The sequence below is a fragment of the Ranitomeya variabilis genome, chromosome 4 (genome assembly GCF_051348905.1).
Source record: "Ranitomeya variabilis isolate aRanVar5 chromosome 4, aRanVar5.hap1, whole genome shotgun sequence".
Taxonomy (NCBI): domain Eukaryota; kingdom Metazoa; phylum Chordata; class Amphibia; order Anura; family Dendrobatidae; genus Ranitomeya; species Ranitomeya variabilis.
Window position 1 is genome coordinate 659,877,978 of NC_135235.1, and position 64,391 is coordinate 659,942,368.

Genomic DNA, 64,391 nt, shown 5'->3' on the forward strand with positions numbered 1-64,391 from the left:
TGTGAGTGGCTGCAGAAGACCATTGAGTGAGGCCGAAGGAGGAAGAGAGAGATAGAAGTTTAGTGGCAGCTGAGAGGGAAGTGTCAATGGGGATGTTGAAATCGCCCATGATGATAGTGGGGATGTCTGCAGAAAGGAAATGAAGTAGCCAGGTGGTGAAGTGGTCAAAGAAGATGGTGGCTGGCCCTGGGGGGCGGTAAATGACAGCCAGTTGGAGGTTGGAGGGGGAGTAGATGCGCACAGAGTGCACCTCAAAGGAAGGGAGGGTAACAGAGTGTGGCAGTGGGATTGGGGTGAAGGAGCAGTTATCTGACAGGAGGAAACCAACTCCTCCACCATGCTTGCTGCTGGGGCGGGGTGTGTGAGAAAGGTGGAAGCCACCGTAAGAGAGTGCAGCAGGAGAGGCTGTGTCAGAAGGGGTGAGCCAGGTTTCGGTGATGGCGAGGAAGGAAAGTTTGGTAGTAACAAAAAGATCATGGATGTAGGAAAGCTTGTTACAGACAGAGCGAGCGTTCCACAGAGCTCCTGTTAGTGGGACTGGGGAAGCGGGGGCTGGGCGAATGGGTATAAGGTTAGAGAGGTTACAGAAGTTTGTGATGGAGCGTGGATGGGAGGTAGAAATGACTGTGGGAATGTGGTGAGGAGGACCAGATATGGTATGGGATATGTTACTGTGATATCTATCACTCCAACAAAGCATTCAAAAACTTTTCAGGGTTAAATTTCTCAGCCATTCCGTGGCCTGGGGTACATTTATGTTTTATATAAAACTCCAAAAAAGTGTTAACATTTTTTGTTCTATTCAATTAGTCATCCATACAGTTTAACATGATTAGTGGGCAACAAAGATGGGAAAACCACAGAAAACTTGTGAGAGGGGCCAGGGCCATAGTTGTGGCTGACAAAGGTGGCTCATTCATGCCCTGCTCCCCCACCACATGCACGCAATGTCTCCTTTGTACCATACCTTTTTTTCTGCTTTCCAACCCGTCCGGGTCCTCTCTGATCTGCTGAGGAGTTCTTCCTGACGGCGTCCAACAAAGAGAGACAGAGTCCAATTCCTATTGCATGGATTATCGGTAAAAATAAAATGGTCAAACTGTGTTCAGTGTTTTATTTCATTAAAATACTTTATTCTGGCTTTGTCTTTATTTAACCCTTTGTCACGAGAATATAAATAGTATAACTGCGACTGAGACGTCTTCCACTACAGCTAACCCAGCAGATGTGGACCAACCATCACTGTTCATATTTCCACAAATTTGTGCTAACATCAGCAGCAGCAGCCACAGAATCGGCACTAAAGATATCACAGAGTGCAGTTACGTGACATTAATGATCACACTAAAAAATGCAATTTCACCTAGTCTGTACAGTCTGATTGGGGTGAAAAAGTCCTTGGATCCATGACTTGTTCATCTTGATGAAAGTTAGGTGGTCTACACTTTCAGGGAACAGCCGGCTACGCTTATCCGTTAGGACACCACCAGCAGCGCTGAAGACACGTTCTGAGAGAACGCTGGCTGCCGGGCACGATAAAACCTCCAAGGCGTGTGAGGCAAGCTCAGGCCACTCATCCATTTTGGAAGACCAAAATGTGAAAGAGTCCAAACCCTCCCTGATGGTATTTATATTCAGTTCTAGATACTCCTGCACCATCCTCTTCATTCGTTCACCACATGTAAGGCTTGGACTCTGTTGTGCTGGTGCACGAGTTGATCTAAAAAAAAGTGACAAAGGACTCGCAGAAATTTACTTCTTCCACTGCTGCTGCTAATGTTTTGGCATTGGCGAATTGACGTGATGGAGGTTGGAAGCCTAGAGCTGCAATGAGAACTGTGTGCTTTCCTGCTGTCTTGGGGAAAAGCTCTCTTAACCCCTTCACCCCAGACCTTTTTTTAGTTTTGCGTTTTCGTTTTTCGTTCTCCTCCTGCACAGAGCCATAACATTTTTATTTTTCGTCAATATGGCCATATGAGGGCTTATTTTTGCGGGACGAATTGTACTTTTGAACGACACCTTTGGTTTTACCATGTGGTGTACTAGAAAATGGTAAAAAAAATTCCAAGTGCAGTGAAATTGCAAAAAAAAGTGCAATCCCACACCTATTTTTTGTTTGGCTTTTTGCTAGGTTACCTAAATGTTAAAACTGACCTGCCATTATGATTCTGCAGGTCATTACAAGTTCATAGGCACCAAACATGTCTAGGTTATTTTTTATATAAGTGGTGAAAAAAAATTCCGAACTTTGCTAAAAAAAAAAATTGCACAGTTTTCCGAGACCAGTAGCGTCTCTATATTTCGGGATCTCAGGTCAGGTGAGGGCTTATTTTTTGCGCGCTGAGATGGCATTGGTAATGATACCATTTTGGTGCAGATGCGTTCTTTTGGTCGTCCTTTATTGCATTGTCATGGCGACCAAAAAATGTAATCCTGGCGTTTTTAATTTTTCTCTCGCTACGCCATTTAGCAATCGGGTTAATCCTTTTTTTTTTTTTAGAGATCGGGCGATTAAGAATGGGGCAATACCAAATATGTGTATGTTTCATTTTTTTCATTGTTTTATTTTCAATGGGACGAAAGGGGTGTGATTTAAACTTTTTTTTTTTCATATATTTTAAAACTTTTTTTTTACTTTTGCCATGCTTCAATAGCCTCCATGGGCGGCTAGAAGCTGGCATAGCCTGATCGGCTCTGCTACATAGGAGCGATGCTCAGATCGCTCCTATGTAACAGAATTACTAAATTGCTATGAGCGCCGACCACAGGATGGCGCTCACAGGAATCTGGCATCAACAATAGTGATGAGCGAATATACTCGTTACTCGAGATTTCTCGAGCACGCTCGGGGGTCCTCCGAGTATTTTTTAGTGCTCGGAGATTTAGTTTTTCTTGCCGCAGCTGAATGATTTACATCTGTTAGCCATCAGAAGTACATGCGGGGATTCCCTAGCAACCAGGCAACCCCCACATGTACTTATGCTGGCTATCAGATGTAAATGATGGGGCGGCTGATGGTTGTTGAGGTCCGCTGCTCCGCATTTTTGCACAGTGGGATTCCCACAGTAAAGCATGTTTATTGCGCATGTAAAGTTTCATACATATAGTAGTCAAATTATTGCACTTTTTACCTCGACTCAGTTTTTTTTTGCAAAGTTGGCAGATTACGTGAGTTGGCTCATCCTTTTCAGTGTCAAAAAAGGCCCTGGCTAGGCCCGGAAACATCGCCTACACATCTCTACCCCAGACACATCGCACGCACAGCTCTGCCCCATGCACGCCTTTTCCCCTGTGCACATCCACCTCTGCCATGTATACATCACAAAAGCACAGTTCCACCCCAAACACATTGTGCACACACATGGTCCTGCCCTCCTACACACTGTGGGCACAAAGCTAACTGCCCAACACACAGATCCGCCCCATATGTGTTCTATACACAGGACTCCACCCCTGTCACACATGGATCCACCCTGCATACATCGTATACATACGGCTCCGCTTCGTACAACTCGTACACATACGGCTCTGCCTTGTACACGTCATAGGTGTACGGTTACGCTCACGTCATACACACGGCTCAGCTCCATACACCTCGTACACACGCGACTCTGCTCTGCACAACTTGTACATATAGCTCCACTCTGTACACCCAGTACACACACAGCTCCGCTCACTTTGTACACATGGCTCCGCTCCGTACACATGGCTCTGATCTGTACACCCCGTACACACATGGCTCAGCTCCGTGCACTTCGTACACACGGCTCTGCTCCGTACACACGGCTCTGCTCCCTACACCTCATACACACGGCTCTGCTCCTTACACCTCGTACACACGGCTCTGCTCCATACACCTCGTACACACGGCTCTGCTCCATTCACCTCGTACACACACGGCTCTGCTCCATACACCTCGTACACACACGGCTCTGCTCCATACACCTCGTACACACGGCTCCGCTCCGTACACCTCGTACACACACGGCTCTGCTCCATACACCTCGTACACACGGCTCTGCTCCATACACCTCGTACACACGGCTCTGCTCCGTACACCTCGTACACACGGCTCCGCTCCGTACACCTCGTACACACGCGGCCCCGTTCCGTACACCTCGTAGACACACGGCTCCGCTCCGTACACCTCGTACACACACGGCTCTGCTACATCCACCCTGTAAACCCCTCCTGACCCCACACAGAAACTTCCCCTCATCCAGCACCATGACAACCAGCACAGCACAGTCCTGCATACACTGAGGCCCCTGATCATGTGACCCCTGACTCCTCCCCTCCTGTGACCTCATCACAGGTCCTGTGCGCATAGAGCAGCCATATATGTGGTGTGCGGCTCTGCAGGTGGAGGTAGGTGCTGGAGATTCCCCATTACTGGGCGGGGGCAGGGGGCAGTAACCCCTTCAGTGCTGAGACCATTTTGGTGCTTTTTTTGTTCCTTCTTTATATGATTTCTGACGTTTTTTTTCCTTTTCCTCTGATGGATACATATGACCCAACTGTAAAAGACAGGAAACCTGTGTTGCCCCCACACAGTATAATGCTCCCACAGTACCGCCATCACTCACACACAGTATTATGTTCCCACGGTACTGACTTTTTCCCCCCACACACAGTATGATAGTACAAGTTGCCCCCCACAATATGGCAGCACCCACCTCCTAATAAATAACTCCTCCCTTCCCCCCATTCCTGATGCAGATATATATGGACCCGGCACATACCAGCAACCTCCGGGATCAGATTCCCAAAGCTGGAAATTAGAATCTCGGGCGGTCACATGTGCTATAGATGTATGAGGGGCTCTCTGCCTCTGTGCCCCAGATATAATGGAGGAGGCGCTCTGCCTCTGTCTTTCTGCCTCAGATACAATAATGGATGCTGTCTCTCAGTTACCTCAGATATATAGACAATGTCTTCTCTCTGTCTTCATCAAGAATGGAGAATGTTCTTTCTCTCTTGCTAAAACTGTGATCTTTATTTTTCACTTGAAAGCTTTTTTAAATATCAAAACACTGACTGTGACTTCCAAACAGAAAACTGGTGTAAACTAGGAGTAGCCATCTCTATACATAACAACTAAAGTAGCACACTGTAACACTATAGCATGAAAACATGAAATATATGAAATATGAATTGCATTACTGCTCTAGATAATAGAAAAAAATGAACATACCTAGCGCATAATTTGGCCAATTCATACATGCCCAGCAGCCATGACAAGGCAAGCTTCTTTGCTCGGAACCTATCCTAATGTGTATCCCGAAGCCTACATTTATATGGGTAGGTAGGATCCTGCTGTAATTAAAATAGCCACAGACTGATGGGTGGAGTGCTCAGTCAGAGAGCATATCCTATATACAAATAGCAAAAGACTGACCTTGAAAGCTTTTTTAGACCCCTTTTGGTGTTTTTCTGCTGATTCTTTATATGAATCCTTACGTTTTTTTCCTTTTCCTCTGATAGATACATACCACACAACTATGAGAGACAGGAAACATGAAAACACGTATTGCTCTCATAGCACATTGACCCTTTCTTGCCTCCACACAGTTTAATGTTCCCCCAGTACCAACATCACTACACAATTTATGATACTACAAGTTGCCCCCACAATATTGTTCCACCTTTTCCATCGGCTAATAAATTAATCCTCACTTATTCCCATTCTTGCAGATACACATGAACCCGGCACATACCCGCGACCTCCTGGAACAGTCTCACAAGGCTGAAAACTGATCTAGGATGGTTGGCAGATGCTATAGATGTATGAGGGGCTCTCTCTGTCTTTCTTTCTGCGACAAATAAAAGAGTTCATGCATTTTTTCAGTTACCTCAGATATATAGAAGATGTCTTCTCCTTGTCCTCATCAATAATGGAGAATGTACTTTCTCTCTAAAACTGTGATTTTTATTTATTTCTTTAAGACATTTTTCAGCTTTTCTCCACAACTCTCATTAGTGCGATCATACAGCATACAAGCCTCTGATTGCTCCGGTGATGCCCTGTACTACTGTAGTGCGGGGTATTATCCCTGCCTGTCAGTGTGATACTAATGACCCCATACACATGAGATAGCTGATGGTCAAACAATCATGCTGACAGTTTTCTCTCCCGACTCCCCCAACACACACACACACACACACACACACACACACACACACACACACACACACACACACACACACACACACACACACACACACACACACACAACCATTTTACTCCACCAGGCTTTTCTGTAGTCTCTAAAAATACCACTGCTGCTTGGGTCCCCCGTCAGTCTCTAATTTCTGCTCAGTCGCAAAGAACTTGTGACTCCTACAACCAATCAGTTGTCAAAAGTCGTAGCCAACATAGCCAGTGATTGGGAACATGGAGGAGATGTCTTACTCAGCAATTCAACTTATTTTCCAGCTCATGCAAGATAAGAGAGAATACAACATCTACACGTTCCATCTCCTGATATGTTTCCTTTTATTATCTCCAATAATTGTATTATTATATGGTAGCCTTTATGATGTTACATCTGCTCATCTTCATTTAATCCAGATTACTACAATATCGGATCCTCCCAGTGGAGAACTTCTATATAGGAGAATTTTCCTGATTCATCTGTCAAGGATGGATGGGGACAGGGACAAGAACACAATGGCAGAGAGGCTATTACAACTTAACCTAGAAATCCTCTTCTGGCTTACTGGAGAGGTGAGAGATTCTGATGACGTCACATTACATCATTCTTATCTATGGGAATAACAGATGGACAGAACTGGAGAGGTGAGGACTCTGGAAATGACTGCAGTGAGATTTATTTATGTGTGTCTCCATAACCAGGATTACACAGTAGTGAAGAAGACCTCTAGTGAGCGCTATCGGGACCCTGTGTCTGTGGGATGGGGAAGAACCTTGAGCCCAATCATAGGGCCTTCATCTTACCCCCTGGAACATGAGGACATCAATGACGAGAAGATCCTAGAACTCACCTACAAGACGATTGAGCTGCTGACTGGAGAGGTGACACTGCTGGGAATGCTGGGACATTACACAGTAATGTTATGAAGGGAAAGGGGTGATGACAGTATTATTGTATGTGTCAGGTTCCTATAAGGTGTCAGGATGTCTCCATCTATTTCTCCATGGAGGAGTGGGAGTATTTAGAAGAACACAAAGACCTGTACAGGGACGTCATGATGGAGGTTCCCCAGACCCTCACATCACCAGGTAATAGACAGGAGTATATACAGACGGCTTATAATTATCTGTATGTGAAGAATGAATTTAGTCCCTGTATATGTTTCTTCCAGTTCTATCCAGAACAACACCAGAGAGATTTCCGGATCCTCTTCTTCCTCAGGACTGTAAACATGAAGATCCTAATGTTCCTCAGGATCATCAGGTAGATGGAGAGAGAAGGTGTCACACAAGTATAAAACATGTAATACTCGTAAATAAAACAATACTGAGCGCAAGACCTTCACAGCCATCTACACATCATAGGGGAGCTATGATGTGTAGATGGCTGTGAAGGTCTTGCGCTCAGTATTGTTTTATTTACGAGTATTATATGTTTTATACTTGTGTAATGAGAACTGTGGAGATGTCAGGATTAGAGATAATCATAGATGTGACTTCTCCATCTGTCTGTGACTTGTACAATATTTGTTTCAGGGTAAAGATCTGACCCATATTAATACTACAGAGACATATTTGTGGGGTGACGAGTGGTGTAAAGAGGAGATTCCTACATACGACTACCCAGGTGAGTAACTATTAAATGCAAAGAAGTCACAGATTCTTCTCAGTCACTGTTTGACACTGCTTTATCAGTGATCATGTCCAGCCATCGCACAATTAACTCCTTTAACCCCAAAGGCTGTTTGTACCTTCATGACCGGGCCAAATTTTACAATTCTGGCTACTGTCACTTTATGAGGTAATAACTTTCGAACACTTCAATGGATCACACTGATTCTGAGACTTTTTTTTAATGACATATTGTACTGTATGATAGTGGTAAAATTTCTTCAATATGACTTGCATTTATTGGTGAAAAAAATGGAAATTTCTCAACATTTTGAAATTTTCAATCTTCTATTTCTCTCTCGCTTCATTGGGGGACACAGAAAAGCATGGGTGTATGCCACTGCCAGTAGGAGGTTGACACTATGCATAAAAAGGGGTTAGCTCCTCCCCAGCAGTATAAACCCACTAACTGGCAGAATGCTAATCAGTTTTAGCTTAGTGTCAGTAAGAGGTGGACACAGGGCTGCACTCAGCCTCGTTTCTAACTTAGGTTTTTGTTGTGTTATATTAATGATCTCTATTTTACAGATTCAGTGTATGATCTGGAGGATGGAGTGTAATTGGTCACTCCGCTCTCCCCCCTAGAGTCCGGGAGCACAGTGTGGAATTGCGTCACTACTGTACCCCCTCGTGTCCACCAGGCAGAACCCCATGCCTCCTAACACATCATGAGTGTTTTGGGGCATTCGCAAGAGAGAAGATATGGACTGGGCAGTCATCTCCTTCAGTTTCAGGAAGAGTAGTCGACGACACCTGGGTCCGAGATATCATCTCCTATGGATAAAGATAGAGTTTTCTACTCTCCCTCAATTTTGTTTTTTCTAATCCTGTCCACAGAAGAATGTCTCTCTCATTCCGGGGTTCTTCAAGGCCGTCGACTCCCTCCTCAAGGCCAGCATTATCGCCTCTGTTCCCACACGAGAGCTCTTCTCAGGTTTTTATTCAAACCTGTTTATGGTCCCAAATAAGAACGGTTCAGTTCATCCCATCCTGGACCTCAAAATACTAAACAAATATGTGCGACTGCATCGCTTTAACATGGAGTCACTTCAATCCGTGATAGCCTCCATGGAGCCAGAGGAATTTCTCTGCTTGGCGGACATTTAAGATGCTTACCTCCACATTCCCATTTTTCCCCACACCAGAGATTCCTTTGTTTTGTTATTCAGGGACTTCAGTTCCAATTCACAGCGCTGCCGTTTGGCTTAGCCACCGCCCCCAGAGTTTATACGAAAATAATGGCGACAGCTATTGCCATTCTATGCAGCAGGGGCATCCTCGTCATTCCCTATCTAGACTACATCCTCATCAAGTCCGCAACCCCCTCAGCGTGCCAAGAGAGTCTTCGTATCACCCTGTACACAATTTTTCATCTGGGCTTGATTGTCAACACCTAAGTTGTCTCTGAACGTCTTGTTTTTCTGGGAATACTTTTCGACACCACCCAAGCAAAGATTTTCCTACCCAAGGAAAAGTCTGTAGCACTTATGCGCGGGGTTCAGTCTCTCAGTGGTTCTCCCTGTTTCCTCCGCTTCTGCATGAGCGTACTAGGTAAGATGGTTGCTTTAATGGAAGCAGTGCCATTTGCTCAGTTTTGCTCAGATCGGTTTGTCTTAATTCCCTCACTGATAAAGCAGTCCCTGAAATGGTGGGAGTGTTCCCAGTCGGTCCATCTCGGGAGGTTTTTCCTACCCATTCGTTGGAAGATAGTAATAACGGGCGCCAGTCTTCTCGGCTGGGGAGCAGTGTTCCAAGACTTGACGGTCCAGGGTCGATGGTCAGCTCAGGAATAATCACTTCCGATCAACATCTGGAACACTGAGCAATATTTTTCGCTTTGCTTCATTGGCAGGAACTTCTTCACTGATGTCCGATTCTCCAGTCCAACAATGCCACGGCGGTGGCATTTGTCAACCATCAAAGGGGGAACTCAAAATCGGGCAGTGATGTCAGAGGTCACTTGGATCCTGGTCTGGACCTAGCAGAATGTCCCACCAATTTCTGCGGTGCATATCCCAAGAGTCGAAAATTGGGCGGCAGACTTTCTCAGCCGAGAGGGTCTCGCCGCAGGCAAATGGTCACTGAATCCGTCAGTCTTTCACAGGATCACACTCAGATGGGAGACTCCGGATGTCAACCTCATGGCGTCCAGACTCAACCACAAAGTTCCTCAGTTTGTGTCTAGATCTCGCGTTCCGCTAGCTATCAGATCCGATGCACTAGTGATGCCCTGGACACAGTTCTCCCTTCCATGCTTATTTCCACCTCTACCGCTAATCCCCAGGGTAATCAAAAAGATAAAAGCGGAGGGAATACCTGTCATACTCATCGCACTGGATTGGCCATGAAGACCTTGGTACGTGGAGTTGGTCAACCTTCTAGTGGACACGCAGTGGAGACTTTCGGACCTTTTGTCGCAGGGGCCAGTTATCAGTCGCTCAATTTATCAGTATGGCTGTTGAAGCCTCAGTTTTGAGGTCAGCTGGGTTCTCTGATTAGATCGTCCAGACCATGATTAAAGCAAGGAAGCCTTCATCCTCTCGCATCTAACCCCCAAATATGGAAAGCACTTTTTCGCTGGTGTGAGTATCTAGATGTGTGGTGAGCACTTTGAACCCCCAGGTGCTTCACAGAAGCCGTGAAAATAAAAAGAAATCTAATTTTCCCCAAAAAAAAAATGTTTTTTAGGCCCAAATTTTGCATACAATTTGTAGTGCAATTTCTCCTGTCTACTCTGATACCCAATAAGTGGAGGAAAACTACTGTTGGGGCACACAGGAGGGGTTGGAATGGAAGGAGTGCCATTTGACTTGTTGAAAGCAACATTTGCTGTAATAATTAGCTGACGTCATGTCGAGTTTGGAGAGCCCCTGATGTACCTAAACAGTGGAAATCCCTCACAAGTGACACTTTTGGAAACTAGACCCCTCAGGGAACTTATCTAGATTGTGGTATACACCGCGAACCCCCAGGTGCTTCACAGAATTTTACAACGCTGATCTGTGAAAATGAAAAAAAATTCTCACCAAACTTTTGTTTTAGCCCCAATTTTTTTCATTTTCACAAGGATAGCAGGAAAAAATGAACCTCAAAATTCGTGCAATTTCTCCTGAGTACAATGATACCCCATATGTGGCCATAAACTATTTTTGAGGCACAGTGCAAAGTTCAGAAGGGAAAAAGCTCCATATTGAAGTTCAGAGTTTGCTGGAATGGTCTGAGGGTGCCATATCACATTGGCGGAGCCACTAAGGTAGCAGAAAAGCAGAAACCCCCATATATGACATAATTTTACAAACTACGCTCCCCAATTAATTCTTCAAGGGTTGCAATGATCATATTGACACCACATGTGGCTCACAGATTTTTATACTATTGGGCAGAGAAGAAAGAATAACTACATTTTTACCACAATGTTGTTTTAGCCCCAAGTTTTAAATTTTTCTAAGGGCTAATAGGAAAAAATGGACCTTAGTTTGTTGTAATAATTTCTCCTGAGTGCGCGAATACCTTACATGTAAACTGGAAATAATTATCAGGCACAGTGCAAAGTTCAGAAGGCAAGGAGCGCCATATTATAATGCATATTTTACTGTTATGTTTTGCGGGAACTATGACCTACTGGGCGAACCCCTAAGGTGCCAGAACAGCTGAACTCCTCATCAGAGACCCCATTTTATAAAATCTCTTGATGAATTATTCTAGGCGTGCAGTGATCACATTGACACCACAGCTGTGTCACAGAATTTTATAGCATTGGGCTGTAGAGAAAAAATAATTACTTTTTACCACAAAAAATAGTTTTAGCCCCAGATTTTACATTTTCATAAGGAGAAATGAGTAAAAATTTCTGCTAAATGTAGAAATACCCCATATGTGGCTCTACAGTACGGCTTAGCCATACGGAGAGACTCTGGAGGGGCGGAGCGTTATTTGCATCCTGGTGCGTAGATTTTTCTTGAATAGGAAAATCCCCCTTCAAGTGACCCCATTTTGTAAATTATACCCCTTTGGGAATTTATCCACAGGTGTAGTGTCGATTTTGAGTCCATGGGTGTTTTCCAGAAACAAGCACCAGTGGATGTTACTGAGTTAATTGCAAACTGAAAAAAAAACACCAGTACACAGGCAGAGATGCTTACTTGTCCAGGGCCTCCAAACAAATGCACTAACCAAGGTGCAGTGGACCCAAATAAAGGTGGCAAATACACAGGTACAATAATACCGATAAGGCAGCCAGCTTACAATCAGGAATTGGCCGCTTGGTACACCTGTGAACATGCCACATACAGATTATTTGTTTTGCACAGGTGTACCAAGCGGCCAATTCCTGATTGTAGGCTGGCTGCCTTAACGGTATTAATTGCAAACTGCCATTGTAGTGCCCAGTACTTTGTAGTCACCAGTACGTTGTAGTGACCAGTACATTTTACCCAGCTAATGCTTCTGGATACATGCACCTGTAAATTAGGCGAGCTGTCATTGCTACTAAAATGCCAAACATGTTGACTCTAAATGTGGTTTAGGCTCACTTTGGGGCTCAAAAGGGAGGGGGGGCATTTGGATTTGGGAGCATGGATTTTGTTGGATTTCTTTTGGGGTGTGAGGAGCCATAGCACTTTTCCAGAGTCTTTGTGCTGCCAGTAACGTGGAAGCCCCCTATATTTCCATTGACAAGTAACGGACCTGAGTGGGGAATTGCTGTTTTGTGGATTGGGTTTTATTGGCAACATTTTACTTAACATTTGGGATCACATTTATATGGCACTCTATGCTGAGCACTTACATCGGGGTTTCCATCTAAATTACCGAGTGACGTGATTCAAATGAAACCCCTGCGGGATCCATTCACTATAATGAGGCAGCAGAGTTACTCTGGACTCTATCTGGCCTCTGTTAAGTGGTGTAGCCTAGAACAGAGGTTGAGTGCTGGCTTGAGTGAGAGGAGAAAAATTAATCCCTGCAGGCACACTCCATGTCACATGCTGAGAAGTGTGTACGTGAGATCCTCCTTATTAGTAAATTAAATGTAATAATTTTGAATCCTGGCCAAATGTAAATTTCTTTACACAGCAGTTTCTTTTTATCCACACTCTTCAATTTCTGTGAGAAAGGATCTGTTTAACTGCAAAGAAATTCATGATAAACTACATGAAAAAATGTTACACTTATGCCATGATATGTCTCTGTGTGTGGTTGATGGCTCTAATGATTCTATGTCATGAATTTCACGATGTTTTCCTAAGGAAGGAAAATTACTACACAATCTCTTTTGAAATGAGGAGCACTAATACTTTTTCTACCTTTCGAGTCAGGACTTATAAGAGCTCCAATTGGCCTTCATAAATGCATGTACCATATTTTTCGGATTATAAGACGCACTTTTAAGATCCCCCAAATTCGGGGGAAAATGGGTTGCATCTTATAAACGGAACACTGTTCTTACCGAGGGGTCAATACTGCAGGAACTGAGCTGGCAGTGTTGCGGTCGTTGTGCGTCGGTCCTGCGGGGGTGGTACGGCGGCGAGCGGTGGCCCTGTGGCGGCTTAATATGGCAGCCGCCATTCTTCTTCCGGGGTCCGGTCTCTCTATAGGCGCAGGCGCAGATGGAGGAAAGCCGAGATCTCCATCCGCGCCTGCCTCTACGCGATGTCTGTAGGAAAATGGTCGCGTATTCGGCGTAGATGCAGATGGAGCTCTCGGCTTTCTGAGCTCTCAATCTACGCATGCGCTACATCCGGCGGCAGGGTCCAGGCAGTGGTCCGCTGCAGATGGAGCCCTGAAGCTGAGGTGGGAAAGAAAAGCAATTGTCCTCCTCTGCAGGGATGGATAATGATTGATTGAGGGAACTGTTGCTGAGCTGCCTCCACCAATCACATATCTGACCCTGCACACTATTTAATGTTGCAACTATGGTACTCACAAGTCCCAGATCGTGAGCAAACGACCCCCATCATCCTCCAGAAAATACTGTATCAATGGGTATATTCTGAAGGATGATGGGGGTTCTAGAAATATTTAGTGTAAATATACACTGTAATGTAGTGGCCAAAGTGTTTATTGCAAATGTGACTACCACCTCCCTCATCTTTCAGAATACATCCATGTATACGGTAAGTGGGTATATTACTGAGGATGAGGGGGTGGTAGTCACAATATATGGTACTGCTGGCAATGTACTGTTGTAATGGGGTCGACGAGGCAGCGGGTACCTGCGTGCTGGGTCCGGAACTGATGATGCTGCGTCCTCTGATGTCCAGGGGAAAGTTTAGGGAACCGGAACGATCTTTGTACGAGCTGACAAGGGGCGTGGCTAAGCTTGACCAGGGTGAGCGCAGCACGCGGGAACAGACAGAGTGGGCTGGAAGGTGCAGTGCGTGGCTGAGGAGAGTGAGAGCTTCTGCATCAGGGCAGTGAGCAGCTGAGGCGCGCGCCCGGCCTCGAGAGAGACGGACCGTAGAGACTCTGACGAGAAGCCCATCATGTGCAGGTCGGCACCAGGGCATCGAGGTGCCAATCGCTCTGTAAGAGTCAGTATTGCGCTTGTGCCACCTGACAGAGACTGTGACTGGGTACTGCTGTTTCCTGAATTCCCGGTGCATATTCGTCGAGCCTCGCCTAATTCTGACAGGACTGTGGCATATACCTTGCCGGCCACCAGAGTCTCTTTACCGTGGACTCCACAGGATATTTCACAGACTTAAAGTTGCTAGCAGGATCATCGCCTTCTTCAGGACCACACCGGATCCATGTTGCGTCAATGGCTGTTGGCACCATTATCTACTCCGGAATCGTTCCTGTCAGGAAGACACCTGATGGATTATTGACTTTATTGAGAACGACTTTCTTTGTTTTTCCTGCTTTGATTTTTCCCCATCAAAACCCCTGTATTCCCTATTCTGCCTGCATTTTACCTGACGTTTTCCCTATCTCCCTGCGTGGAATAAGACCTTGTTTATTAAAATCTGTTATCCCTTGATCTGCCTCCTGTCCGTCACTGCATTCCGCAACCTGCTTACACTTGGCGTAGTCAGCAGGATGCAGTCTACGGGCGCAGGGGTGGCAGACCAAGTGGTCAGGGGTGCCCCAAGGGCCAGTATGCCGCTGGGGGCAGTTTGGAGCAACCTCCCAAAGTTTACTGGAAGTAACACCATGTTGTGGAGCTGGACTGAGCAGGTCAGGGGGATGATGAGGATGTGCCCCATGACCCCTGCGTTAGAGGCAGAGATTGCTTTGATGGCCCTAGAAGGAGAAGTAAGGGATTCCGTCTTGCTGCGACCTCCCCATGAGCGAGACACTTTCGACAAAGGTGTTACAGATATTAGAGGAGACACATGGTGACCCCACGGACGTAGGGGAGTTACACATGTGCTTATTTAGGCATATTCAAAGAGAGGGGGAGACTGTTACGCAGTATATGAACGTACTACAGGAAATCCACACTGCCAATTATTTTTTTTTAATCAAGTACTTTTTATTAAGGTATATATAAAAAATGTAATAGAGTCTGACACAAACTTCAGACAGATACCAAAGTTACCAAGTAGATTGATACATGTTCATTTAACATGAACTAGTCCATAATAATACATCGCGTACACGGCTATCTTCTCTTCATGACTTCCATATCTATATCCCTTTATACCCCAATCCCTCTGTATCGCCGCCGCCAGAGGCTCAATAGCAATCGCAAACAGCAGAGGAGACAAAGGGCACCCCCATACTGCCATTATTAAGAAAGACTGCACAGGCATAGGACCCCCTGACCTAGTGCTGCAAGACAAGTTGGTGACAGGCTTGCGAGACTTGTTAAGGCAGGCTTTGCGGGAGCGCTTGCGGACAAACCTACCCATGATGTTTTCTGAAGTGGGGAGAAAAGCGCATATATGCGACAAGGAGCAGGGGGTTGCAGCTGTGACAGGGATGGTCTGGTGTTGCAGAGTACCCACCCCGAATGAGGAAGAGCCGAAGTGGTCCCGCGAATTACGGCAAGGAATGCAAAGACTATGGGAAGATGTCGAAGGCCTGATGAAAGCCCTTGCTGCTCTCTTGGAGCCCAGCGTCATACTCCAAGCTAATTCATGGTGAAGGATAGAAGAAGTTAGAGGAGAGGTGCGGAGCATCAGAAGTACCCCAGCAGTCGCCCCCAAAATTCACTTCCAGGTCGTGGAGTGAAGAGCGTTCGCAGATGGGATACGCTTCCTGCAGAGTTTGATGATCCAGAAGGAAGCGCCTACCAGACAGGCGCAGAAATGAGTGCTGGACATGCGGAAGAGTGGGACACCTGTCCAGAAATTACCCTATCTGGGACCGACAACGGCACAGAACCGCTCACCCCTTCGATGGTACTGATAATTGGAGAGAACGCAGCTCTTGAGCTAAATTGTATGGCGAGAGGAGAGGAGCTGCACCTAGAGCGAGACAGAGCAACGACGACGGATGCTGGGAAGAGATGGAGAAGGTGTCGACTGTCCACAGTGAGATGTCTGCGCTGTCCAGGCGCGTGGAGGCGAGTCTGATGGAACCCTAACCTGGATCCGAAGGTCCCATCTGTGAGATTCGACCCGAAGGAGAAGACGGAACATCTGCCCGAGTGCTCCACTGGAGTAAATCGCTACCTTGCCCACCACAAGCTCCTGACAGAGGAGAGAAGGTGACACGTGTTCCTGAGATGCTTGCTCCAACAGTTCCCATTTATGAGAAGGAAGAGTCACTAATCTTGTCCCATGAAGTGGAAAGTTCACCGCCCTCCAGCTCAAGGGACCCTGATCCATTGGGAGAATTTCAAGATGCCCCTGAAGTAGTAGACTGTGAAGAGGAAGAAGGTCCTGAGACATTGCCTCCGACAGCTATGGATGATGAAGAGCAAGAATTTCTCAACTTCACTGACGAGCAACTCCTAGACCGTTTCTTTTGGCAGAATGTGCAAGAAGAGAGGCAGGAGAGGACATGAAAGTTATGTACATCCATCGGCCTTCAGAAGAGCGTAGTGGAGAATGAAGGGTTCATCGCCATTCCAAATAGAGGTGGAATGTAAGGGGGTCGACGAGGCAGCGGGTACCTGCGTGCTGGGTCCGGAACTTATGAGGCTGCATCCTCTGCTGTCCTGGGGAAAGTTTAGGGAACCGGAACGATCTTTGTACGGACTGACAGGGTGGCGTGGCTAAGCATGACCAGGCTGAGCGCAGCGTGCGGGAACAGAGTGGGTGGGAAGGTGCAGCGCGTGGCTGAGGAGAGTGAGAGCTCCTGCATTGGGGCAGTGTGCAGCTGACGCACGCGCCCAGCCGTGAGAGAGACGTACCACAGAGACTCTGAGAGACAGCTGCGGGCTGATATTCATAGCCAAGGAAGGGACCATGGATATTGCCCCCGGGCTACAAACACCAGCACATAGCCGCCCCAGATATGGCACATCTCTAAGATGCGCCAATTCCGGTACTTAACCTCTCTCTTCCCACTGCCCTGTAGCGGTGGCATATGGGATAATAGGTGGGGGTTGATGCCACCTTTGATTTGTAAGGTGACATCAAGCTGGCTTAGTAATGGAGAGGCGTCAATAAGATACTTATCCATTACTAATCCTATAGTTGTGAAAGGGTTAAATAAACAAAGACACAGCCAGAATAAATTATATTAATGAAATAAAACACTACACAGTTTTGCCATCTTTATTGTTCTGCCAATCCATGCGACGCCCTCGATCTCCTGGGAAAAAAAAATTAAAATAATAAACCAACACAAATAAATGCCTGGTCTGACGCGGTCCATTTAATAACGAGTGCCCCATGACGATCCTCACTATAGAGCAGTCACATCTGGAGATGTGACTGCTCGATAGGCCTCCCGCAATGCACTGGCAGGAGACAATGGCTCCTGCAGTGCATTATGGAAGAGGTTACCTGAGTTCAGGCTTTCACCTCACGGCAACGCTGCATGAGAATTTTCCCACACAGCAGTGCCGCAAGTGACAGCGACCTCTGATGGCGGAGTGATACAGTCCGGAGGATTACCTTCTGTCACTGTATCACCGGAGCTCCTGGAGAGCGGTCGCATCTGCCGATGTGACAGCTCTCCAGGGAGATCGTCGTGGGACACTCATTATTAAATGGATTACATCGGATCAGGTAGTATACTGTTGACTTTTTATTTTATTTTTTTTACAGGTGATCGAGGGCTTCGGGAACTAGGTGATTGGTAAGGATATACTGTATGTTGTATGTACTGTATATCTATATGTGTGTATGTTTTTTTTTCTTCTTTTTTTACACAGTACAGACTACTACTGTCCCATCATCCGGCTAGCTGTCACTGTAGCAGGCATAGCCAGATGGGACTAGTAGTTCCATCGGACGATGCCTGACACACGCACACAGCCACCGCACAAACACACAGCCCCGCACACCCACGCACAGACACACACAAACACCCGCACATAGACACGCACATCTTCTCCGCTCACACACAGTCTCCACCCACACACATAGTCTCTGCCCACACACTCTTCCCCCTCCCTATCTGCAACGTTTCTCGCAGGCACATCCGCAGCAAAACCGCAGATCTTATTTATACCTGCGGTTTTGCTGCGGATTGGCCTGACACAATGGCAGTCAATGGGTGCAGAAACGCTGCAGATCCTCAAAAAGAATTGACATACTGCGGAAAATAACACTCTGCAAATTTTTTTCCGCAGCATATGCATAGCAATTCTCAATTTCACATTGACTAACATTGCTTGTGCATTACACTGCGGATTTGATGCAATTCTGCGCATCCAAAAACGCTGCGGATCCGCAACATGTGCACATAGCCTTAAAGTTGCCAGCCAGGTAACAGATTATCGCTTTCTTCAGGACCACAACAGATCCACGTTGGGTCGGCGGCTGTTGGCGCCATTATCTACTCCAGAACCGTTCCTGTCAGGAAGACGCCTGATGGATTAGTGACTTTATTGAGAATGAGTTTCTTTGTTTTTCCTGCATTGATTTTTCCCCAATCAAACCCCTGTATTCCCTATTCTGCCTACATTTTACCTCATGTTTTCCCTATTCTGCCTACATTTTAATTCACGTTTTTCCCATCGCCCTGCGTGGAGTAAGACCTTGTTTATTAAAACCTGTTATCCCTTGATCTGCCTCCTGTCCGTCACTGCATCCCGCAACCTGCTTACACTGTAATTCACGGATCCCCAGAGTGTTATCCACAGATAATAATTTTGTATTTTATAGACGGTTTTTGCACAATATTTGGATTTCTTATTTTCCTCTCTAAAATCTTGGTCTGTCTTATAATCAGGTGCGTCTTAAAGACACTCATGTGACAGAAAACATTGTCCCCTATGGTAGTTTGGATTGCTACCATAACACAGACTATAATTACACAGAAATGTCTCAGTTTTTCTCTACAGTAGTTATTGCACAAGATCCTCCCCTTTTATCGCTTTCTACCGCAGACTGTTTTGTTCCTCACAAGGCCCCATATTTCACATCTGATATGTCTCCCTTTATGTAGCAATAACTTTAAAATGCTTTACCTGATGCAATTGAGATTTGTGGTAATTTTAGGTTAATTTGTTTTGTGTTTATGGAAAAATCTGAAATTTGCTAAATATTTAGATGAATTCGGGTCTAAGGGTATGTTCCCCAACCTGCAGCGGCCAGATGTTACAGCATAGTGGTTGGGATTTCAAGAAATCCCATGTCCACTATGAGTGCATCGATACCCGCAACTTCCCTGCAGAGGCGGACATGCGGCTCATCTTTTCAGACCACAGTATGTCTATTTATCTTGAGGAGACGCTCAGTCTCCGCAAGATAACTGTCACCTGTTCAATGTATTAGATGCAGTGATTCCACACGGTTTCATGAACACATGCAGAATCACCGGCGTTTAATAGCCGGCATCAGCGGACATGTGCTTCGTCCAAAGTGCTGCCAATTACTGACCGTCAGGACGTAGCCTAACATTGATTTTGTATGCCATTAAACCAAAAAGTGATACCACATAAAATATTTAACCCCTTCCCGACCTTTGACGCCACGTAGGCGTCATGAAAACCTGTGCCAATCCGACCCATGACGCCTATGTGGCATCATGGAATGATCGCGTCCCTGCAGATCGGGTGAAAGGGTTAACTCCAATTTCACCCGATCTGCAGGGACAGGGAGAGTGGTACTTCAGCCCAGGGGGGGCTTCACCCCCCCCCCCCCCCGTGGCTACGATCGCTCTGATTGGCTGTTGAAAGTGAAACTGCCAATCAGAGCGATTTGTAATATTTCACCTAAAAAAGTGGTGAAATATTACAATCCAGCAATGGCCGATGCTGCAATATCATCGGCCATGGCTGGAAAACCTGATCTGCCCCCCCACACCCACTGATCTCCTCCCCAATCCTCCGTTATGTGGTCCGGTCCCCTCCGTCCGCCTGCCCGCTCCCCCGTCCTCCTGTCCGCTCCCTCCTTGCACGGATCCACCCCCCCTGTGCTCCGATCACCCCCCCCCCCCTGTGCTCCGATCCACCCCCCTACCACCCCTTCATACTTACCGATCCTCCCGGTGTCCGTCCGTCTCCTCGCTGGGCGCCGCCATCTTCCAAAATGGTGGGCGCATGCGCAGTGCGCCCGCCGAATCTGCCAGCCGGCAGATTCGTTCCAGGTTTTATCACAGTGCTCAAAATGTACATATCACAGTGATCAAAATAAAAAAAATAGTAAATGACCCCCCCCCTTTATCACCTCCATAGGTAGGGACAATAATAAAAAAAAGAAAATATTTTTTTTTCTTTTTCCACTAGGGTTAGGGTTAGAACTAGGGTTAGGGGTAGGGTTAGGGGTAGGGTTAGGGGTAGGGTTAGGGCTAGGGCATGTGCACACAGTGCGGATTTGGCTGCGGTGCAGTGCCTTTTACCTGCAGATTTTTCAAAAATCGTGCGGAAAAATCTCACACGAATCCGCAACGTGGGCACATAGCCTTAGGGTTAGGGTTGGAATTAGAGTTAGGGTTGGAATTAGGGCTAGGGTTGGAAATAGGGTTAAGATTAGGCTTGTGGTTAGGGTTACGGATAGGGTTAGGGGTGTGTTGGGGTTACAGTTGTGGTTAGGGTTAGGATTAGGGTTAGGGTTGGGATTAGGGTTAGGGTTGGGATTAGGGTTACGGCTGTGTTAGGGTTAGGGTTGTGATTAGGGTTATGGCTACAGTTGGGATTAGGGTTAGGGGTGTGTTGGGGTTAGTGTTGAAGTTAGAATTGAGGGGCTTCCGCTGTTTAGGCACATCAGGGGTCTCCAAATGCAACATGGCGCCACCATTGATTCCAGCCAATCTTGCGTTCAAAAAGTCAAATGGTGCTCCCTCCCTTCCAAGCCCCGACGTGCGCCCAAACAGTGGTTTACCCCCACATATGGGGTATCAGCGTACTCAGAAAAAACTGGACAACAACTTTTGGGGTCAAATTTCTCCTGTTACCCTTGGGAAAATAAAAAATTGCTTGCTAAAACATCTTTTTTGAGGAAAGAAAAATGATTTTTTATTTTCACGGCTCTGCGTTGTAAACTTCTGTGAAGCTCTTGGGGGTTGAACGTGCTCACCACACATCTAGATAAGTTCCTTGGAGGGTCTAGTTTCCAAAATGGGGTCACTTGTGGGGGGTTTCTACTGTTTAGGCACACAAGGGCTCTCCAAACGCGACATGGTGTCCGCTAATGATTGGAGCTAATTTTCCATTCAAAAAGCCAAATGGCGTGCCTTCCCTTCCGAGCCCTGCCGTGTGCCCAAACAGTGGTTTACTCCCACATGTGGGGTATCATCGTACTCAGGACAAACTGGACAACAACATTTGGCGTCCAATTTCTCCTATTACCCTTGGGAAAATAAAAAATTCCGGGCTAAAAATCATTTTTGAGGAAAGAAAAATTATTTTTTTATTTTCACGACTCTGCGTTACAAACTTCTGTGAAGCACCTGGGGGTTTTAAGTGCTCACTATGCATCTAGATAAGTTCCTTGGGGGGTCTAGTTTCCAAAATGGGGTCACTTGTAGGGGAGCTCCAATGTTTAGGCACACAGGGGCTCTCCAAACACGACATGGTGTCCGCTAACGATTGGAGCTAAGTTTCCATTCAAAAAGTCAAATGGCGCACCTCCCCTTCCGAGCCTTGCCGTGCACCCAAACAGTGTTTTACCCCCACATATGAGGTATCGGCATACTCAGGAGAAATTGCCCAACAAATTTTAGGATCCATTTTATCCTTTTGCCCATGTGGAAATTAAAAAATTGAGGCTAAAAGAAATTTTGTGTGAAAAAAAAGTACTTTTTCATTTTTACGGATCAATTTGTGAAGCACCTGAGGGTTTAAAGTGCTCACTATGCTTCTAGATAAGTTCCTTGGGGGTCTAGTTTCCAAAATGGGGTCACTTGTGGGGGAGCTCCAATGTTTAGGCACACAGGGGCTCTCCAAACGTGACATGGTGTCCGCTAGCGATGGAGATAATTTTTCATTCAAAAAGTCAAATGGCGCTCCTTCCCTTCCGAGCCTTACCATGTGCCCAAACAGTGGTTTACCCCCACATGTGAGGTATCGGTGTACTCAGGAGAAATTGTCCAACAAATTTTAGGATCCATTTTATCCTGTTGCCCATGTGAAAATGAAAAAATTGAGGCTAAAATATTTTTTTTGTGAAAACAAAGTACTTTTTCATTTTACGGATCAATTTGTGAAGCACCTGGGGGTTTAAAGTGCTCACTATGCTTCTAGATAAGTTCCTTGGGGGGTCTAATTTCCAAAATGGGGTCACTTGTGGGGGAGCTCCAATGTTTAGGCACACGGGGGCTCTCCAAACGCGACATGGTGTCCGCTAAAGATTGGAGCCAATTTTTCATTCAAAAAGTCAAATGGCGCTCCTTTCCTTCCGAGCCCTGCCATGCACCCAAACAGTGGTTTACCCCCACATATGAGGTATCAGCGTACTCAGGACAAATTGGACAACATTGTTCGTGGTCCAGTTTCTCCTTTTACCCTTGGGAAAATAAAAAAATTGTTGCTAAAAGATCATTTTTGTGACCAAAAAGTTAAATGTTCATTTTTTACTTCCATGTTGCTTCTGCTGCTGTGAAACACCTGAAGGGTTAATAAACTTCTTGAATGTGGTTTTGAGTACCTTTAGGGGTGCAGTTTTTAGAATGGTGTCACTTTTGGGTATTTTCAGCCATATAGAACCCTCAAAATGACTTCAAATGTGAGGTGGTCCCTAAAAAAAATGTTTTTTTAAATTTTGTTGTAAAAATGAGAAATCACTGGTCAAATTTTAACCCTTATAACTTCCTAGCAAAAAAAAAATTTGTTTCCAAAATTGTTCTGATGTAAAGTAGACATGTGGGAAATGTTATTTATTAACTATTTTGTGTCACATAACTCTCTGGTTTAACAGAATAAAAATTCAAAATGTGAAAATTGCAAAATTTTCGCCAAATTTCCGTTTTTTTCACAAATAAACTCAGAAATTATCGACCTAAATTTACCACTAACATGAAGCCCAATATTTCACGAAAAAAAGAATCTCAGAATCGCTAGGATCCGTTGAAGCGTTCCTGAGTTATTACCTCATAAAGGGACACTGGTCAGAATTGCAAAAAACGGCCAGGTCATTAAGGCCAAAATAGGCTGGGTCATGAAGGGGTTAATAAATAGCATTTATCCTATTTCAGCTTTAGGTCGACAGCATTTTTCAAACATCCTTTTTTTCTTTAGGATTTTAAAAGGCGAGAACAACCAATTATCATATATTCAAGGCAATTTACAAAACTTATTTTTGGGGGACCAAATTCACTTTTGGAGTTACTTGGAGGGCCTACTGTATATTGTTGTAAATTATACTTCTCATAGTATCAAAAACCAGTCAGGAAATTCAACCCTTTAGGTGTATCAATATAAATATTGATGTAGCCCCAATTTTTCAATTTTACTAGGAAAAATAGAAACAAATGGACCTCACAATATACAGTATTTGGCAGCTTTTCCTAAATCGTACAATTTCATACTTTTTGGCACATGGCAGGGCTCAGAAGGAAAGCTGTGCCATTTGGCTTTGAGAATGCAAATTTTACTGGAATAGTTGTGAGCACCACTGCAGATTATCAAAGGGGCCAAAACAGCAGAAAAACACTAGAAAACCGCATAAAATTTACTCTATTTCCCTCAGTGAATTCATCTTTAGGAGTAAAATATTTAGAATTGAGAGTCCTCAGTGGTTGATACTGAGGACTCTCAATTCTAAATATTTTTCTATCTACTGGCTAACACGGTACCAAGATATATTTCTTTAGGAGTAGTGATTATTTTGACTCCACAGGTATTCTCTGGAAACTAGCACACAGTGAATGTTGGAGAGTGACAATTGCAAATATACCATTTTAGTGCCCAATACATGGTGCTCAGCTTGTACTTCTGGAGACACGCACACTGTAAATGTTTAAATGGGTTCTTCCCATTACTGCAGTGCTAAACATGTGGATCCTAAAGGCCCCGTCTCACATAGCGAGATCGCTAGCGAGATCGCTGCTGAGTCACAAGTTTTGTGACGCAACAGCGACCTCCATAGCGATCTCGCTATGTGTGACACGTACCAGCGATCAGGCCCCTGCTGCGAGATCGCTGGTCGTGTCGGAATGGCCTGGACCTTTTTTTGGTCGTTGAGGCCCCGCTGACATCGCTGAATCGGTGTGTGTGACACCGATCCAGCGATGTCTTCACTGGTAACCAGGGTAAACATCGGGTTACTAAGCGCAGGGCCGCGCTTAGTAACCCGATGTTTACCCTGGTTACCAGCGTAAATGTAAAAAAAAACAAACAGTACATACTCGCCTTCTGATGTCCGTCAGGTCCCTTGCCGTCCGCTTCCTGCTCTCACTGACTGCCGGCCGTACAGTGAGAAGAGAGAGCACAGCAGTGACGTCACCGCTGCGCTCTGCTCTCACTGTACGGCCGGATCTCAGTCAGAGCAGGAAGCAGACAGCAAGGGACCTGGACACCGAAAGGCGAGTATGTACTGTTTGTTTTTTTTTGTAACCAGGGTAAACATCGGGTTACTAAGCGCGGCCCTGCGCTTAGTAACCCGATGTTTACCCTGGTTACCCGGGTGCTGCAGGGGGACTTCGGCATCGTTGAAGACAGTTTCAACGATGCCGAAGTCGTTCCCCTGATCGTTGGTCGCTGGAGAGAGCTGTCTGTGTGACAGCTCCCCAGCGACCACACAGCGACTTACCAACGATCACGGCCAGGTCGTATCGCTGGTCGTGATCGTTGGTAAATCGCTTAGTGAGACGGGGCCTTTAGGCTCAGGAGCAAGGGGGGGCATTTGGCTTTTGGGAACACAGATTTGGCTGTTGGATTCTGGAAGCATGTTGCTTTTCAAAGTTTACTGTTAGATTTTGTAATTATTTTTTTCTTTGTAAATAGTTTAATTTTGCTGAATAAATTCTCATTTCTTTGGGTATTTTACAAATATTATAAAATTATAATTCATTAGAATTTATTTAAAATCAATCTTTATATCTGGCAGATGACTGCACCAGGAGATCAGAGGAACAATTGGCTTCTTCAATTTTTAAATCAGATGACCTCAATATCAATCAGGATAAAACTGACATCTATTCCACTATTCCAGAAATGCAGACATCCTTTCACAGCAAAGATCGATCATCTGATCCTTTTAAACGGGACCTATCTTCTGATTCATCACAGACTATTAAGAAAAATAAAAGTCGCAAAAAAGGTGTTAAATATCATAGTGCTCTGACAGCAAACAAGCAATTTCCAAGTTTATATTTTAACCAGAAATTAAAGCATGTTAGACAAAAAAGAGTTTGTTCAGAGAAGTTTTATTCATGTTCAGAATGTGTGAAATGTTTTGTATATAAATCACGTCTTGTTAAACATCAGAGAACTCACACTGGGGAGAAGCCATTTTCATGTTCAGAATGTGAGAAATGTTTTGCAAATAAATCAACTCTTGTTAGACATCAGAGAATTCACACAGGGGAGAAGCCATTTTCATGTTCAGAATGTGGGAAATGTTTTGCAGATAAATCAACTGTTATTACACATAGGAGAACTCACACAGGGGAGAAGCCATTTTCATGTTCAGAATGTGAGAAATGTTTTGCAGATAAATCTACTTTTCTTAGACATCAGAGAAGTCACACAGGGCATAAGCCATTTTCATGTTCAGAATGTGGGAAATGTTTTACCAACAAAAGGAGTTTTACTAAACATCAAATATCTAACAAAGGAAAAAGCGTGCATTCTCATGCCTAGACGGTGAGAAATGCTGACCACAAAGGAAATTTTACAGTAAGAAACCATATATTTTTAACACACTGAGAAAGAAAATACATAACCGAGAGTCGAAGTATTGACAAATAAGTAAACGAGAAAGCAAGTTGGAACTTGAATTAAAACATATGCAGCTACTAATACACAGTTGTGTGAAAAAGTGTTTGCCCCTTCCTGATTTCCTATTCTTTTGCATGTTTATCACACTTAAATGTTTCAGATCACCAAATAGATTTAAATATTAGACAATGATAACACAAAATGCAGTTTTTAAGTAAAGGTCTTTATTAAGGGAAAAAGAAATCCAGACCTACAGGGCCCTGTGTGAAGAAGTGATTGCCGCAATTCCCCATAAAACCTAAATTAACTGTGGTTTATCACATCTTTGGGAACCTAAGTTCGAATTCCACACACACCTGATTACTGTCACACCTGTTCTCAACAAAGAAATCACTTAAATAGGACCTACCTGGCAAAGTGAAGTAGACCGAAAGATCCTCAAAAGCTAGATATCATGCCGTGATCCCAAAAAATTCTGGAGCAAATGAGAAACAAAGTAATTGAGATCTATCAGTCTGGAAAAAGGTTCTAAAGCCATTTCTAAACCTTTAGGTCTCCAGCGAACCACAATGAGAGCCATTATCCACAAATGATGAAAATATGGAACAGTGGTGAGCCTTCCAAGGAGTGGCCAGCCAAAATTACCCCAAGCGTGCAGCGATGACTCATCGAAGAGTCACAAAAGACCCCACAACATCCAAAGAACTACAAGCCTCAATTGCCTCAGTTAAGGTCAGTGTTCATGACTCCACCATACGAAAGAGGCTGGGCAAAAATGGTCTGCATTGCAGAGTTCCAAGACCAAAACCACTGCTAAGCAATAAGAACATAAATGCTAGTCTAAGTTTTGCCAGAAAATATCTGGATGATCCCCAAGACTTTTGGGAGAATACTCTATGGACTGACAAGACAAAAATTGAACTTTTTGCAGGGTGTTTATCCCATTACATCTGGCATAGAAGTACCACAGCATTTCAGAAAAGGAACATCATACCAACAGTAAAATATGGTGGTAGTAGTGTGATGATCTGGGGCTGTTTTGCTGCTTCAGACTTGCTGTGGTAAATGTATCCATAAATTCTGCAATCTACCAAAAAATCCTGGATGGAAATGTCTTGCCATCTGATCATGACCTCAAGCTAAAGCGCACTTGGCTTGTGCAGAAGGGCAATGATCCAAATCTCACCAGAAAGTCCATCTCTGAATGGCTTAAGAAAAACAAAATGAAGACATTGGAGCGGCCTAGTCAAAGTCCTGACCTTAATCCGATTTAAATGCTGTGGCATGACCTTAAAAAGGTGGTCTATGCTCAGAAACCTGTGCATGAATTGCACCAATTCTGCAAAGATAAGTTGGCCAAAATTCCTCCAGAGTGTTGTAAAAGACTCACTGCCAGTTATCGCAAACACTTGATTGCAGTTGTTGCTTCTTTAGAGTGGCCCTACAAGTTATTAGGTTTAGGGGGCAATCACTTTCACACAGGGCCCTCTAAGCTTGGATTTCTTTTTCCCTTATTATTAAAATTTGTGTTTTCTTTGACTAATATTTGAATTTGTTTTGTGATCTGAAACATTTAACCCCTTCATGACCCCAGTTTTTTTGTTTTTTTGTTTTTCATTCTCCTTCCCAGAGCCATAACTTTTTTATTTTTGTGTCAATATGGCCATGTGAGGGCTTATTTTTTGCGGGACGAGTTGTACTTTGCATGTCATGTGCTCGAAAACGGGAAAAAAATTCCAAGTGCGGTGAAATTGTAAAAAAAAGTGCAATCTCACACTGGTTTATTGTTTGGCTTTTTTGCTAGGTTTACTGAATGCTAAAACTGACCTGCAATTATGATTATCCAGGTCATTACGAGTTCATAGATACCAACATGTCTAGGTTCTTTTTTATCTAAGTGGTGAAAAAAAATTCCAAAGTTTGCTAAAAAAAAAAAAATTGCACCATTTTCCGATATCAGTTGCTTCTCCATTTTTCGTGATCTCGAGTCGGGTGAGGGCTTATTTTTTGCGTGCTGAGCTGACATTTTTAATGATACCATTTTGGTGCAGATACATTCTTTTGATCGCCCGTTGCATTTTAATACAATGTCGTGGCTACCAAAGAAACGTAATTCTGGTGTTTTTACTTTTTTTTATCGCTGCGCCGTTTAGCGATCAGGTTAATCCTTTTTTTTATTGATAGATTCTGAACGCTGCAATACCAAATATGTGTATGTTTGATTGTTTTCATTGTTTTATTTTGAATGGTGTGAAAGGGGGGTTCTGCCCTCGGACATGCTAATCCGTCTGAGGGCAAAAAGGGGTTAAGTGTGACAAGCATGCAAAAGAATAGGAAATCACGGGGCAAGCACTTTTTCCCACAACTGTACATCTGTTATCTAAAAAGCAAATTAAATGCAATATTACATGTCCATTTAAAATTTCTCAGCTATATATGTAAACATTCACTATGGACAAGAGTATTGCTACACCTTGAAAAGTTCCAGCTCCTCGAAAAAAATCCATAGTTTATTTAGTCCATATTAAAACATGTGCATTCTCCTGAACTGCACTTAGGATGAAAAGCAACACATTTCGACTAATAATAAGGACTGGAAAAAAAAATTAATAGTGAAACATTTCATTGCTTCTTTTGAGACCATTTGGGACTCTCGCACCGAAGTTGTAGATCCAAAAGGCTTCACGTGTGAGGAGATCGCCTGATGATTCCCCCACACAGTGATCTTTCAGCTTGTTCTATCCCACATACCTGGAGAGATGCAATGCCGCATGAATGGTGAGAATCAGTGTTTTGCCACTGATGAGATATTGCGACTCGTCTTTGCTGTACTTGAAATGTCGTAAAGATGACGTGTTTTCAATTTCCGTGAAGTACAGCCTATATATATCTGTTACACAAAGAGCATTTAATTTTGTATATAATCTATGAATTGCAATTAATAAACTGTTTTATATTGTAGTTTGAAGTATTGTCATGATTGTTAAATATTTTTGTATTTGTCACCTGTTTACATGTTCTGCAATTTGTGCCATCGCATGTGAAAAAACCATTACAGTCCAGCCATGATTTTTTAAGAACTTTGGAAAGAAACATACTGGGAAACTTTATGCTCTCAAGTGAAGGTGCTTGTCTCGCCAGTATATTATACACAGACACTAAAACCGAGGCTAGAGTCTGGTCCTCATACAAAATGGGTAAAAATGTAATGATAATATGTATAATTTTATAAAATTGTGGACTATATTAGAAACAAAAGGTTTTTGTCTAAATTGATGACTTGTTTGTTTGTCGAGGTTTGTGAAAGATAGGCTCATCATGGTGGCTCTGTCGTTAGCCCTGCAGCCTTGCAGCGCTGTGGTCCTGGGTTCAAATCCCAGCAAGGACAACATCAACAAGGAGTTTGTATGTTCTCTGAGTGTTTGCGTGGGTTTCCCTCGGTGTACGCCGGTTTCTGCTGACACTCCAAAGACATACTGATAGGGAATCTAGATTGTGAGCCTCCACAGCTAGAGCTATATAAGAAAAGCATAATAAATCATTCTTATGTTATACAATATTTTTTTTTAAACCGTCTTTATTGAACAATAAACAAAGTACAAAAATTGCTCAAAAGCATCAGAAAAGATCCGACAAATAGAATTTTACAGTACTTTTAAACAATAGGCAGTGTATTATAACTATACCAATATATACTGTTTCACTGGCGCTTTCCCCAAGAATATTTAATTTGGAGCAGCCTCTTTGGATAACAGCCACCACCTGCTGTCAAATATTGTGAAGTCTATGTATACTAACAAAATTCCAAATGGCGCTCAAACGGTCAAAGAATATGTACCAAACTTAATATATAATCTGTCCTCACCCAGGAAAGGGTTAAGGGCAAACATACAGATAATGTTGCTCTTCGAGCCCAATGTGAGGAATAACTATTAGTGTCACCAGAGACACAAAGTGGTTAGTAAAGTGTGCCTCTTAGAAACCTGGATGAAACAGTGGCACTAGGTTGCATATCTCACCAGAAATCCGGAATTCTAAAATTACTGTTTTATAGGATATATATGATACACCTAAGTGGAAATAGAGAATATGCAAAAACGGAAATGAAATATAAATAAAATCAACTCCCTAAAAACCTTTTCCTAAAGACCTCAATTATTGGAGACCGTCAAAGTTCTCAGCAATGATCCACAGAAGTTAGTTGTATTGAACATATGTAACCATATAATACATAGACTAAGTTACCTTTTTGCTGACGGTGTTCCCTCATTAGATTTTATTTATATTTAATTTCATTAATGTCATGAGTAAGATATCATCAGCAAATGCCAATGTTTTAAGTGTATGGTGGCCGATCTCAATACCCCCACAGGAAGGGATCATCTCCAGGTATCTTAGTAAAGGGTCTAGGGCAACATTAAATAACAAAGGTGACATGGGACATCCCTGCCTTGCTCCCCAAAGATGGAAAAAAAAGTTGACTGAATGTCATTAAGCCATAACGAAGATTGGGGTTTGGTATAAATTGTCCTTACAAAGTTAAAGAAAGTAAAGCCAAACAATCTATACTTAAGTGTTCGAATGAGGTGAGACCAGGACACTTGATCAAAAGCTTTGAAAGCATCAAGGCTGACCAATATATGCTGCTTTGCTTTGGCCTGGTAATTATTTATAACTGCAGTCAATGCTACCCTAATATTATAAGTGATAGACCAACCATGAACAAAACCCGTTTGAGATGGGATAAGAATATCAGGAAGTATAGACTGAAGTCTATTAGCCATGATTTTGGTAAGCATTAGTGATGAGCGAATATACTCGATACTCGAGATTTCTCAAGCATGCTCGGGGGTCCTCCGAGTATTTATTAGTGCTCGGAGATTTCGTTTTTATTGCCGCAGCTGGATGATTTACATCTGTTCGCCAGCATAAGTACATGTGGGGGTTGTCTGGTTGCTAGGGAATTAGCTCTGCTGCTGAGATTTTATTAGTGTGGTCAGTCAGCTGGGATGTGATTGTTTCCAGTGAGGATGGGAAAGACTGAAGTCTGGTGTCAATCACCGGCCTGAGTTTCATCATGATAGAAGCAGCGATAGCTTTTAAAGATTGCTCAGACATGGCGGTAATAGAGTTCGGTGTTGTAGGAGAAAATTTGGCAACCTAAGCTCTGGTTTTAACAGATTTAGAACTATTAAGGTTCACAAATGTATCGATGGGTGGTGGCGAGGAGTATGTAGTCACAAGGTATGCATGTAACGAAAGGGAAATACTGCAGCCGGGATCTAGCTGAAGCAACTTACATAATAATAGGTAGGGCCAAGCCTCAAACCGGCACAACTATATCCCAGGTAGGGCCGGGGTCAACCGCAGTACGGAAGGTGAGCCCCAATGGGAGGGGGTTTTATCCATTATCTATCCAAGAACGTGTAGGCAGGCGCCTTTTTAAAAAAGTAATAATCACTATGTGGCATTAACCTCCGAAAATAGCATGTAGAAAGTTCACATCAGTAGCAGGCTGTCCATTTGATGGCAGAACCATCCTGTGTGCTTGAGCGGGTGGTAACCAATTGACCGAAATGTTGCAGTGTCTTAATATAATGTGCAGTTGAGCTGAATGGTGACTAGGTGTCAGCAGAGTACTGTTGGAGTAGCTTTATTAAGTGCTGAAGTTTCAGCTGCTTATCAGGTCCCGCAGTACTTTTACTTCTGTCAAGATGGTGCCGGAAAAGAAACTAAGCATGTGGGGTGCCCGTACTGCATGTCAGTCCAGGCAGCGCGGCACCTATAGTGAAGGCAAGCGACTTGAAAAAGGGGAACCTCCTCAACTGGTGTGGAGGGCTCAGGAATCAGACCCTGGGCAGGTAAGGTGCTTGCAGTTAGAGGAGGGAGGGTGGTGTGCCCGGGAGGAATACTGTGCTGGGCCGGAGGTAACGTGCAGCCCTCAGCTCAGACGTTTTATGTATCAGGGATGATGACAGGGTGGGCGATGAACAAGGAGAGGGGTGTTTGGGGATTGTGTGGGCACCTACACCATATGCAGGACTCACCACTTATCCACCGAGGATCCTGCTTTGCTTCTGTTGTCGTCCGGACCTGGGGGGGAAGATGATGCCCGACTTCAGCTTGACCCTTCGAGTCCTGCCTGTCCAGCTCTTTGTGGGACTGATGGAGTCCATATAGCTGACCCAGAGTCTACTCCAGATGTTCTTGAGGGGTCTAACTGGGCTCTGGGAAGTTTAAGGCCAGTAAAATGTATTTAAAAGTATCAAATTCTCTGTTTCCAGATGGAGCTCCTGTGGAATGCGTCCTCTCCTCTACGCTACCAGGCCACGCCCCCTGTTATGCAATTTTTAGCGCTCTATTGAGTATCCAATCAGGATATTTGCTATTTTTCAAAACCATTTTTTAAAGATTGGTTTAGTTCTATATGTACATTTTCATCTTTACTGCAGTTTCATTTGATCCTTGTGCATTCTCCCACAGGGATTGATCTAATTGTGTGTTTGGAGTGGCTGCTAGTAGTATGAAGTATTGTATTACCACTAAATGGTTTAGTGTGAGTTCTTGTGGATATTAACTGGTTGTATACAACATATAATTCCAGATCTAAAACAGAAATAAGTGCTGCATCATATTTGTAGGTGAATCTCAAGTTGTAGTTATTAGAGTTAAGGTATTTCATAGTCTGGTATGGCAGATACCCCTGCATATAATGAGCATGTCATCAAGGTATCTGCCATACCAGACAATCGATGATGCAAAAGCATTGCTACACCTTCCCTTGAACCTCCCATAAAATATCCAACATTTGTTGCTCCCTCTTCTTAACTCTCAATCTCAGCGATTTGCCACTCATTAGTCTTTCAATCCACAGTCTCCTTATGTGAACATCTTTACGTTTTCTATACCACAATGATAAACATGTTGTTGTTGTAAATTACTATTTACATATATGATCTATTCCTTCTTTGTTGGAACATCTGGTGTGATCCATTCCAATTAAAATAAAATGTCTCCCTCTCTCCATTTCCCTTATCTCAATTTGTAATGCTGGGATACAATTATCTATTCAGGGACCCCTATACAGAAATATTAGGGCTACAGCAACATAACATATTTTAGACAGTAGAATAGTGCTATCTCTATTGTTCTTTATTACAGATGAGCGAGCACTAAAATGTTCGTTACTCGAACCGAAAAAATTCCTAATGCTTGTTTCTACTAACGTGTGCTATGGGAGTCAATGGTAAATCAGAGTATTTTTTCCTGCAGACCATGCAAAGAGGTCTGGGGGGGGGGGGCAGTGAAAATGTTGAAATGGATGGAAAAAGTGCTGAATTGAAAGGAGAACAGGATGGGGAAAACCTCTGGAAATATCTCTGACTCCCAGATCGATGCTGAGAACAATCATGTCACACTTTTACACTACTTTAAGGATTGACAAAAAAAAATTAAAATCAACAACTAATTGGAGATTACAGTAAAAAGTGAAACATTCTTTTCTGTATAATCATTTATATAAGGCAAAATTTAAAAAGCATTAAACCCCTTCATTTAACCCGTTCATGACCCAGCCTATTTTGGCCTTAATGACCTTGCCGTTTTTTGCAATTCTGACCAGTGTCCCTTTATGAGGTAATAACTCAGGAACGCTTCAACGGATCCTAGCGATTCTGAGATTGTTTTTTCGTGACATATTGGGCTTCATGTTAGTGGTAAATTTAGGTCGATAATTTCTGAGTTTATTTGTGAAAAAAACATTTGGCAAAAATTTTGAAAATTTTGCAATTTTCACATTTTGAATTTTTATTCTGTTAAACCAGAGAGTTATGTGACACAAAATAGTTAATAAATAACATTTCCCACATGTCTACTTTACATCAGCACAATTTTGGAAACAAATTTTTTTTTTGCTAGGAAGTTATAAGGGTTAAAATTTGACCAGTGATTTCTCATTTTTACAACAAAATTTACAAAACCATTTTTTTTAGGGACCACCTCACATTTGAAGTCAGTTTGAGGGTTCTATATGGCTGAAAATACCCAAAAGTGACACCATTCTAAAAACTGCACCCCTCAAGGTACTCAAAACCACATTCAAGAAGTTTATTAACCCTTCAGGTGTTTCACAGCAGCAGAAGCAACATGGAAGTAAAAAATGAACATTTAACTTTTTAGTCACAAAAATGATCTTTTAGCAAAAAATTTTTTATTTTCCCAAGGGTAAAAGGAGAAACTGGACCACGAACGTTGTTGTCCAATTTGTCCTGAGTACGCTGATACCTCATATGTGGGGGTAAACCACTGTTTGGGCGCACGGCAGGGCTCGGAAGGGAAGGAGCGCCATTTGACTTTTTCAATGAAAAATTGGCTCCAATCTTTAGCGGACACCATGTCGCGTTTGGAGAGCCCCCGTGTGCCTAAACATTGGAGCTCCCCCACAAGTGACCCCATTTTGGAAACTAGACCCCCCAAGGAACTTATCTAGAAGCATAGTGAGCACTTTAAACCCCCAGGTGCTTCACAAATTGATCCGTAAAAATGAAATAGTACTTTTTTTTCACAAAAAAATAATTTTAGCCTCAGTTTTTTCATTTTCACATGGGCAATAGGATAAAATGGATCCTAAAATTTGTTGGACAATTTCTCCTGAGTACACCGATACCTCACATGTGGGGGTAAACCACTGTTTGGGCACATGGTAAGGCTCGGAAGGGAAGGAGCGCCATTTGACTTTTTGAATGAAAAATTCTCCATCGCTAGCGGACACCATGTCACGTTTGGAGAGCCCCTATGTGCCTAAACATTGGAGCTCCCCCACAAGTGACCCCATTTTGGAAACTAGACCCCCCAAGGAACTTATCTAGAAGCATAGTGAGCACTTTAAACTCTCAGGTGCTTCACAAATTGATCCGTAAAAATGAAAAAGTACTTTTTTTTCACACAAAATTTCTTTTAGCCTCAATTTTTTCATTTTCACATGGGCAACCGGATAAAATGGATCCTAAAATTTGTTGGGCAATTTCTCCTGAGTACGCCGATACCTCATATGTGGGGGTAAACCACTGTTTGGGTGCACGGCAAGGCTCGGAAGGGGAGGCGTGCCATTTGACTTTTTGAATGGAAAATTAGCTCCAATCGTTAGCGGACACCATGTCGCGTTTGGAGAGCCCCTGTGTGCCTAAACATTGGAGCTCCCCTACAAGTGACCCCATTTTGGAAACTAGACCCCCCAAGGAACTTATCTAGATGCATAATGAGCACTTATAACCCCCAGGTGCTTCACAGAAGTTTATAACGCAGAGCCGTCAAAATAAAAAATAATTTTTCTTTCCTCAAAAATGATTTTTAGCCCAGAATTTTTTATTTTCCCAAGGGTAATAGGAGAAATTGGACCCCAAATGTTGTTGTCCAGTTTGTCCTGAGTACGATGATACCCCATATGTGGGGGTAAACCACTGTTTGGGCGCACCGCAGGGTTCGGAAGGGAAGGCACGCCATTTGGCTTTTTGAATGGAAAATTAGCTCCAATCATTAGCGGACACCATGTCGCGTTTGGAGAGCCCCTGTGTGCCTAAACATTGGAGCTCCCCCACAAGTGACCCCATTTGGGAAACTAGACCTCCCAAGGAACTAATCTAGATGTGTGGTGAGCACTTTGAACCCCCAAGTGCTTCACAGAAGTTTAAAACGCAGAGCCATGAAAATAAAAAATAATTTTTCTTTTCTCAAAACTGATTTTTTAGCCCACAATTTTTTATTTTCCCAAGGGTAACAGGAGAAATTGGACCCCAAAAGTTGTTGTCCAGTTTCTCCTGAGTACGCTGATACCCCATATGTGGGGGTAAACCACTGTTTTGGCACACGTCGGGGTTTGGAAGGGAAGTAGTGACGTTTTGAAATGCAGACTTTGATGGAATGCTCTGCGGGCGTCAGGTTGCGTTTGCAGAGCCCCTGATGTGCCTAAACAGTAGGAACTCCCCACAAGTGACTCCATTTTGGAAACTAGACCCCCAAGGGAACTTATCTAGATGTGTGGTGAGCACTTTGAACCCCCAAGTGCTTCACAGAAGTTTATAACGCAGAGCCGTGAAAATAATAAATGTGTTTCCTTTCCTCAAAAATATTTTTTTAGCCCACAATTTTTTATTTTCCCAAGGGTAACAGGAGAAATTGGACCCCAAAATTTGTTGTGCAGTTTCTCCTGAGTACGCTGATACCCCATATGTGGGGGTAAACCACTGTTTGGGCACATGCCGGGGCTCGGAAGGGAAGTAGTGACGTTTTGGAATGCAGACTTTGATGGAATGGTCTGCGGGCATCATGTTACGTTTGCAAAGCCCCTGATATGCCTAAACAGTAGAAACCCCCCACAAGTGACCCCATTTTGGAAACTAGACCCCCCAAAGAACTTATCTAGATGTGTGGTGAGCACGTTCAACCCCCAAGAGCTTCACAGAAGTTTACAACGCAGAGCCGTGAAAATAAAAAATCATTTTTCTTTCCTCAAAAAAGATGTTTTAGCAAGCAATTTTTTATTTTCACAAGGGTAACAGGAGAAATTGGACCCCAATATTTGTTGCCCAGTTTGTTGTGAGTACGCTGATACCCCATATGTGGGGGTAAACCACTGTTTGGGCACACGTCAGGGCTTGGAAGGGAAGTAGTGACATTTGAAATGCAGACTTTGATGGAATGGTCTGCGGGCGTCACATTGCATTTGCAGAGCCCCTGATGTGCCTAAACAGTAGAAACACCCCACAAGTGACCCCATTTTGGAAACTAGACCCCCCAAGGAACTTATCTAGATGTGTGGTGAGCACTTTCAACCCCCAAGTGCTTCACAGAAGTTAATAACGCAGAGCCGTGAAAATAAAAAATAATTGTTCTTTCCTCAAAAATTATGTTTTAGCAAGTAATTTTTTATTTTTGCAAGGGTAACAGGAGAAATTGGACCCCAACAGTTGTTGCCCAGTTTGTCCTGAGTACGCTGGTACCCCAAATGTGGGGGTAAACCACTGTTTGGGCGCACGTCGGGGCTTGGAAGGGAGGGAGCACCATTTGACTTTTTGAACGCAAGATTGGCTGGAATCAATGGTGGCGCCATGTTGCGTTTGGAGACCCCTGATGTGCCTAAACAGTGGAAACCCCTCAATTCTAACTTCAACACTAACCCCAACACACCCCTAAACCTAATCCCAACTGTAGCCATAACCCTAATCACAACCCTAACCCCAACACACCCCTAACCACAACCCTAACCCCAACACACCCGTAACCCTAATTCCAACCCTAATCCTAACCCTAATCCCAACCCTAACCCTAATTCCAACCCTAACCACAACTGTAACCCCAACACACCCCTAACCCTATCCGTAACCCTAACCACAAGCCTAATCTTAACCCTATTTCCAACCCTAGCCCTAATTCCAACCCTAACTCTAATTCCAACCCTAACCCTAAGGCTATGTGCCCACGTTGCGGATTCGTGTGAGATTTTTCCGCACGATTTTTGAAAAATCTGCAGGTAAAAGGCACTGCGTTTTACCTGCGGATGTACAGCAGATTTCCAGTGTTTTTTTGTGCGGATTTCACCTGCGGATTCCTATTGAGGAACAGGTGTAAAACGCTGCGGAATCCGCACAAAGAATTGACATGCTGCGGAAAATACAACGCAGCGTTTCTGCACAGAATTTTCCGCACCATGGGCACAGCGGATTTGGTTTTCCATAGGTGTACACGGTACTGTAAACCTGATGGAAAACTGCTACGAATTCGCAGCGGCCAATCCGCTGCGGATCCGCGGCCAATCCGCTGCGGATCCGCGGCCAATCCTCTGTGGATCCGTGGCCAATCCGCTGCGGATCCGCGGCCAAATCCGCACTGTGTGCACATGCCATAACCCTAACCCTACCCGTAACCCTAACCCTAACCTTACCCCTAACCCTAACCCTAGTGGAAAAAGAAAAAAAATATATTTTCTTTATTTTATTATTGTCCCTACCTATGGGGGTGATAAAGGGGGGGGGGTTTATTTATTATTTTTTTATGTACTTTGTAATGAATCTGCTGGCCGGCAGATTCGGCGGGCGCACTGCGCATGCGCCCGCCATTTTGGAAGATGGCGGCGCCCAGGGAGAAGACGGACCGACTTTGGGAGGCTCGGTAAGTATGAGGGGGTGGCGGGGGGGTGGATCGGAGCAGAGGGGGGGGGATCGGAGGACGGGGGGAGCGGACAGGAGCACGGGGGAGCGGACAGGGGGACGGAGGGGGGTACCGGACAGAACTGAGGACTGGGGAGGAGATGGGGGGTGGTGGGGGGGGGCAGAATATGATTTCCAGCCATGGCAGATGCTATTGCAGCATCGGCCATGGCTGGATTGCAATATTTCACCATTTTCATAGGTGAAATATTGCAAATTGCTCTGATTGGCTGTTGCACTTTCAACAGCCAATCAGAGCGATCGTAGCCACGTGGGGGCAAAGCCACCCCCCCTGGGCTGAAGTACAACTCCCCCTCTCCCTGCAGATTGGGTAAAATAGGAGTTAACCCTTTCACCCGATCTGCAGGGACGCGATCATTCCATGACGCCACATAGGCGTCATGGGTCGGATTGGCACCGACTTTCATGACGCCTACGTGGCGTCAAAGGTCGGGAAGGGGTTAAGTAAACCAAAATTGAAATTTTTACTAGAAAATGTCAGTGTAATTTATGAAAGAAGCATGAACTGCCAAAAATGTGATGTAAGAGGGACTCAAATACACCATGTATTAGATAGAAAGGAGGGCCTCATACACATTCTGTTCAAATTGTCATGCAGTGATATTGCTAGACTCATAAAGGCTATGCACTAAGTGCAAAGCCTTCCAAAAATGACAAACAGGATCATCCATACACCCTTGAAGGCACCAACTGTAGTACCTAATTCAAATATTGTGAACAAAGTATAGTTGTTGTGGACCTACTACACTTCTAAAAGATATGCAGAGTACAAAGCCTTCTAAAAATGACAGGCAGGGTCATCTATACATCCTTGAAGGCAACAACCGGACGGTCTCATTAAAATATTAAGAAAGTGTACACCTGTAGCAGGCCAATTTTTTTTATTTCAAACCAACAAAAGTTCACAAGTGAGGTTCTAGAGCAGAGGTCCCCAATGTTTCTGACCTTGAGAGCCACATTCAGCTCTGAGAGAGGGTCGCGAGCCACTTTCAGCTCCCGCCCCCTCACAATAGTGGCAACCAAAGCCCTCATTACAGGCATAATAGTAACCAAAGATTTTCCACAAAAATCAATCACCCCAAAGCAGTATACAAAGATCCAGGAGTTCCTACAATACCCTCCACTCAGTATTCTCCTATAAAGCACTCCCAAGACACTGTCTCATTCAGCTTAAAACACTTCCTCTGACAGGTGGTGTCATGTTGTCTCCAGCATACCATACAGTACTTAAATAATCTCAAAACCCCTAAGACCAGGATATATACATCCAGATCTGCTCTTCTGTGCAGGTCTGCTCACAAAATTCACCATTTTCAGATGTGCTCTTCATACCGGTTTGCTAGAACTGGAGCTAATGCCCAAGCTGACAGACAGCCACGAGCCACAATTCATGGGACCGCGAGCCACATGTGGCTCCCGATCTACAGGTTGGTGATCCCTGTTCTAGAGTATATATGACAATAGTCAATTTTTTACCAAAATTATTTTGCGAACTGTACCAGGCCAAGCAGTTTTAGATTTTTTTAATCCACCGTAGTTTTTTTTCCAAACCACGTTAAACGTTAAATGCATGAATTATTGAAAATTTGGATGGTGTTTTTTAGAGTTTAATATACCAGTGAAAATGTAACAAGAACCGCATTACAGCATATGAATGAATCATTGAATCCATAAACTTTTTTTCAAGGCTTTTTGGGAGTTTTATATAGCACCAAAATGTAACAGAAAGCATGTAAGATTTTCACTGCTTTTTCGTAGTTTGAAACAGTTGCATGAAAAAGTGTTTGTCCCCTACCTAATTTCCTTTTCTTTTGCATATCTGTCACACTTAAATGTTTCAGATCACCAAATAAATTTAAATATTAGACAAAGATAACACAAGTAAACACAAAATGCAGTATGTAAATGAAGGTCTTTATTGTTAAGGAAAAAAGAAATCCATACCTACAGGGCCTTGTGTGAAAAAGTGACTGCCCACTAAACCTAATAACTGGTTGGGCTACCCTTAGCTGCAAAAACTGCAATCAAGCGTTTATGATAACAGGCAATGAGTCTTTTACAATGCTTGGGAGGAATTTTGGCATAGTCATCTTTGTAAAATTGTTGTAATTCAGCCACATTGGAGGGTTTCCCAGCATGGACCACCTTTATAAGGACATGCTCTAGCATATCAATCGGATTAAGGTCAGAACTTTGACTAGGAGGACTTTGACTAGGCAACTCCAAAGTCATAATTTTGTTTTTCTTAAGCCATTCAGAGGTGGACTTGCTGGTGTGTTTTGGATCATTATCCTGCTGCATAACCCAAGCACGCTTAAGCTTAATGTCATGATCAAATGGCCGGACATTCTCCTTCAGGATATTTTGGTAGACAGCAGAATTCATGGTTCCATTTACCACAGCAAGTCTTCCAGATCATAAAGCAGCAAAAGAGCCCCAGTCCAATACACTACCACCACCATATTTTACTTTTGATATGATATTCCTTTTCTGAAATGTTCTTCTACTTCTATGCCAAATGTAATGGCACATAAACCTTCCAAAAAGTTAATCTTTTGTCTCATCAGTCCACAGAGTATTCTCCCAAAAGTCGGGGATCATCAAGATGTTTTCTGGCAAAATTGAGACAAGCCTTTTTGTTCTTATTGCTCATCAGTGATTTTTGTCTGGAAACTCTGCCATGCAGGCCATTTATGCCCAGTCTCTTTCTTATGGTGGAGTCATGAACACTGACCTTAACTGATGCATGTGAAGCCTGCAGTTCTTTGGATGTTGTTGGGTCTTTTGTAACCTCTTGATTGAGTCTTTGCTGCACTCTCAGGAAGGTTCACCACTGTTTCATGTTTTCATCATTTGTGGATAATGGCTCTCACTGTGGTTTGCTGGAGTCCCAAAGCTTTAGAAATAACCTTATCATATTTCCTGATAGGTCTCAATTACTTTGTTTCTCATTTGTTCCAGAATTTGTTTGGATCGCAGCATGATGTATAGCCTTTGAGGATCTTTTGGTCTAGTTCACTTTGTCAAACAGGTCCTATTTAAGTGATTTATTTATTGAGAACAATTGTGGCAGTAAGCAAGCCTGGGTTTGGGTAGGGAATTTGGACTCGGTTTCTTAAAGATGTGATAAACCAGTTAATTTATGTTAGGGGAGGGATCAAACCCTTTTTCACACAAGGCCCAGTTGGTTTGGATTTCTTTTTCCCTTAATAATAAAGACCTTTATGAAAATCTGCATTTTTTTGTTGGTTATGTTATCTTTGTCTATTATAATATTTAGGTGGTGATCTGAAACATTTAAGTGTGACAGACATGCAAAAGAATAGTAAATCAGGAAGGGGCAAATCCTCTTTCACACAACTGTATATATCACCAAAATGTACCCAAGAACATGTAAAACTTTGTGGATGAGGAATATAATACAGAAAAAAATTTGAATTTTTTTTTGAGGGTACGATACCACCGAAAGCAATCAAGAAAATGTAATACTCTATGGGTGAGCAATATAATACTGATACATTTTTTATGAATTTTTTGGAGTGTTACGGTATATACAAAATGTACCCCAGAACACATTATAATCTATGGATGACTAATTTAATCAAGCAAAATCTTTGAACATTTTTGGATGGTTAGAGATCACAGAAATTTACCCCAGACGACGGAATAGTGTATGGCTGGGAAATTTAACCCAGACAAATTTTGTATTGCTTTTTTGGAGTTTTACATACTACTATACAGTATACTGTAGTACTGTACGGTGTACTGTTATGGTACTGTACAGTACCATAACCGCATTAAACTGTATGGATGACTATGAATACATAAAATTGAGGTGAATAATTACTGTGTATCCATTACCGATATAAAGCCTAGAAATATGATACGCAGCAAAATCTCAAAAGAGCAAGGTCAGCAAGTGCCATAAAGGCTATAATAAAGTAAAGGCACTTGATGACCTTGGTTTTTACTACCCTCGTTAATGCACTTTCATGATGTTCACTTTACCCTTTTATCCTCTTCTTTTCAAATTATGTTTGAATGATTAAATTATCATGTATTCAAAAAAATATTGTATTACTCTTGACATTTGGCTGTGTATCATATTTGTAGACTTTGTAAGGATGAGTAATTGAATCCACAAATAAATTTGGAACTTACATATTTTGACAGTGTAGTTTATGTACTTCATTCATAGAGCCCTGAAAAGCAATAACTTACAGACCTTATTAAAATATTTTTAAAGTGTAGTTTCTGTACTCCTACACTCAAAGGCTTTGCACAAAGTACAGAGCCAGTAAAAAATAAGGAGGGTAATGCAATAATCCTCTTCAGGTGTCTGCTTCTTCTCCTTCCTAGAGAGACTGCGACCACCTACTTCCTGAAGCCAGATTCCAAGGTGCTTGGGCTGTAAGTGACCCGACTTCCGGTAGTGCTGGATCCCCCGACATATTGAAATGGGCAACAGTCACCTGCACCATTGTCTGCTCCTGGATCCTGGCTCTTCTGTTCGCAGTCTGCAAGAATCCCAGCAGTAAAGGATGCGGCCTGGGTTTTGGGCCTTGGTGGCTCCGGGAAATCGCCCAGATCTGGACTACAGGCACCTGCCACCTCTGCTGTTGTGCCAGCTTCCTTTGGCTCCAATATTCCTCTGGTCACTCCCTTGAGAGTCTCGCGTGGTTCTGCCATCTTTGTCGACCACTAAGCACGTTACACTGGATGGCTAATTGAATACAGCAGAAAATGTTAACACTTTTTTGGGAGTGTTATATATCACAAAAATGTACCCCAGATCACAGAATACTGTATGGCTGAGAAACTTAACCTGGCAAAAAATTTTAACCCTTTTTTGGAGTGATAGATATCACAGTAATGTGCCCCAGACCACAGAATACTGTATGGCTGAGAAATTTAACCCTGCAACATTTGTTAACACTTTTTTGGAGTGTCAGATATCAAAAAATGTACCCCAGACCACGGAATACTCTATGGGTAAGTAATTTAATCCAGAAAAAAATGACAACACTTTTTTGGAGTGTTCCAAAATGTACCACAAAACAAGTAATCCTCGATGGCTCACAATATATTAAATTTTTTCACAAAATTAAAAAAAATCCTGCAGCTATATATTTGTCAAGGGACTGCACAGCCCTAATCCCTGGCTACAGACTGTAGTCTGACACTATCCCTGCTCCTGCAACTCTCTCTCCCTCCTTAGACTATATGCAGAATGTATGTGATACAAACATCAAAGCAAATGATTAGCTCTTAGAAGGGCTGTTAGTATGATGGTTCAGCTTCAGCAGCAGTATCTACACTACAGGCTTCTGATTTGTTGTACTGTGCACACACTCATCTGGACAAGCACTCTCTCTCTCCAATACAAAGTGTCACAGAGCTGTGCAATGGCGTCAGTGTGTGTCGAGCCGCGCGGCGCCTGTTATTTTATAACCCCTGATAATGTCACACAGGAAAACAATCACAGTAATGCCACAACCAAGATGGCTATGACATTACTCTGATGCACAGACAGTCCCCGCATGCTTATTGGCTGTATAACAGACGCCAAACATGCGGGGCATGGATTCGAGTTTCCAACTTCGATTTGGCCAACATACCTGAAGTTTTTTGGAATGGTCTGCACAGACAATTTACATCACTGGATATGGATGCAAGAAAGCCTGAGTATTTATGGACATATATAAAGACTATTATTACTGAAGAAGCCAAAAGAACAGTAAACAAGAGGCAAAAGTTCCCATGCAGCCTTGGTTAACAGAAAAAAACCCTAAAGATCATTGAAGAAAGATGAATGGCAAAAGGTAACAAGCAGGACGCAGACATTATTCATTAAAATACTAAAGCGAGCCATTCGAGCAGACAAGGAACTTTATTACGAAAAGATATACAGAGTAAGGCTGCCGTCACACTAGCAGTATTTGGTCATTATTTTACATCAGTATTTGTAAGACAAAACCAGGAGTGGAACAAATAGAGGAAAAGTATAATAGAAATATATGCACCACTTCTGCATTTATCACCCACTCTTGGTTTTGGCCTACAAATACTGATGTAAAATACTGACCAAACACTGCTAGTGTGACGGCAGCCTTATAAAGCGACCATCTGAAGGGCAAGACCAGGAAGGTATACCAACAGATGAAAAGCAATACCATGAAAGTTTCAAACAAGAGTGAGAATGTTGAAAGATGCCAACGAGAACAAACTACCTGAGCCAGAACAGATAAAGGAAGGATGTAAAGAATACAGGGAGCTCCTCTACAAGAACAAGTCCCCTAACCTGTGACAGGATGTGCCAGAGGGGAGCGTGAGCACAGGGGAGCAGATCCACCATCATACTGAATTGCAGGTATTGTCAGGGTTATAACCCACACTATGGATGTCAGCTTCACAGTTTATGAAGGCATGAGCATTAGAATACATTTCTTCCTCAGGAGTACCCCTTTAAAAAAGAATCTTATTCTGCTCCACAGTTACAGCACCTTCGTGAAGTTGTGACAGGATAATATCCCGAAATTGATGATTTTTGCCTTGGGAGGTCCATTCATCTGGATTTTCTCATCCTAATTTCGATCTGCTGGGACTCTCCCTGGAAGACTATTCCACAGTAGCTGGGTTGGCTGCACCAATTTGGATTTAAATAAGACGTACATTGGGTTGTGCCCTACCTACACAACCCCAGCAGGTGAGAGGCTTTTCACACTTATACTGACTACACTCAGAAAACAATACTCTTTCTCCATTTTCCATATAGTATATTACAGACTGTTGGCTTTGTACTAATTCTCTTTTATCTGTCAAGTCACTGCCCTATTTAGCCAGCTTTTTGACGGTAGAGGAGTTATTTGTCACTGATTGCTGGATAATTCCAGAACTGAATTCAGGGGACAATTTTAAAAATATTGTAGTAGCAAACCCAGTGGCAGTACAGATCAAGAAACATACTAGCTAAATCCTGCTAAGTGATTTAAGGGCTAAGAGGTTGATTGGGATATCACAATCGGTAGTATAAATGCTTATTACAGAATTGTATATGTAGTGAACGCATAAAAATCTTCTGTGGACAGGGCTAGTGTTAGGGGCAGGAAGACTAGGCAGCTGCCTAGGGTCCCCGTTGCCCCAGGAGTCACCAACCAGTGGCGTGCCGCTAATAGATGCCGATAAAGTTGGAACCAATAATGGATGGGAGAACATCACATGACACTCCCTCCCCCATCATTCTACTCAGCCTCTGACACTGCAGGTGTGCGATGATGTCACTTCATCACGCACCATGCTGTGGGCCAGGTAGATGGAAGTGAAGCTGCTGAGACCGGAGCAGAGCCTGGATCAGTGGGGGAACGAGGTGGAGAGGTGAGTATTGTTTTGTTTTTTTACTATACAGTGCCTTGCGAAAGTATTCGGCCCCCTGGAACTTTTAAATTTTTTCTCACATATCATGCCTCAAACATAAAGATACCAAATGTAAATTTTTGGTGAAGGATCAACAACAAGTGGAACACAATTGTGAAGTTGAACGAAATTTATTGGTTATTTTTAATTTTTGTGGAAATTCAAAAACTGAAAAGTGGGGCGTGCCATATTATTCGGCCCCTTTACTTTCAGTGCAGCAAACTCACTCCAGAAGTTCATTGTGGATCTCTGAATGATCCAATGTTGTCCTAAATGCTTAATGATGATAAATATATGTGAAATCAAGTCTCCGTATAAATGCACCTGCTCTGTGATAGTCTCAGGTTTCTGTTTGAAGCACAGAGAGCATCATGAAGACCAAGGAACACAACAGGCAGGTCCATGATACTGTTGTGGAGAAGTTTAAAGCCGGATTTGGATACAAAATGATTTCCAAAACTTTAAACATCCCAAGGAGCAATGTGCAAGTGATCATATTAAAATGGAAGGAGTATCATACCACTGCAAATCTACCAAGACCCGGCCGTCCCTCTAAATTCTCATCTCAAACAAGGAGAAATCTGATCAGAGATGCAGCCAAGAGGCTCATGATCACTCTGGATGAACTGCAGAGATCTACAGCTGAGGTGGGACAGTCAGTCCATAGGACAACAATCAGTCATACACTGCACAAATCTGGCTTTTATTGAAGAGTGGCAAGAAGAAAGCCATTTCTCAAAGATATCCATAAAAAGTGTTGTTTAAAGTTTGCAACAAGCCACCTGGGAGACACACCAAACATGTGGAAGAAGGTGCTCTGGTCAGATGAAACCAAAATCGAACTTTTTGTCAACAATGCCAAACGATATGTTTGGCGTAAAGGCAACACAGCTCATAACCATGAACACACCATCCCCACTGTCAAACATGGTGGTGGCAGCATCATGGTTTGGGCCTGCTTTTCTTCAGCAGGGACAGTGAAGATGCTTAAAATTGATGGGAAGATGGATGGAGCCAAATACAGGACCATTCTTGAAGAAAACCTGTTGGAGTCTGCAAAAAAACTGAAACTGGGACAGAGATTTGTCTTCCAACAAGACAATGATCCCAAACATAAAGCAAAATCTACAATGGAATGGTTCACAAATAAACATATCCAGATGTTAGAATGGCCAAGTCAAAGTTCAGACCTCAATTCAATCGAGAATCTGTGGAAAGAGCTGAAAACTACTGTTCACAACCGATCTCCATCAAACCTCACTGAGCTCAAGCTGTTTGCCAAGGAAGAATAGGCAAGAATTTCAGTCTCTCGATATACAAAACTGATAGAGACATACCCCAAGCGACTTGCAGCTGTAATCGCCCCCAAAATGGAAGGTGAGCTAAGCCCACCGGCATCAGGGGCGTTGCGGTTCGGTCCGGGGCCTCCTATCTTCTTACGATGACGTCCTCTTGTCTTCACTCTGCTGCTCTGGCGCAGGCGTACTTTGTCTGCCCTGTTGAGGGCAGAGCAAAGTACTGCAGTGCGCAGGCGCCAGGCCTCTCTGACCTTTCCCGGCACCTGCACACTGCAGTACTTTGCTCTGCTCTCAACAGGGCAGACGAAGTATGCCTGTGCCGGAGCTGCGGCATGAAGACAAGAAGAGGACATGATCGTAAGAAGATGGGAGGCCCCGGACTAGACCACGATGCCCATCGGATCGGACCGCCCACCCAGGTGTGTATAATCTAGCCTCTTTTTCTCATCTTTCAGGTTACATTGGGGGCTTATCTACAGCTTTCCAGAATGCTGTAGATAAGCCCCTGATGCCGATGGGCTTAGCTCAACTTCCATTTTGGGGGTGACAGGTTCCCTTTAAGTTAAAGGGGCCGAATAATATTGCAAGCCCCACTTTTCAGTTTTTGAATTTCCACAAAAATAAATTTCGTTCAACTTCACAATTGTGTTCAACTTGTTGTTGATTCTTCACAAAAAATGTACATGTTTGATGCATGATATGTGGGAAAATGTTGAAAAGTCCCAGGGGGTCGAATACTTTCACAAGGCACTGTATGTCATTGAGTGAGTACGTGGTGGCCATAGTGCTGTAGGCCTGTGGGACTGGATTATATTCTATGGGGCTGGGCTACATTATATTCTATGGGGGTGATGCATTATACTATGTGAGGGTGGCTGCATTACAATATTTGAGGGGGCTACATTATATTCTGTGGGGAGCTGCATTATACTATATGAGGGGGCTGCATTATACTCTGAGGAAGCTAAATTATATTCTATGGGAGAACTAACATAGTAACATAGTAACATAGTTAGTAAGGCCGAAAAAAGACATTTGTCCATCCAGTTCAGCCTATATTCCATCATAATAAATCCCCAGATCTACGTCCTTCTACAGAACCTAATAATTGTATGATACAATATTGTTCTGCTCCAGGAAGACATCCAGGCCTCTCTTGAACCCCTCGACTGAGTTCGCCATCACCACCTCCTCAGGCAAGCAATTCCAGATTCTCACTGCCCTAACAGTAAAGAATCCTCTATGTTGGTGGAAAAACCTTCTCTCCTCCAGAAGCAAAGAATGTCCCCTTGTGCCCGTCACCTTCCTTGGTATAAACAGATCCTCAGCGAGATATTTGTATTGTCCCCTTATATACTTATACATGGTTATTAGATCGCCCCTCAGTCGTCTTTTTTCTAGACTAAATAATCCTAATTTCGCTAATCTATCTGGGTATTGTAGTTCTCCCATCGCCTTTATTAATTTTGTTGCCCTCCTTTGTACTCTCTCTAGTTCCATTATATCCTTCCTGAGCACCGGTGCCCAAAACTGGACACAGTACTCCATGTGCGGTCTAACTAGGGATTTGTACAGAGGCAGTATAACTGCATTATACTATATGAGGAGGGCTGCATTATATTCTATGGGGAGCATTGTACTCTATGAGTGGGCTACAATATAGTCTTTGGGGTTGAATTAAACTATGTGAAGGAGGCTGCATTATATTCTATGGGTGGCTACATTATACTCTATGAGGGGGCTACATTATATTCTAGGGAGCTGCATTATACTATACGAGGGGGCTGCATTATACTCTGAGGGGGCTACATTATATTCTATGGGTGAGCTGCATTATACTATATGAGGGGGCTACATTTTATTCTATGGTGGGGCTACATTATATCCAATGGGGGCTACATTATATTATGTGAAAGGCTGCATTATATTCAGGAGGGCGGCGTTAAACTATGTGAGGGAGGCTGCATTATAGTCTATGAGGCTACATTATACACTATGGGGGGATACATTATATTCTGTGGGTGGCTGCATTATGCTCTATGGGGGGCTGTGTTATGCTCTATGCAGTGGCTGCATTATACTATATTTGAGCTGCCTTATATTCTATTAGACTATTGGCAGTGCATTGTACTATAAATACTATATGGGACCTACATTATACTGTATCGAGGGCTATGGAGAATGCATTACACTATATGAAGAACTATGGGGTGCATTATACTATGGGGAGTGCATTGTACTACATGGAGCACTATGGGGGTGCATTTTACTATACGGAGAACTGAGGAGTGTATTATACTAAATGGTGGACTCGGGAGTTTTTATACTATATGGCATACAGAGGAGTGTATTTTACTATATGGATGACTATGGAGGACCTGTAACTGTAAATTCTCACTTGCTTTCTCACTTATTTGTCATTACTTTAACTCTCTGTTATGTGTTTTCTTGTATAGTTTGCCAAAAATATTTGATTTTTCCGTTTAAATTTTCTTTTGTGGTTAACAAAATGTGATTTTGTGATTTTTTTTAGTAAAATATTCCCCACTTTCTAGATATAAGAATGACTTCTCCCTTTGTGAGATATTTGATGTTTAGAAAGACTCCTTTTGTTGCCAAAATATTTCTTACATTCTGAACATGAAAATGGTATCTCCACTATGTGCATTTTCTGATGTCTAACAAGATTTGATTTATTTGCAAAACATTTCTCACATTCTGAACATGGATATGACTTCTCCCTTCTGTGAGTTCTCTGATGTGAAACAAGGCATGATTTATCTGAAAAACATTTATCATATTCTGAACATGAAAATGACTTTTCCTGTGTGAAATCTCTGATATGTATCAAATTGTGATTTCTCTGCAAAACATTTCCCACATTCTGAACATGAAAATGGCTTCTCCCCTGTGTGAAATCTCTGATGTGTATTAACCCCTTCACCCCCGGAGCGTTTTCTGTTTTTTCGTTTTTGTTTTTCGCTCCCCTCCTTCCCTGAGCCATAACTTTTTTATTTTTCCGTCAATATGGCCATGTCAGGGCTTATTTTTTGTGGGACGAGATGTACTTTTGAACAATACAATTAGTTTTACCATGCTGTGTAACAGAAAACGGGAAAAAAATTCCAAGTGTGATGAAATTGCAAAAAAAGTGCAATCTCACACTGGTTTTTTGTTTGGCTTTTTTGCTAGGTTCATCAAATGCTAAAACTAACCTGCCACTATGATTCTCCAGGTCATTACGAGTTCATAGACACCTAACATGTCTAGGTTATATTTTATCTAAGTGGTGGAAAAAAATTCCAAAGATCTAAAGATAGATCGGGCGATTCTGAACGCGGCGATACCAAATATGTGTATGTTTGATTTTTTTTAATTGTTTTATTTTGATTGCGGCGAAAGGGGGGTGATTTAAACTTTTATATATTTTTTATTTTTTTATATTTTTAAACATTTTTTTTATTTTGGCATGCTTCAATAGCCTCCATAGGAAGCTAGAAGCATGCACAACTCGATCGGCTCAGCTACATAGAGGTGAAGTACAGATCACCTCTATGTAGCAGAAATCCAGGTGTACTTTGAACGCCGACCACAGGGTGGCGCTCAAACCAATCGGCCATCAACAACCATAGAGTTCTCAAGGAGACCTCTGGTTGTTATGGCAATGCACCGCTGACCCCCGATCATGTGACGGGGTCAGCAGTGCGAGCACTTCCGGCCGCGCGGCTGGTTGCGCTAGTTAAATGCCGCTGTCAGCGCTTGACGGCGGCATTTAACTAGTTAATGGGCGCAGGCGGATCGCGATTCCGCTCGCGCTCATTGCGCGCACATGTCAGCTGTACAAAACAGCTGACATGTCGCGGCTTTGAGGTGGGCTCACCGCCGGAGCCCACCTCAAAGCAGGCGATCTGCCAGCTGACATACTATTCCGTCAGCTGGCAGAAAGGGGTTAAATTGTTATTTCTCTGCAAAACATTTCCCACATTCTGAACATGAATATGGCTTTTCCCTTGTGTGAAATCTCTGATGTGTATCAAATTGTGATTTCTCTGCAAAACATTTCCCACATTCTGAACATGAAAATGGCTTCTCCCCTGTGTGAAATCTCTGATGTGCAGCACATTGTGATTTAATTGCAAAACATTTCCCACATTCTGAACATAAAAATGGCTTCTCGGCTATGTGAGTTATGTGATGTGTAACAAAATGTAATTTCTTTGCAAAACATTTCCCATGAATATGACTTCTTTCCTGTGTGAACTCTTTTTTGCCTAACACGTTCCACTTTCTAGTTAAGATTTTTACCATTCTCTGAAGAAGAAAATCTGTTCTGATCTATGTGAATTTTTCGATTTGTAACAAAAGATGTTTTGGTTTTGAGGGAAATAATTTATTCACATTCTAAACTTGAAATTTACTTGTTTGCTGTAAGAACAGTTAGATTTTTAATGCCTCTTTTGCGACTTTTATTTTTCTTCATAGTATGTGATGAATCAGAAGATGGGACTTGATAATAGATCTTTGCTGTAAAAGGATGAGGATATATCTGGAATAGTGGTATAGGCGTCAGTTATATCTTGATTAATATGAAGTTCATCCAATTTAAAAATTGAAGATTTGATTTGTCTCTCTAATCTCCTGGTACAGTCATCTGTCAAGAATAAAGATTATTTTTTATGTAATTAACATGAATTATATTTTTAAAACATTTCTAAAATACCAAGAAATGGCACGTTATGTATCAAAATTCAATTATTTACTAAACACTTTAAAAATCTAACAGTAAAACTTGAAATGCAACATGGCCTCCATAAGTCAATCCAGCAAAATCTGCATTCCCAAAACCAAATGTTCCCCTCACTCCTGAGCTTTACAGTGTGCCCAAAAACTGTTAGCGTCCACATGTTTAGGTTTGCAGTAATGGCAAGAAGCCACTTAAACATTTACAGTGTGCGGGTCTCCAGAAGCACAAGCTGGGCACCACTTATTGTGTACAAAAATGGTATATTTGCAATTGTCATTCTCCAACATTCATTGTGTGCTAGTTTGCAGAGAATACATGTGCAGCCAAAACAGTCACTACCCCTAAAGATGAATTCACTGAGGGAAACTGAGTCAATTTTTTGCAGTCTTCCACTGCTTTTTCAGTGTTCCTGACACTTTAGGCGATCTGCAAATGGTGCCTGAAACTATTCCAACAAAATCTGTATTCTGAGAGCCAAATAGCATTCCTTTCCTTCTGAACCCTGCCATGTGCCCAAGCAGTATAATAATGTCCGATTTAGGAGAAGTTGCAAAATATATTGTGGCGTCCATTTTTTTTCTATTTCCCCTTGTAAAATGTTAAAAAATTGGGCCTACATCAATATTTATTGTGATACACCTAAAGAGTTAAACTTCCTGAATGTGGCTTATGTAAGTAACATCAAAAGTGATTTGGCTGCAAAAAAAACCAGGTTTTATAAATTTCCTTGAACATATGATAATTGGATGTTTGAGAAATGCTGTCAACATAAAGTAAAAATACAATAAATGCTGTTTATTAAATATTTTCTGTAGCATCAATATTTGTTTTAATTGTGTGCAAATTCAATGTTTAAACTTTATAATTCTTAAAAAAAAATTACCAAAATTTCTGATTTTTCCATAAATAATCTCAAAACAAATTAACCTAAAATTACCGCTAACGAAAAGTACAATGTGTCACAGAAAAAAAAAACAATAAACTCAGAATCACTTGTATCAAGTTAATCATTTTTAAAGTTATTACTACATAAGTGACTCATGTCAGATGTGAAATATGGGGCATGGTTAGGAACAAAATTGGAACGGCAGAAAGCTATTAAATGAGAGGATATTGTGCAATAACTACTGTTGATGTGACATCTCTGGGTAATTATATTCTGTGATCTGGTAGCTCTCAGCAATCCAAACTACCGTCAGATGAGTTTCTTAAAAAAAATATTAGACATTAAGAGAGAACTTTTCAGCACTGCATTAAACCATTACACTTCATTTACACTCCTAAAGGTAGGTTGTTTTATGCGTTTTTTTTTTCTTAAATCATGGATTTAATACATTTTCTTGAACTTTATCTGGACGGAGTGCTATCTAGAAATACACGGTTAATGGGTTATTCTTCTGTTATTTTACAGAAATTCATATTTTGCCAAGATTAAAAATTATTACATGTAATCTACTCTACTAATAAGGAGGAATTTTTATTTTCTGGCCTCAAAGATTTAACAGTGAATGACTCCAGTAAATGTTCAAACTAAAGGGGACAGTTTTGGGTGAAGCATGCAGTGTACTAGCAGGAGAATGGTTACCTTTTAATGTGATATTATCAGACAATGCCACTGATAAAGCAGTGTCAACTAGTGAATGAGAAGAATCTCTGACTTCTCTGTGTTTAGTGGGTACTACTTGCCTGGGCGGTTAATTGAAGGAATCTCCTCTTCACACAGCTCACCACAACTCACATATGTCTCTGTAGTATTAACATGGGTCAGGCCTTTACCCTGAAACAAACATTGTAAAAGTCACAGACAGAAGGAAAAGTCCCATCTATAGTCAGCTCTTATCCTGTCATCTCCACCGTTCTCATTATACAAGTATAAAACATAATATCTATGATGCTGAGCCACAAATGTGACACTGAGTCATTACTCATGGACAACTCGGGAGACGGTAGTCAAGAGCTCCGGGATCAAATGCCAAGAGAGCTCATCATAAGCAGAGGGGTAAATGAATGGCATAGGCAGGTAACAGTCTGAGCTCAGAATTCCAGGAAGGTAGCGAAACAAAGGGGCTAGGCAAACAAATGGCCAAAGACAAGGTCGAAGTTCGGGCAACAAAAGATCAGAAACAATGAGCCCTGGAAAACGAGGCAGACACTAACCACCAAACTAAGGCTCCGATTGGCAATAGTTAGTTACTGTCAACCAGCTAAATAGCCGGTATTCATTCATCCAACTCAAATCATCAACTCAAAAATATTTCATGGATCCATACATTCCTCAACCAAGAATCTGCAAAAACCCTAGTCCATGCCCTTATCATCTCCCGTCTTGACTACTGCAACCTCCTGCTCTGTGGCCTCCTCTCTAACACTCTCGCACCCATCCAATCTATTCTAAATTCTGCTGCCCCACTAATCCACCTGTCCCTCCGCTATTCCCTGGCTTTTCCCCTCTGTCACGTACAAGTCTATAATCACTGCACTCTTTGCGACAATATTTTTGCTTCAAGTGAAAATGTGTTTATTACAAGTGAAGAAGCGACAAGTACAAAAGACGTTGCGGCCACTCTGTGGCCTTGATCACAGTGTCACGTAATTGAGGTGCGTCACTAAGTCATGCTTGTACGTCCCGGATAGAAATGGGCTAGATAGGGCACATATAACCACAGTTAGAATAAAGCTAGTGCTGCAGCCACTGGAGGAGGTGGAGAGTGTTCGTTATGCCTATTGGCTAGATCCGATGGTGGGGCTGCACAAGCCTAAACAGTGTGTATGCCAATGGCGGCAGAGTCCGGTATGGTAGGCAAATGACAAGGTGACGTTGGTGGTGAAGTGGGAGGGCTTAGCCATAGCACTAGCTGTATTCTAACTGTGGTTAGTTGTGCCATATCTAGCCCATTTCTATCCGGGATGAAGCAAAAATATTGTCGCAAAGAGTGCAGTGATTATAGACTTGTATGTGTTGATGGGATCAATTTCCGTTCACTAGCACCTTACATTCTAATCTCAGTTGTGTGCTAGCCATTCCTATACTCGACATTTCCCCTCTGTCAATCCCTGCACTGACTCCCCATTACCCAAAGACTCCAGTTCAAAACTCTAGCCATGACATGCAAAGCCATCCACAGCCTGTCTCCACCATAGATCTGTGACCTCGTCTACTGGTACTTACCTGCACACAACCTCCGATCCTCTTCCCACAATTGCATACAAGATTTTTCCCGCGCATCCCTCTACTCTGGAACTTTCTACCACAACATATTAGACTCTCTCCTACCATTGAAACCTTCAAAAAGAACCTGAAGACCCACCTCTTCCGACAAGCCTACAACATGCAGTAACCACCGCTCGACCAAGCCACTGCACGACCAGCTCTACTCTCGCCTACTGTATCCTCACCTAACCCTTGTAGAGTGTGAGCCCTCGCGGCAGGATCCTCTCTCCTCCTGTACCATTCTGACGTGCATTGTACTGTACTTGTTTTTATTATGTATAGCCCTCCTTATATGTAAAGCGCCATGGAATAAATGGCGCTATAATAATAAATAATAATCCACAATGCGAGACAACTGGAAGAAACCAAGTACACCCCTGACCTGAAGAGCATTTGGACTGTCACTCACAATATTGACAGTTCAGCATGCCCCTGCCATAGATTGGAAGGCTGAGCTGTCACTTACAATACTGACAGTTCAGCACGGCCCTGATCTTATAGGGCGGCTGAGATGTCACTTATGACGTCCATGACACAGTGAATAGTGAAATCATGAAAATACCCCCTGTGGCGATATCACATTTAATCTGAATTATCCAGACATATTTTAGTAGGCCCAGGGTCATGAGCTAGAGTTCATGTGAGAATGACTGTTGGCTCTTATTGTCAATGAATCACTGGCAGCCGTTTGTTGACTGGCTGCTGATTAGCTATTGTATCTGTACTTTTATTGCAGTCCTAGTGTTCTACTTTCTTTGGGAAACAAAGGCACAATGTTTAAATGTTTGTTAATATGTTGATGAACCATTGGTGCTCTGCAATATGAAGAGCAAACTATGCATGTTGTTTGCACACTCCAGCTTCCCCCAAGCCTGTGGTGGAATGACTGAATGAGAGTGTGATCTATAAAAAGGAGGATTGGCCTGTGTTCAGTGAGCTACATTATAGAAGTCATGGCATCATCACTCCAACTGAAGTAATACAGAGCTACCACATTTGACCATCATTGAGCCATGGATACATTTAGAGAAAGCTAGGATTGGGCCCGCTGGTCACCTGGTTCGATGGAGATGTTTGGAGAACCCAGGTGGTGACTCTCGTGTCAACTGGCTTTGGACCTTGTATGGACTTTATGGACTGTCATCTCTCTATGCTTGTCGTTACCTCCTCTCTGTGTATCACAGGGGGAGTAGCGACCCTGGGAGCTCTGACATAACATCTGCCATTATCCGGGCGGGTCAGCGGAAGGGTGAGACTGTAATTTGCACTATTTTGGTTATTTGCTAGGACTGTTCTATTTGCTATTGTGTGTTGTGGTTCAATAAAGTATTGCCACCCTGTTTTACTCTCACCCTGTGTTGTTTGAGTAGTGACCGGCCCATGGGGAGAGAGCACCGGCATTCAGTGGTATGAGCCCTGGTCCATGCAGTCTTGCTAAAGACAGCTGGGCCAGTGGACGAGAGCACACACTGACCCCATTTCTCCACACCCCCTCTTCTAGGGGGGTCACCAGACCCCCAGGTTTCCCAGGAAACCTAAGATAGAAGGCCCTGACCAAGTGATCGGCCTTTATGGAACGATCAGAAATCCTGGATCTCTCTTCGGGTCCATATTCCCTCCAATGAATAAGATATTTGATGGAATTTCGGACCTCTGAGCATCCACAACCGTCTGCACTTTGTGCTCCAAATATTCATCAACAGAAACAGGAGGGGCCAGAGACAAAGGAGACAACACCTAAGGGACAAACCTTTTTAACAGGGATCTGTGGAAAACATTTGGAATGTTAAGAGACAGAGGAAGTTTTAATCTAAAGGCTACTTGATTGACTACCTCCAGAATCTCATAAGGGTGGATAAATTTAGCACCCAACCTCCCTCCAGACATCCCTAAGAGTTTGTATGGCAACCACTACTCTAGGACACCGAAAAATAATCCAAGCAAATTCACCAAAATGGGGATGAAAACCATAATTACAAAAAAGGTGAGGTTCCACTAGACTCATTGACCCAACTGTTAAAGGCAAACTCAGCAAGAGGTCAAAATGAGGAGAAATCCTTCTGCTGGGCCGTAACATAACACCTTAAAATTTGTACCAATGATTGATTTGTCCTTTCTGTCTGACTGTTGATTTCAGGGTGGTAGGCAGATGAAAATGACAAGTCAATCCCTAATTTCCTACAAAAAGCTTTCTATAATTTGGACACAAAATGCCATCCCTCCCTTTATCAGATAAATGTTAAGAGGAGTTCCATGCAATCTCACAACATGACTGATGAACAACCTAGAAAGTGATTCAGCATTTGCTAACCCCGATAAAGGAACAAAACTAGCCTTTTTTGCTGATCGGTCAACCACCACCCAAATAACAGTTCTCCCACCAGACAAAGGCTAATCTGTGATGGAATTCATGGACAAATGAGTCTATGGTCTTCTGGAATTGGCAATGGAGCCAATTACCGGCGGGTTATGACAGACTTTAGCGCATGCACAAATTTCACGGGTGAAAACAAAATCTCTAAAGTCAGTGTATTTTGATGGCCACCACAATAGCCTAGTAATGGATTTTCACATAGCTGTTATCCCAGGGTGACCACTCAAGATGAAATCATTGAACTCTTGTGAAAATTGCAATCTTAGGTACACAGGCATAAATAATTTGGTCCCTGAAATAGCAGAATGGGCCAACGACGGAACTCTATGTACAGTATCTCGGCTTCCGACTCTGAGGATAACACAATCCTCTAAGCCCTGAGGAAGATTGGAGGTTCTGGAAGAGAATCTTTATCAAGGCTGTGTGATAAAGCATCAGCCTTCATATTCTTGGAACCCTACCTGAACGTGATAGTAAAATTGAATCTAGACTGAAATAAAGCCCTTCTGACCTGTCCTGTTGTTAACCGTTTGGCTGATCAATATAAGGTAAATTCTTATGATCCCACACCACATTGACATGGTGAACTGCCTCCTCCAAAAAATGTCTCCATTCTTCAAAAGCTAATTTCACATACAGAAGCTTGTGATTCCCAACATCATAATTTCTTTAAGCAGATCAAAAAATTCCTATAAATAAAACGCACATAATGTAAATTAAGAGTTTTGGAACCTTGAAATAATGTTGTCCCTACACCGAAGCATCAATCTCCCCAATGAATGGTTCCTGGAGATCGGGTTTAATTAAAATTGGAACGGACATGAGCACTCTTTCAATTTTTTAAAAGCCTTAATAACATCCGGTGACCAAACCTTAAAGATCTGCCCCTTTATATGTGAGATCAGTAAGAGGTTTAACAATCTGAGTAAAACTCCTAATACATTTTCTATAGTATTTGCCTAATTCTAGAAAATGTTGCAAGGCTTTAAGTCAGGGGTAGGGAACGTACGGCCTGCGATAGCATCTGGTGCGGCCTGCAGCCTCTTTGACTGTTTTTTGCCCGCTGCCCTTTTATTCTTCAGAGGTGTGCAGTTTTGTGTCCCACGTGATCTTTCCATCACTGCCCAGTGGGGAGAATCCTGCGGAGCAGCTCCAGGCAGGTGAGGGTCAAGTTGTAATCTGGGTGGGTAGTGGGGTCACAGACACGGGAGGGAGTATAATGGGGAGGTGCAGAAGTTTAGGCAGCAGATTGTGTGGAGGTAACGCTGATGATTCCGGAGTCCGTGTACAGGAACCACCCCCGACTGAAGCCGCTGCCTCCGCTCCATCCACAGGGGGTGTACTTGTCACCGCTGGGCACCCAGCGATGTGGAGACCTCCCATGTACACACAGAGAGGTAGCAGAGCCGAGTGTGTCGCGTCCTCCTAAGAGGCACAGGGTAATCACAGCATGCAGAAAGCAGGGAGGGCTACCTGCAGTCCTCCGTGCAGTGTAAGGGGGAAGGAGACAAACACAGCTCTGCTGTACAGGGTACAACTGCAGGCACCGATTATATCAGGGGGAGCAAGGACACAGGAGCGTATGTACACAACACTGGACAAATATGCACACAGCACACATATTCATCACACATACACTACACATCACACATACACTACACATACATACACACCACACATATCACATACATACATCATATACATGTGCTGTACACATGCATACACCCATGTTCTGTGCACCTGAGGCCCAGTGTACCCTCCATGTGCTGTGTACCTAAAGTCCCATGTACTCCACATGTGCTGTGTACCTTAGGTCTCGTGTACTCCCCATGTACTGTGTACCTCAGGTCCCGTGTACCCCCCATGTGCTGTGTACCTCAGGTCCCGTGTACCCCACATGCGCTGTATACCTCAGGTCCCGTGTACCCCACATGTGCTGTGTACCTCAGGTCCTGTGTATAGTTGGCTAATGTTTAAGTTATTAATTTTATACATCCCCCGAGCGCTATTATAAAATTCCAAATGGCCCTTGGCAGAAAAAAGGTTCCCCACCCCTGCTTTAAGGTCTCAAGGTTGAACCCAATCAGTTATGGCCTGCAAATTCTCAGGATCCATCCTAAACTCTTCAGCCAATACAGTGAACCCCCAAGAATGATATTTCTTAGAATAGAACAGAATTCGGTTTTCCACAATAAACCTTCCAATGCAGTCAGAAAAGATATAATTCACAAAATTTTGAAATACTGCTGGCACATTGGCTAGCCCAAAAGGCATGAGGGAAGATTTTCAAATAGACCATTAGATGTTAAAAATGCCATTTTGCACTCATCACCCTTCCAGATGAGCATCAAATTATAAGCCCCTCTAAGATCAAGTTTAAAAAATCATTTAGCCCCATAAGCTGATTGTTCAGGTCGGGGATGAGTGGAAGTGCATATGTATTCTTAACCATTATTTTGCTTAATTCAAGGAAATTGAGGCAAAGACAGAGGCCACCATCTTTCTATTTAACAAAGAAAAACCGAACACCTAACAGGCGAGGAAGAAGGACCGATATGACCTTTGTGTAAACTTTTGTTCACATATTCTTCCATGGTGGTCCGTTCAGGCCCAGACAAATTGTATAGGCAAGCTTTAGGAAATTTGGCATCAGGGACAAGATTAATAGCCCACTCCTAAAAACGATGGGAGAGGTAGAATCTCTTCCTTTTTTTTCCGAAATCACATCTCTGAAATCTTTCAAACACCCCTCCAGACCCTCCAGACTAGGGGACCAAATGTGTACAGAACACAAGACATTTCTTATGACAACAGAGGCTCCATTGAACAATATCCTTCTGTGTAGAATATGGAAGATATAATTCCATGTCTATCAGCTGTATTCTATTTGGCATGGGATTATAAAAACCCCTTCAGTGTGCAGTTGCAACAAAACACCAAGGGAGGGGGGTTGAGAGTCAAAGGGCTGTGAGTAACAGAACTGACAGAACCTTGCCCAGCTCAGATCAGAACAATAGGCTTTCTGCCATGTGGAGACCATGAGTAGGTATGGAGATATTATACGTCCTAGCCACACATTGTGTTCAATTCCAAGATCTCTGAACTGGTCCAAATGCCTTCCATGGTCTTGATCCGTTCTAGAACCTAGGGGTATTGAGATACATAAAACAGCTACTAGAAGCCAGGTAGTAAACCTGTGTTTGGTCTTAATGTGAAGGAAGAGCTCAGCCAGATTTGATTGTTCCAGAAACGCCACCCTAGAACCGTCCAAAACTGAGTTATGACCTTTCATTGGTTTTGAAGTTTTCAAACGCAGAGGTAAGTTGATTTAGGTTTGTTGGCCTAATGCATATTGATCTGTATGTATTGCAACAACTATTGTTTGTTTAATGTGATGTGATTTATATATATATCTGCATGCATATTGTTCACATGTCAACAAAGTTAAAAAAAAAAAAAAAGAGTCCTCATGTACAGACAGGATGTCCCTCCTCCCCTTCCCTGTGAGCACTTTCTTGTGTGTGGAATTGAAACTGAAAGTAACAGCATATCTCTCTCTCAGAAACCAGATTGATCCTGTTCTCATGTTGTATGCCGAATGTTCTTAATTCTTAATAAATCAACATTCTCTGTTGTGGACATCACGCTGATTAACCTGCTGCTAACAGGTTATTGGCCCAGAAGTCAAAGCAATCCCAAACCTGCAGAGCACAGAGATAGAAAGACAGCAGCAAACTGAGAAGAAGTAAAATGGCCGCGAGCAGCAACTCAACAAAGTTTACAGTGCCAAGCCTGAATAACCAGAACTACCAATCCTGGAAATTCAAGGTGAAGATGCTGCTGATAAGAGAAGGTACGTGGAAATACACTCAGGACCCTAAGCCTGACCCAGTACCACAGGAATGGCTAGAGATGGATCAGAAAGCACAGAGCACCATATCACTCAGTATAGAGGATGATCAGATTGTGCATGTGTGCAAGTGTGAATCTGCAAAGGAAATGTGGGAGCAGTTGCAGAAAGTACATGAGAGAATAAATTTAAGCAATAAACTCTATCTAATGAGAAAGTTGTATCAGTCTAAAGGCCCCGTCTCACTAAGCGATTTACCAACGATCACGACCAGCGATATGACCTGGCCGTGATCGTTGGTAAGTCGCTGTGTGGTCGCTGGGGAGCTGTCACACAGACAGCTCTCCCCAGCGACCAACGATCAGGGGAACGACTTCGGCATCGTTGAAACTGTCTTCAACGATGCCGAAGTCCCCCTGCAGCACCCGGGTAACCAGGGTAAACATCGGGTTACTAAGCGCAGGGCCGCGCTTAGTAACCCGATGTTTACCCTGGTTACCAAAAAAAACAAACAGTACATACTCGCCTTTCGGTGTCCAGGTCCCTTGCCGTCTGCTTCCTGCTCTGACTGAGATCCGGCCGTACACTGAGAGCAGAGCGCAGCGGTGACGTCACTGCTGTGCTCTCACTTCTCACTGTACGGCCGGGAGTCAGTGAGAGCAGGAAGCAGACGGCAAGGGACCTGGACACCGAAAGGCGAGTATGTAGTGTTTGTTTTTTTTTACATTTACGCTGGTAACCAGGGTAAACATCGGGTTACTAAGCGCGGCCCTGCGCTTAGTAACCCGATGTTTACCCTGGTTACCAGTGAAGACATCGCTGGATCGGTGTCACACACACCGATTCAGCAATGTCAGCGGGGCCTCAACGACCAAAAAAAGGTCCAGGCCATTCCGACACGACCAGCGATCTCGCAGCAGGGGCCTGATCGCTGGTACGTGTCACACATAGCGAGATCGCTATGGAGGTCGCTGTTGCGTCACAAAACTTGTGACTCAGCAGCGATCTCGCTAGCGATCTCGCTATGTGAGACGGGGGCTTAAGCAACACAATGACCAGGACATGCAGGACTACATTAGAAATACTCTGGAGACTGTAGAGCGCCTGCGGGGCATTGGGGAAGATATGAAGGACTTCCATGTAGCAGCACTATTACTTAGTGGTCTCCCAGAAAGTTATGATACGCTTGTAACTGCATTAGATGCACGCCCAGATGATGAGCTGACATTGGAGTACGTCAGAGGAAAGCTTGTAGATGAATATAAGAGAAAGGCAGAAAATGTGAGCAAAATATGTAACAAGGAAACTGCTTTACAGACACATGATGTGCCCACCAGCAGAAACCACCCTAAAGAGACACATGAATGTTTTGTATGCAAGAAGCCAGGTCATTTAAAAGCTGAATGCAGAGTCTGGAAAGCTAAAATGACTCAGCTGAAAAAGCAAAACAGTCAACACAGAGTTAAGAGTGCTGTATCTGGAAACAATGATTCGGCAAATACTGAAGCTGCATTCACATCAGTCAATGCATTTAAATCAAAGCATACGTGGTGTATAGATTCTGGTGCAACCAGTCACATGACCAATGACAGAGACTTCTTTACTAAGCTTAACCAAAATAAGTCAGAGAAAGTGATAATGGCGAACGGTCAGTGTATGAACTCAGAAGGCATAGGAGACGGTTACATTGATTGTAACATCAGGGCCGGCGTTAGGGGCAGGCAGACTAGGCAGCTGCCTGGGGCCCCCGCTGCCCTAGGGGCCCCCAGCCAGGGGCAGACATACTGTTGATGGCACTGCTCCAGGGCCCAGAGGTGGAGGGGGGCCCCTGCAGGTAGGCCCGGTATCATGCAGGATCGGGCCCCTCTCACTCCCTCCTGTAATCATGGAACACCGAGTGCCGGGGAGAGAGCGGGGCGCGAAGTGCAGGAGATCAAAAAGGGGGCGTGTCATGCAGGGAGAGACGCTGGCCAATGAACGCTTTCCTTACCTCACAGTGACCAGACTGAGGAGAGCGCTCACTGGCTGCCGTCTGTCCCCCTGCATGGAGCGTCCCACTCGTGAGTACTCGCCTACAGTCAGGGGTCCCGGCTGCACAGCACATAGAGACATCAGTGGAGGAAGAGCAGGACTTCTTCTGCTCTCTCCACTGTTCTGTTCAGAGCAGGCTGCAGCGTCTCCTCACACAGAAGAGATGGGGGAGGAGCGCACTGCAGGGGACCGCACGGCAGCACCAGGGGGCTGATATCGGTCTGCTCTGTGCCCCATCCCCCACAGTGGGGTCTGCAGCCCTCTCCAGCTGAACTGACCTGCAGGGCTCATCTGATCACCTATACAAGATTAGTATGTATGTATGTATATGCTTGTATATGTATGTGTGCATCTGTGTGTATCTATGTGTATGTTTCTATCTGTGTGTGTATCTGTATGTATGTACGGTATATGTGTGTATGTATATTGTATAGTTGTATGGCTGTGTGTGTATGCATGTACAGTATGTGTGTATCTGTGTATGTGCAATAAGATTGTATGGATATATGGTATATATGTATGTTTATGTGCATGTTCATACAGTATATGTGTATGTATATGTGTGTACGGTATGTGTATATACTGTATGGGTGTATGTACGGTACGTGTATGTGTATCTGTATGTTCGGTATATGTGTGTGTATGCATGTACGATATATGTATGTATGTACGGTATGTGCATTTGGGTGTATTTTATATGTATGTACGGTATGTGTGTACTATATGTATATAACTATCTGTGTATGTACGGTATATGTGTGTGTATCTGTGTGTATGTACAGTATATGTGTGTAGGGCATTTGTGTGAATGTACGGTATATGCATGTGTGTATGTACGGTATGTGTATGTATGATGGTATATGTATGTGTATCTGTATGTATGATATATGTATGTGTTTGCATATACTGTATTTGTATGTGTATCTGTGTGTACGTACGGTGTATGTATGTGTATTTGTGTATATGTATGGTATATGTATGTACGGTATGTGTATACTATATGTGTATATAACTGTATGTGTGTATGCATGTAAGGTGT

At 43.3% G+C, this 64,391-nt stretch overlaps 1 protein-coding gene across 1 annotated transcript; it reads left to right on the forward strand.

Moving 5' to 3' along the window:
* The first annotated feature begins 4,316 nt into the window (after window positions 1-4,316).
* Window positions 4,317-29,250, forward strand: LOC143766209 (oocyte zinc finger protein XlCOF8.4-like). Its single transcript, XM_077253699.1, has 7 exons — window positions 4,317-4,368; window positions 6,572-6,727; window positions 6,857-7,036; window positions 7,120-7,243; window positions 7,327-7,418; window positions 7,691-7,781; window positions 25,375-29,250. Exons 1-7 carry the CDS (start codon window positions 4,342-4,344, stop codon window positions 26,127-26,129), a joined length of 1,425 nt encoding a protein of 474 aa, XP_077109814.1. The 5' UTR covers window positions 4,317-4,341; the 3' UTR covers window positions 26,130-29,250.
* Window positions 29,251-64,391: the final 35,141 nt, after the last annotated feature.

Bases quoted from the DNA above. Each gene is read 5' to 3' on its own strand.
- LOC143766209 (XM_077253699.1), top strand. From the start codon at position 4,342: ATGTGGTGTGCGGCTCTGCAGGTGGAG. The intron at 4,369-6,571 runs GTAGGTGCTGGA...CATTTAATCCAG, and splicing joins GTGCGGCTCTGCAGGTGGAG to ATTACTACAATATCGGATCC. The intron at 7,037-7,119 runs GTGACACTGCTG...TGTATGTGTCAG, and splicing joins TTGAGCTGCTGACTGGAGAG to GTTCCTATAAGGTGTCAGGA.